Source organism: Hyperolius riggenbachi, chromosome 10 (genome assembly GCF_040937935.1).
Source record: "Hyperolius riggenbachi isolate aHypRig1 chromosome 10, aHypRig1.pri, whole genome shotgun sequence".
Classification (NCBI taxonomy): domain Eukaryota; kingdom Metazoa; phylum Chordata; class Amphibia; order Anura; family Hyperoliidae; genus Hyperolius; species Hyperolius riggenbachi.
In genome coordinates this window covers 233,121,171-233,193,259 of record NC_090655.1, presented here as the reverse complement: position 1 = coordinate 233,193,259, position 72,089 = coordinate 233,121,171, and the positions used below count along the sequence as shown (strand labels likewise).

Sequence of the window (72,089 nt, the reverse complement as noted above, 5' to 3'; positions counted from 1 at the left end):
TTATTTTATAGAGAAACATTGCTGCATTATGATTATTTTTTGGGGAAACATTGCTGCATTACGATCATTTTATGGGGAAACATTGCTGCATTACGATTATTTTATGGGGAAACATTGCTGCATTACGATCATTTTATGGGGAAACATTGCTGCATTACGATTATTTTATGGGGAAACATTGCTGCATTACGCTTATTTTATGGTGAAACATTGCTGCATTACGATTATTTTATGGTGAAACATTGCTGCATTACGATTATTTTATGGGGAAACATTGCTGCATTGCGATTATTTTATGGGGAAATATTGTGGCATTATGATTATTTTATGGGGAAACATTGCTGCATTATGATTATTTTATGGTGAAACATTGCTGTATTACGATTATTTTATGGTGAAACATTGCCACATTACGATTATTTTATGGGGAAACATTGCTGCATTATGATTATTTTATGGTGAAACATTGCTGCATTACGATTATTTTATGGGGAAACATTGCTGCATTACGATTATTTTATAGGGAAACATTGCTGCATTACGATTATTTTATGGGGAAACATTGCTGCATTACGATTATTTTATGGGGAAACATTGCTGCATTACGATTATTTTATGGGGAAACATTGCTGCATTATGATTATTTTATGGGGAAACATTGCTGCACTACGATTATTTTATGGTGAAACATTGCTGCATTACGATTATTTTATGGGGAAACATTGCTGCATTACGATTATTTTATTGGGAAACATTGCTGCATTATGATTATTTTATGGGGAAACATTGCTGCATTATGATTATTTTATGGTGAAAAAAATTGCCACATTATGATTATTTTATGGGGAAACATTGCTGCATTATGATTATTTTATGGTGAAACTTTGCTGCATTACGATTATTTTATGGGGAAACATTGCTGCATTATGATTATTTTGTGGTGAAACATTGCTGTATTACGATTATTTTATGGTGAAACATTGCTGACTTACGATTATTTTATGGTGAAACATTGCTGCATTACGATTATTTTATGGTGAAACATTGCCACATTACGATTATTTTATGGGGAAACATTGCCGCATTATGATTATTTTATGGGGAAACATTGCTGCATTATGATTATTTTATAGGGAAACATTGCTGCATTATGATTATTTTATGGGGAAACATTGCTGCATTACGATCATTTTATGGGGAAACATTGCTGCATTACGATTATTTTATGGGGAAACATTGCTGCATTACGATTATTTTATGGGGAAACATTGCTGCATTACGATTATTTTATTGGGAAACATTGCGGCATTATGATTATTTTATTGGGAAACATTGCGGCATTATGATTATTTTATGGTGAAACATTGCTGCATTATGATTATTTTATGGGGAAACATTGCCGCAGTACGATTATTTTATGGGGAAACATTGCTGCATTATGATTATTTTATGGTGAAACATTGCTGCATTGCGATTATTTTATGGGGAAACATTGCTGCATTATGATTATTTTATGGTAAAACTTTGCTGCATTACGATTATTTTATGGGGAAACATTGCTGCATTATGATTATTTTGTGGTGAAACATTGCTGTATTACGATTATTTTATGGTGAAACATTGCTGCATTATGATTATTTTTTGGGGAAACATTGCTGCATTACGATTATTTTATGGGGAAACATTGCTGCATTACGATTATTTTATAGGGAAACATTGCTGCATTACGATTATTTTATGGGGAAACATTGCTGCATTACGATTATTTTATGGGGAAACATTGCTGCATTATGATTATTTTATGGGGAAACATTGCTGCACTACGATTATTTTATGGTGAAACATTGCTGCATTACGATTATTTTATGGTGAAACATTGCTGCATTACGATTATTTTATTGGGAAACATTGCTGCATTATGATTATTTTATTGGGAAACATTGCGGCATTATGATTATTTTATGGGGAAACATTGCTGCATTATGATTATTTTATGGTGAAACATTGCTGCATTATGATTATTTTATGGGGAAACATTGCCGCATTACGATTATTTTATGGGGAAACATTGCTGCATTATGATTATTTTATGGTGAAACATTGCTGCATTACGATCATTTTATGGGGAAACATTGCTGCATTATGATTATTTTATGGTGAAACTTTGCTGCATTACGATTATTTTATGGGGAAACATTGCTGCATTATGATTATTTTGTGGTGAAACATTGCTGTATTACGATCATTTTATGGTGAAACATTGCTGCATTACGATTATTTTATGGTGAAACATTGCCACATTACGATTATTTTATGGGGAAACATTGCCGCATTATGATTATTTTATGGGGAAACATTGCTGCATTATGATTATTTTATAGAGAAACATTGCTGCATTATGATTATTTTTTGGGGAAACATTGCTGCATTACGATCATTTTATGGGGAAACATTGCTGCATTACGATTATTTTATGGGGAAACATTGCTGCATTACGATTATTTTATGGGGAAACATTGCTGCATTACGATCATTTTATGGGGAAACATTGCTGCATTACGATTATTTTATGGGGAAACATTGCTGCATTACGCTTATTTTATGGTGAAACATTGCTGCATTACGATTATTTTATGGTGAAACATTGCTGCATTACGATTATTTTATGGGGAAACATTGCTGCATTGCGATTATTTTATGGGGAAATATTGTGGCATTATGATTATTTTATGGGGAAACATTGCTGCATTATGATTATTTTATGGGGAAACATTGCCGCATTACGATTATTTTATGGGGAAACATTGCTGCATTATGATTATTTTATGGTGAAACATTGCTGCATTACAATTATTTTATGGGGAAACATTGCTGCATTATGATTATTTTATGGTGAAACATTGCTGTATTACGATTATTTTATGGTGAAACATTGCCACATTACGATTATTTTATGGGGAAACATTGCTGCATTACGATTATTTTATGGTGAAACATTGCCACATTACGATTATTTTTTGGGGAAACATTGCCGCATTATGATTATTTTATGGGGAAACATTGCTGCATTATGATTATTTTATAGGGAAACATTGCTGCATTATGATTATTTTATGGGGAAACATTGCTGCATTACGATCATTTTATGGGGAAACATTGCTGCATTACGATTATTTTATGGGGAAACATTGCTGCATTACGATTATTTTATGGGGAAACATTGCTGCATTACGATTATTTTATGGTGAAACATTGCTGCATTACGATTATTTTATGGGGAAACATTGCGGCCTTACGATTATTTTATGGGGAAACATTGCTGCATTACGATTATTTTATGGGGAAACATTGCTGCATTGCGATTATTTTATGGGGAAACATTGTGGCATTATGATTATTTTATGGGGAAATATTGCTGCATTGCGATTATTTTATGGGGAAACATTGTGGCATTATGATTATTTTATGGTGAAACATTGCTGCATTGCGATTATTTTATGGGGAAACATTGCTGCATTATGATTATTTTATGGGGAAACATTGCCGCATTACGATTATTTTATGGGGAAACATTGCTGCATTACGATTATTTTATGGGGAAACATTGCTGCATTGCGATTATTTTATGGGGAAACATTGTGGCATTATGATTATTTTATGGGGAAATATTGCTGCATTATGATTATTTTATGGGGAAACATTGCCACATTACGATTATTTTATGGGGAAACATTGCCGCATTATGATTATTTTATGGTGAAACATTGCTGCATTACAATTATTTTATGGGGAAACATTGCTGCATTATGATTATTTTATGGTGAAACATTGCTGTATTACGATTATTTTATGGTGAAACATTGCCACATTACGATTATTTTATGGGGAAACATTGCTGCATTACGATTATTTTATGGTGAAACATTGCTGCATTACGATTATTTTATGGGGAAACATTGCTGCATTACGATTATTTTATAGGGAAACATTGCTGCATTACGATTATTTTATGGGGAAACATTGCTGCATTACGATTATTTTATGGGGAAACATTGCTGCATTATGATTATTTTATGGGGAAACATTGCTGCACTACGATTATTTTATGGTGAAACATTGCTGCATTACGATTATTTTATGGGGAAACATTGCTGCATTACGATTATTTTATTGGGAAACATTGCTGCATTATGATTATTTTATGGGGAAACATTGCTGCATTATGATTATTTTATGGGGAAACATTGCCACATTATGATTATTTTATGGGGAAACATTGCTGCATTATGATTATTTTATGGTGAAACATTGCTGCATTATGATTATTTTGTGGTGAAACATTGCTGTATTACGATTATTTTATGGTGAAACATTGCTGCCTTACGATTATTTTATGGTGAAACATTGCTGCATTACGATTATTTTATGGTGAAACATTGCCACATTACGATTATTTTATGGGGAAACATTGCCGCATTATGATTATTTTATGGGGAAACATTGCTGCATTATGATTATTTTATAGGGAAACATTGCTGCATTACGATTATTTTATGGTGAAACATTGCTGCCTTACGATTATTTTATGGTGAAACATTGCTGCATTACGATTATTTTATGGTGCAACCTTGCCACATTACGATTATTTTATGGGGAAACATTGCTGCCTTACGATTATTTTATGGTGAAACATTGCTGCATTACGATTATTTTATGGTGCAACCTTGCCACATTACGATTATTTTATGGGGAAACATTGCCGCATTATGATTATTTTATGGTGAAACATTGCTGCATTACGATTATTTTATGGTGAAACATTGCTGCATTACGATTATTTTATGGGGAAACATTGTGGCATTATGATTATTTTATGGGGAAACATTGCTGCATTATGATATTTTATGGGGAAACATTGCTGCATTACGATTATTTTATGGGGAAACATTGCTGCATTATGATTATTTTATGGTGAAACATTGCTGCATTACAATTATTTTATAGGGAAACATTGCTGCATTGCGATTATTTTATGGGGAAACATTGTGGCATTATGATTATTTTATGGGGAAATATTGCTGCATTGCGATTATTTTATGGGGAAACATTGTGGCATTATGATTATTTTATGGTGAAACATTGCTGCATTGCGATTATTTTATGGGGAAACATTGCTGCATTATGATTATTTTATGGGGAAACATTGCCGCATTACGATTATTTTATGGGGAAACATTGCTGCATTACGATTATTTTATGGGGAAACATTGCTGCATTGCGATTATTTTATGGGGAAACATTGTGGCATTATGATTATTTTATGGGGAAATATTGCTGCATTATGATTATTTTATGGGGAAACATTGCCACATTACGATTATTTTATGGGGAAACATTGCCGCATTATGATTATTTTATGGTGAAACATTGCTGCATTACAATTATTTTATGGGGAAACATTGCTGCATTATGATTATTTTATGGTGAAACATTGCTGTATTACGATTATTTTATGGTGAAACATTGCCACATTACGATTATTTTATGGGGAAACATTGCTGCATTACGATTATTTTATGGTGAAACATTGCTGCATTACGATTATTTTATGGGGAAACATTGCTGCATTACGATTATTTTATAGGGAAACATTGCTGCATTACGATTATTTTATGGGGAAACATTGCTGCATTACGATTATTTTATGGGGAAACATTGCTGCATTATGATTATTTTATGGGGAAACATTGCTGCACTACGATTATTTTATGGTGAAACATTGCTGCATTACGATTATTTTATGGGGAAACATTGCTGCATTACGATTATTTTATTGGGAAACATTGCTGCATTATGATTATTTTATGGGGAAACATTGCTGCATTATGATTATTTTATGGGGAAACATTGCCACATTATGATTATTTTATGGGGAAACATTGCTGCATTATGATTATTTTATGGTGAAACATTGCTGCATTATGATTATTTTGTGGTGAAACATTGCTGTATTACGATTATTTTATGGTGAAACATTGCTGCCTTACGATTATTTTATGGTGAAACATTGCTGCATTACGATTATTTTATGGTGAAACATTGCCACATTACGATTATTTTATGGGGAAACATTGCCGCATTATGATTATTTTATGGGGAAACATTGCTGCATTATGATTATTTTATAGGGAAACATTGCTGCATTACGATTATTTTATGGTGAAACATTGCTGCCTTACGATTATTTTATGGTGAAACATTGCTGCATTACGATTATTTTATGGTGCAACCTTGCCACATTACGATTATTTTATGGGGAAACATTGCTGCCTTACGATTATTTTATGGTGAAACATTGCTGCATTACGATTATTTTATGGTGCAACCTTGCCACATTACGATTATTTTATGGGGAAACATTGCCGCATTATGATTATTTTATGGTGAAACATTGCTGCATTACGATTATTTTATGGTGAAACATTGCTGCATTACGATTATTTTATGGGGAAACATTGTGGCATTATGATTATTTTATGGGGAAACATTGCTGCATTATGATATTTTATGGGGAAACATTGCTGCATTACGATTATTTTATGGGGAAACATTGCTGCATTATGATTATTTTATGGTGAAACATTGCTGCATTACAATTATTTTATAGGGAAACATTGCTGCATTATGATTATTTTATGGTGAAACATTGCTGTATTACGATTATTTTATGGTGAAACATTGCCACATTACGATTATTTTATGGGGAAACATTGCTGCATTGCGATTATTTTATGGGGAAACATTGCCACATTACGATTATTTTATGGGGAAACATTGCTGCAGTATGATTATTTTATGGGGAAACATTGCTGCATTACGATTATTTTATGGTGAAACATTGCGGCATTACGATTATTTTATAGGGAAACATTGCTGCATTATGATTATTTTATAGGGAAACATTGCTGCAACACCCCCACCCCAAGCCTGACCTTAAAAACTCCACCTTCTTGATGCCTGACATTAACCCTTACCTTGCAACAAATCGGTCACAAAATAATGCAACATTTTGAATGCCACCATAGATGCTCATAGTAGCATTAGTTATAGATGGACCTTTGCATGCCAGAGGCCGCCCACTATGCAAACTGTGGCTACAAATAGCAGACGCCCAACTTTCCACCTGTAACTTATATTAATATGGACGGCTATGGCAGCACCCAAACTTCTGCACCGGCGCCTAATTTTTCTGCTTTCAGGGGAGGACCCATCCAAAGATTTTCCAGGGGGGGGGGGGGGGGAGAAGAAAAATAGCATCCTCCATATATCTGTCACTAAAGTTGTCCATTTAATGTACATTCCTTTATTTTTATTAAGAACAAGAAATATACAAATAATCTTAACTGTTTGTAAAAAATATACAAAATGTTGGCCTCCTTTCCTTTAGTTCTTTCACAATCCAATAATTAATTTAAGGTTTGAGCATTAAAGAGGATCTCCAGTGAAAATAATGTAATAAAAAAAAGTGCTTCATATTTACAATAACTATGTATAAATGATTTAGTCAGTGTTTGCCCATTGTAAAAGCTTTCCTCTCCCTGATTTACATTCTGACGTTTATCACATGGTGACATTTTTACTGCTGGCAGGTGATGTCAGTGGAAGGAGATGCTGCTTGCTTTTTGTGGCAGTTGGACCCAGCTGTAAACAGCTGTTATGTCCCAAAATGCAATGAGGTCCACAGACAGGAAACGGTCAGGACCGTGGTCCTGACATCACACTGTGGGAGGGGTTTCACCACAATATCAGCCATACAGAGCCCCCTGAACATCCGTTTGTGAAAAGGAATAGATTTCTCATGGGAAAGAAGGTATCAGCTACTGATTGGGATGAAGTTCAATTCTTGGTTATGGTTTCTCTTCAAGAAACTATATATTGGGATACAGGTGCACAGAGCGCCAAGATGGACACATGAGATGGACATGTGAGACACCTACTGCAAAACTTGTCATAATTAGCCATATGCCAGTATTTCCACCACCCAACAGGTGAGAAGTGCAGCGGTGAATGTCCAGTGCACCAAAGAGCTATGGTCCACAGCAGCAGAGCTACAGCAGAGGCTAGACAGACAGAAAAGCAAAATGATTGGCTTTGTTAACAACCTGTGTTCTGTAAGACAAATAACATTTATATAGCGCTTTTCTCCTGGCGGACTCAAAGCGCCAGAGCAGCAGCCACTAGGGCGCGCTCAATAGGCAGTAGCAGTGTTAGGGAGACTTGCCAAAGGTCTCCTACTGAATAGGCGCTGGCTTACTGAACAGGCAGAGCCGAGATTCGAACCCAGGTCTCCTGTGTCAGAGGCAGAGCCCTTAACCATTACACCATCCAGCCAGGGGGTGTAGGTCCTTATTTGGAAGCCCTATATAGAAGGCATTGCAGTAATCCAGCTGTGGTGTGATACGGATGTCAAAGCAGCAAAGACAGCTGATGGTGTGTCCATAGAAGGACTTAAAGAAGTACTTTAACCAAGGATTGAACTTCATCCCAGTCAGTAGCTGATACCTCTTTTCCCACGAGAAATCTTTACCTTTTCCCGAAAAAGATCATCGGGGGGGTCTGTATGGCTGATATTGTGGTGAGACCCCTCCCACAGTGTGATGTCATGACCATGGTCCTAGTTTGCTGTCTGTGAACCTCGTTGCATTGTGGGAAATAATGTAACTCCCTCTGTGCATTGAACTCTCAGTAACAAACATTCCGTACAGATCACTAGTGATAAATTTCAGAATGTAAATCAGGGAGAGGAAAGATTTGACAATGGGCAAACACTGACTAATCTTTAAATTAATATTGTAAACAATAAACAATTTTATTTACTATGTTATTTTCACTATAGTTCCGCTTTAAGAGAAAAAGTAATGTTATTTATTTTATGCAAAGTCACTTCTTTAGGGCTGGTTTCCACTGAGCCAGCGTTCGCCCTGCGGGCCACATGCCGGCACCTGCAGAGAGGCGAGTGCCCATCTGAATCCCTGCAGCTGTTCCGCGACTCTGAAGGATTCGGGTGCGTGAAATGAAAAACGGCTGCATTCCATCCAGAATAGCACCGGCGTACGATTAAGATGACGTCTATCAGAACCAGAATCAATTTATTTCGCCAAGTAAGTTTGCACTTACAAGGAATTTGTCTTGTCAGTTGCTTAACTACCTGCGGACCGACGCAGTTTAAATCTACGGCAGGCGGGTGGCGCTGCGGTTCTGACCGGACGTAAACTCTACGTCCCATTCACCACGCGTCCCCGCCGCTCTCACCGCTCTGTCCCCGCTGCAATGTGCTGCCCTGCCACCTCTATGACGGCAGAGCACTGTGAGCCGGGCAGGAGCCGTTTTCATTGGCTCCTGGCCCTGTCATTACTGTAAGCCAATCCCATTGGCTTACATTGAGTTACAGGGTCAAGAGCCAATGAAAGCGGCTCCTGACCGGCGCACAGTGTTCTGCCATCATAGAGATGGCAGAGAGAGCAGCCTGCGGCAGGGACAGAGCAGCGTGACCGGCGGGAGCGACGGATTATTGCGGCGATTCGTCGGGATGCGGCGTTTTAGCGTTCCAGCAGCCTCTGGTCCTTAAGTGGTCAGAGGCTGCTGGTACCGAAGTGGTTAACAAACGCAAACACAAACAAACAAAAAAAAAATACATGGACAGGCAGTATGTATAGTACAAGTCAAGGACAGTAAGTGAGTATAGTGGCAGTAAGCAAGGTGAGAATTGTTCATTTTCAGTTCTGTGCTGATTACTTTCAAGTCCTAGCAGCTCTAGCGTGGTTTAGCATTATGGCTCCCGCCTGAGGAAAAAAGCTGTTCCTGTGTCTGGAGGTTTTTGTAGCGATTGACCGGAATCTTACTCCTGAAGGCATGCGCTGGAAGATGGAGTGAGCTGGGTGAGAGGGGTCGGAGGCAATTTTGGTTGCTCTCTTTTTGCACCTGCTAGCGTAAAGATCTTGCAGGGAAGGGAAGCTACAGCCAATTATCCTTTCAGCTGATCGGATGATGCGCTGCAGCCTCCTCTTTTCTAATGCTGAGCAGGAGCCGAACCATACAGTCATAGATGATGTTATGGTGGATTCGATGATTGCAGTGTAGAACTGCACCATTAGATTTTTAGGTAGGCCAAACTTTCTCAGCTGCCGTAGACGGTACATCCGCTGCTGCGCTTTCATGACAATAATGGCCGTATTGTTATCCCATTTTAGGTTGTTTGAGATTTTAGACCCAAGAAACTTGAATGACTTTACATGGGTTATTGTGGATCCATTTATGGTTAAGGGGAGGTGCTGGGGGGAAGCTCTCGTAAAGTCTATTATCATCTCCATGGTTTTGAGAGCATTTAGTCCCAAGTTGTTGCTGCTGCACCAGGAGGAAAGCTGTCCCACCACATGCCTGTATGCAGACTCATCCCCATTTTGTTTTGTTTTTTTCACTTTAAAGAACTTTATTAACACAGTAATAAAGAACAGTTCACATATAAAGCAGATCAGTAAAAGCACATGAGTATCATCACATCAATAGGAAGTAAACATCATATAGGAGGTGATGACATGTTGGAGGGGTGGTTGACAAAAATAAATAACATTAGAGAGGCAGAATCGCCTGGCTTTTTGTCTGCCCAGGTTATGCTAATGACATAAAATTCAACTGGTGAAACAAGAAGACAATTAAAAGTTCTGAGAAAGGAACCTGTTGTAGAATAACCAGCTTATAGCAAACTTAGTAAGCTAAGTCGGTTGATAGGACCAGAAGGGTCAGCACAACATAAGCTCTAGTAATAGTAGGAGGTTATTGATAGAGAAGTTAGTTAGTGATGAAGTTAAGAAGTGTGCATTATTTGGGTATAGACTGCAGAAGTTTTGAAGTCCAACCAGGTCGTCCAAGTTTTTAAAAATTGGGTAGGCTTGCCCTGAGCTTCCTCCATGTCATAGATCTGATTAATTTTGGAGAACCACATTTTGATGGAGGGGGGATCAGTGGTTTTCCAAAGAAGCGGGATGGTGCTTCTGGCTGCATTTATTAAGTGGCAAAGCAGGGAGTGTTTATATCGGTAGGCTGGAAATGGGGTTGCATGAAGTAAAAATATCTCTGGAAGAAAGGGAATTGACATGGAGGAAAGTTGTTCAGCCAGAGCGTGTACTTTGTGCCAGAAGGTAGTCAGTGAGGGGCAAGACCAAAAGATGTGCAGCAGGTCTCCACCCTGGATGTGGCATCTCCAATACTCGCTGGAAGGGAGAAGTTTGGCTTTATGGAGGAACGCTGGGGTTCTGTACCAATGTGAGAGAATTTTATAGCCTTGTTCCTGGGTGTTCACATTGAGGGAGGCTTTTTGTGCAAAGTGGTAAATTTTATGCCAAGTTTCTTGGGATAAGCTTTTTTGTGACTCATCCCCATTTTGTATGAGACCAACTACTGTTGTGTCATCTGCAAATTTCAGAACCTTAACAGATGGATCTGTGGAGATGCAGTCATTGGTATAAAGTGAGTAGAGCAGTGGGGGAAGCACACAGCCCTTGGGTGCACCAGTACTGACTGTCAGAGAGCTTGATGTGTGTTTCCCAAGTCTAACATGCTGTCTCCTGTCGGTTAAGACATTGGTTATCCATTTGCAGATGGATTCAGGTATGTGTAGCTGGGAGAGTTTGCTGTGTAGCAGTGATGGAATTATGGTATTAAATGCAGAGCTGAAATCTATGAATAAACTCCTGGTGTAGGTTCCTGGGGTGTCTAGATGCTGTAGTTCATAATGCATACATACGTTAACGGTGTCCTCTGCGGATCTATTAGGCATGTAGGCAAATTGCAGAGAGTCCAGCAGGGGATCTGTGATGGATTTCAGATACGCCATTATCAGTTTTTCAAATGCTTTCATAACCAATTATGTCAGGGCAACAAGCCTGTAATCTTTTAAGCATGTAGGTTTTATTTTTTTTGGAATTGGTACAATGATTAAGCTTTTAAAACAGGCAGGGACAATTGAGAGTTCCAGAGATGATTTGAATATGTCTGTAAATGCAGGCGCTAATTGATCGGCACAGAGTTTCAGACATTTTGCAGTTACAGAGTCTGGTCCAGGTGCTTTAATTGTATTCTGTCTTTTGAAGAGTTTGTTTACATCTGACTAGCATATTGGTAGAGCATGCACATCTGGGGACAGGTTAGCAGATTGTGGTTGACCTCCTGTTGTGTAGATGCTGAGGCATCGCAGGGGGTGGAGACATTGGCTGGCTGGAGGAGTGCTTATTTTTCCTGTTGCAGAGATGCAAATTGACTTGGTGTGTTTGGCTTTTGTTGGTAGTGTCAAACCTGCAATAAAATGTATTCAACTCATTTGCAAGCTGCAGGTTGTGTAGTGATTGTGGAGATTTCTTTCTGTAGTTGGTGATTTCACCAACTACAAATAGAAATCTGGAATCGGCAGCATTACCCTGTGCTACTCGGACGCATGGAAATGCTGCATATTCCGCTCAAGGGGAAACGGGCCGTAAATACAAGTATTGAAGGATTGTGTGTATTAAACGTTATCTGTGTGCAAATAAGTACAGTGAGAGTAGGTGGGTGGGATACATAGAACCGGCTGATATAAGCGACGTGTGCACGCCTTGACATTTAACCCCTGATGAAGTCACAAGGCCAAAACCGGTAGAGTGTACTAGCCGGCATGACTGAGGGGAAGAACTGGGTCAGTATCTTTTACAGTTGTGTAGAGTTTTCCGTAGCAGAAGCAACTTAACAATCCTCAAGGCCCCATCTTCTATTCTTTCTGCAGCGTTCATGTATATGTCCCAGCGAGTCATGTGACCCGCATTGGGTAACATGCACACTTCAGGAGCTGTAAGCAGAGGACAACAGTAAGTGGTAAGTATTTAATTATGCATATGTTTTGCATCTGTTTGATTGCTGAGTGTATTTGAACTGTATAAGTGGTGCACATGAGGTGATAAGTCATTCAGATGCAGCCCATGTGGTGAGCGCTGGCTCTACTCTCTGCAGAGGACAACAGGAAGCTGCAGGAAGAACAGAAGACCGTGCCCAGAGGATCGGTAAGTCGCTTCTGTTGCGGGAGGGGGGGGGGGTGTTATTTTTGGATGGTTGCTCATGAAACCAGCAAACACACATATCCAACATCAAGCTATACCCACCTGTGCTGGATACTGGGGATCCTGCTGTATGTTCATCTGTATTCCCTGCACATTCTTCACCCTAAGCCGGCATTAACATTGGGTCAGTTATTTGTTAAGGCAAACGACAATTCTAGCGAAATTCACAATTGTCCAGTAGCCGGTTAGGCAGTTTGCATCTTCTGGTGCCTATGACAAATGATTTATTCTCTGTCTTATATAGAGATTAGTAAATTAGTGCAAGTTGGGCATGTGCATATTCACAACTAAGCCTTAATGTGAATATATGTGAGCATTGGATTGTTAGTTACCTATATCAGATTGTATGACCAAGTGAACACTGAGGCACTTTATTATTAGATTTGTACTGTGCAGGGCGGGGCCAATAAGTGGGAGGAGTTACCTGAGCAAAAGGTATACATACATACATACAGCTGCAATGTGCTTATGTTATATACTGCAGCTGCTGTACAGATGGCTATGACTACTGGACAGGTGCTTTACTCTGAAGCTCTCGTGGGTGCTGTGGAACATAGCAATACTGGGAGGGAAAGGGAGAGAAATGGATTTTTTTTGAAGCCCTGGTTTTAAACTACTTACACACATTTGATAACCATCAGCTAAGGCGTCTGATTACAACAGTTTCAGGCAACGATCGTGGTTTGTGTACAGCAGCTGACAATCGAAATTGCTTGGGCATTGGGGGACATAAAGGATCTGTCCTGTTGGATCTTTAACGACCCCAATGCCCGAGAAATCCCCCTCCTCCATGGTGGAACACATTGCTAGCTTCAAGGCTAGGAATGTGTCTGTACAGCATCATTCCCAGAATTGTCGCCCAAGGGATCGTTTTCCGGTCCTTGATGGGAGACAATGCTCACATGTGTGTACTTACCTTAAAGTGACACTGAAGCAAAAAATATGATATGTTTGTATGTGTAGTACAGATAATTAATCAAAATCATTTATATCGCCAAGTACAAACGGGGGGTTGTACCTGAAATTACATGCAGGTTCAGGAAGGATGGGGAGGGGGGATAATGTTTGAAAGTCAAGAGCCGAGGCTGCCATACTACGGCGCCACCAGTCGCACTTGACAGTCATCTGTCATCCCCAAGGAAACATGGGGGGGAGGGGGACAGTGGGAGGCAAAGGCTCAGCAGTGATGACCCAATTCTTCATGAAAGAAACCTGCAGCAATGGCTGAGGATCAAGATTCCAGACATCTGGCAGTGCTGGCCAAGATGTTCCAGTTCAAAAGGTGCAGTAGTGTTCTTTTTTGTGGTAGGTCCCGACTCCTGGGCAGCATTCAGCAGGGCTGGTCAAAATAGTCTGGCTGTTACAGAAGCATCCGGCTGCGGTGGCATCATGGAGGGGCTGAACCAGAGGTGTCCCTGCTGCTGTGGAGCAGCAGCAGCCGATGAATGGATGAAGCTGACACCCAGCGAGGCTAAAGGTTTCCTGATCAGCGTGGTGTCCTACCTCAGTGGAGCCCTGCTCTCCTGGGTAGCAGTGGTGGACTCCACAAGGCCTGTACCTGCACAGACAATGGATCCAGGCAGTGGCAAGGTGGAAAAATACTCCAGGTCCTGGACCCCCCACGACCCGCACCGGCATCCCAGGCTACACCGGACCACACTGCACACCTTCAGGGGGGAAATCAAGACGCACTGGTGGGGAAAAGGGAAGAAAAACAAGAAAAAGCCAGAATCTTGTGGCCATGGCTGCCAATTAAGGCGCCATCTTCCTGAACGGCAGTTTAACAGAATATAATTAATACAACATTAATAGCAAAGAAAAGAGGCTCATATTTTTATTTTCAGTTATATTGCTTTGTTTTTATAACATTGCATCATTCTCTAATATTTGCAATTACAAACTACACTCAGCATAAACTATGAAACAGAGCAGAGCTAATGACCCTTTGAACTCTGCTGCAGTAAAACCTTTACAGAAGCTGCCTCTCACTGTTTCTTTGATACTTAAGTGCTTCAGAAAACAGGACTGTCTCCGACCCAAGTTGGGTCAGAGAGCTCAGAGAAACTCTTCTGCATAAATAACACCTGAAGTTTTTTTTTTTTTTTTAACCACTTCACAACTGAGGGGTTTTACCCCCTGACCACCAGAGCAATTTTCACCTTTCAGCGCTCTTTCCATTCATTCGTCTATAACTTTATTATTACTTATCGCAATTAAATGAACTATATCTTGTTTTTTTCGCCACCAATTAGGCTTTCTTTAGGTGGGACATTATGCCAAGAATTATTTAATTCTAAATGTGTTTTAATGGGAAAATAGGAAAACATTTATTATTTTTCAGTTTTTGGCCTTTATAGTTTTTAAATAATGCATGCAACTTTAATTAAAACCCATGAAATTTATTTGCCCTTTTGTCCCGGTTATAAAACTGTTTAAATTATGTTCCTATCACAATGTTTGGCGCCAATATTTTAATTGGAAAAAAAGGTGCATTTTTTTCAGTTTTGCGTCCATCCCTAATTACAAGCCCATAGTTTATAAAGTAACAGTGTTATACCCTCGACATAAATATTTAAAAAGTTCAGTCCCTAAGGTAACTATTTATGTATTTTTTTTCATTGTAATTTTTTTTTTAATTACAAAAAAATAATAATTGGGGAGTGTGGGAGGTAAGGAGTTAATTTTTAGTGTAAAACTCATTTATTTTTATGTGAAAAATCCTTTCGGGTGTAGTTTTACTATTTGGCCACAAGATGGCCACAGTAACTTTTTGTTTAATGCGAGGAGGCTGAGAACGTTTTTTTTTTTTCACAATGATCGCGCTGCTTATCGGATAAGCAGCGGATCATTGCGGGGTTCAGATCAACAAACGGGAATGGATTTTCCCGTTCATTGATCTCTGGGCGAGCGGCCGGCGGCGTGTTTAGTAGTGGGAGTGCGCTCTAGAGCGAGCGGGAGTGCGGGCAGCGGCGGGAGCGCGGAAAGTACGCATTTCTCCGTCCCTGGGGGTGAAAGGATGGAAAAAGGGACGGAGAAATGCGTATGGGCGGGGGTAAAGTGGTTAAACTCTTCCTGTACTGGAAACAATATGAGACTCTTTCTTTTGCTACTAATGTTCTACTTCTTAGCTGTACTACACATACAAGTTATTATATCCTGTTTATTTTCACTTCAGATTCCGTTTAAGCATCCCCTATAGGGAAATGTAATGATCCACAAGCCCGTCATTAGTAAACTACAAAGTGCACAAGGGTATAAAGACTCAAAATTCACTCTTATGCAGGTTTTTTTTTTATTGTTTATTTAATGGCTATAAAACAAAGATTTTACACTGTATTTCTTCATAGATTTGATTTAACAATTACAATTATTTTGTTTTAATGATTAAAATACTATTTCCTCTACATTGATACTCCCATTATTAAAAATTGTTACTTTTTTTTTTTTTTAAATTATTTCTTTTCAGGCCTGAGACTCAGAATTCAAAGACTTCTCTTATTCAATGGAAATTTGTTGCAGCAAAACATCTTCCTCACTCAGTACAGGAATATGGCTTTTTGCCTGTGTGTAAACGTATGTGTACCATAAGGTCTGAATTTCATACTAAACCTTTCCCACATTCAGCACATACATATGGTCTCTCACCTGTGTGCAATCTCTGATGTACAACATGCTTTGACTTATTTCTATAACACTTTTCATACTCAGGACATTAAAATATTTTTTCACCTATGTGGGCTCTATTGTGTTCATTAAGCTCCGATTTGAGTATAAAACATTTCCCATACTCAGTACAGGAAAAATGTATTATCCCCAGTGTGAGTTTTCTTATGTATGACAAGCCCACTTTTATGTGCAAAACATTTCCCATAATCAGCACAGAAATAAGGTCTCCTACCAGTGTGTAATCTCGGATGTACAAGGTGTACTGATTTCTATTAGCCCTGGGACACACTAGAAATCACAATTACTAGCACCTTCTGCAAGTGCTTTGCAGGCAATTGCAGCTGCATTTTCAGGTGATTAAGCTAATTCATATACTATGTATATGAGTACAAATGCTCACAAAATGCTGCATGTCCCGCGAATGCGATTTCCAAAATCGCAGTTGCTCTGTAACGATCGGTGTCAGCAACCAGAGAGAGAATCTGATCCTTGGCGATCCGCAGTATCCCCAAGAATACAGATGTACCCGATTATTGAGGATCTGCGGAATCGTCAACAATCAGATATGTCTAACCTCTAGACACCAGGGAGAGTGTAAGTGTTTGGTGCAACAGTAACAACTCTGAGTAAAGACCACCAGAGGAGCTGGCGGCCTATACTCCTGAGGAATTCACCCCTGAGCGGTGGGTGATATTCCTGTAGCCTGTGGACCCCTGAGCGAGGGACCAAGGCTGGGACGCAGGAAGCCCTGCTGCTAATATGTAAGGCTTGCCCTGAACTGGGCTAACGTAACAGTAATAACACAACCTAGTCTGGGTGTGAGGTCCGTATTCACAACACCCTGGAACTAGTCTGGAGCATAACATAAATGACAATACAGTTCCCTAGTCTTGGGTGTGAGGTCCGCATTCACAACACCCTGGAACTAGTCTACAGAATACACAGAAGATACACAGTATTCCTAGTCTGGGGTGTGAGGGCCTTGATCTCAACACCCTGGAACTGGTCTAACAAATAATACAATTCAATAGTACTTTAAGCTAGCAAGAATCTGACTCAGTGTGGATTCCCAGCTCCAGCCGGTTCTGGCACACTGTCGGGTCTAGCTAAGGTCTGAGTGCCTTCACGCAAGTGTTAGCAATGGCAGACAACCAGCAACTGACAAGCAGCAGAATATATAGTTGCTGGACTCTGTCGCCCCGCCCGAGCCATTCAGCCAATCATGAGTCCTACAGGAATCAGCTAATCTTCCTGATCAGCTGACACTTCCCCTGCTGGTATAAAGGTCCTGAGTTCAGGCCCGCGCGCGTGTAGCTCTCCATCTGCCTATGTGCACTAACAGACCCAGCCACACCAAGCGCATGCTGCTGCATGCAAACCGCCGCGTTGAACGCGAAAACAGCCGCTTTGCTGTCAGGACATGCGGCGGCTTTTCCGCATTCCACCATACTACCAGACGCGTGTCCATGCGTGCAAACCGCCGCTTTGGACGCGGAATCAGCCGCCTCGTTCTTGGCATATGCGGCGGCTTTTCCGCGTTTTCTCACATGCTCTAGTGGGCTCAACACAACAGCCTTGCATTAGCAAAGGTTTTTTTTACAAGAGCCATCAATTCTCAAAACTCCGAAATTGCTCCATAAAAGCACTCTAGTGTGTCCCAGACACAATTATATTTATCCTCCTACTCCTAAAAATGACTTTTTTTTAAAGTATCCCAGGGTTTTCTTTTATATTTAACCAGTTATAAAGTAGATCGAATGTTTTACTGTCTCTAATCAGTAGCAGCCTATTAAGTGTCCCAGAGTGAAAATACATGAACTATTGACCTTGTCCCATCTGTCCTCAAAAGTTGTATTCTGCCAGGAAAACATCCATGCCTGTAATTAGCTTATCAGTGAGTTTTACTATATTGCCAACAAGGCACCGAAAAGACAGAAGGTGTCACTTCCATGCCTAGAAATTAACTCTTTCAGGCAACAAAATAAAACAAGTAAAACAGCCGTTTATCTCATCATGTGACATGTTGCCTCGGCTAAACTTAAAGCACTAATTTAAATATAAAACCTTTTCACATTTAGAGCAGGTAAAAGGCTTTTCACTAGAGGGAGATTGCTTGTGTGCTGAGAAGGTCACTTTTCTGTAGAAAAAAAAAATACATTTCCATCACTCAGTAGAGTAAAAATGGCTTCCCTTCAGCGTGAGTTTTCTCATGTGAGTTAAGCGCGCTTATCTGTGTGAAACATTTCCCACACTCAGCACAGGAAAATGGTTTCTCGCCAGTGTGAGTCCTTTCATGTATGACAAGCTCCCTTTTACGTACAAAACATTTCCCACACTCAGCACAGGAAAAATGGCTTCTCCCCAGCGTGAGTTCTCTCATGTACGACAAGCGCACTTTTACGCACAAAACATTTCCCACACTCCGCACATGAATATGGTTTTTCCCCACTGTGAGTTTTCTCATGTGACATAAGCACATGTTTATATGCAAAACATTTCCCACACTCAGCACAGGTATATGGCTTCTCCCCAGTGTGAGTTCTCTCATGTATGACAAGCGCACTTTTATGTGGCAAACATTTCCCACACTCAGCACATGAATATGGTTCCTCCCCAGTGTGAGTTCTCTCATGTATGACAAGTGCACTTTTACGTACAAAACATTTCCCACACTCTGCACAAGAAAATGGCTTCTCCCCAGAGTGAGTTCTCCTATGTATGACAAGCGCATCTTTCTTTACAAAACATTTCCCACACTCAGCACATGAATATGGTTTCACCCCAGTGTGAGTTTTCTCATGTATGGCAAGCACGCTTTTACGTAGAAAACACTTCCCACATTCAGTACAGGAATGCAGCTTCTCACCAGTGTGAATTCTCGTGTGTCTAACAAGACTAGAGTTATCTGCAAAAGATTTCCCACACTCAGCACATGAAAACGGTTTCTCAGCAGTGTGAGTTCTCTCATGTATGACAAGCTTTGATTTCTGAGCAAAGCATTTCCCACACTCAGCACATGGATGTTGCCTCTCACCAGTGTGCGTTCTCTCATGTATATGAAGCTGTGTTATATGTACAAACCTCTTACCACACTCATTACAAGAGTATGGCTTCTCGCCGGTGTGAGATCTCTCATGTGTGATGAGCCGTGATTTCTCAGCAAAACGTTTCCCACACTCAGTACAAATATATGGCTTCTCACCAGTATGAGTTCTCTCATGTATGACAAGGTGTGATTTGCAAGTAAAACATTTCCCACTCTCAGAACATGAATATGGTTTCTGCCCAGTGTGAGTTCTCTCATGTGAGATAAGCACATTTTTATATGCAAAACATTTCCCACACTCAGCACAGGAAAATGCTTTTTCTCCATTGTGACTTCTTTCATGTGCGAGAAGTCCTGCTTTCTGTGTGAAATTTTTCCCACACTCAGCACATGTGAATAGATTCTCCCCTGTGTGAGTTCTATTATGTAAAATAAGCATACTTTTATATGCAAAACATTTCCCACACGCAGCACAGGAAAATGGCTTCTCCCCAGTGTGAATTCTCTCATGAGAGTGAAGCGTTGCTTTCCGTGTAAAACATTTTCCACACTCAGTACAGGAAAATGGCTTCTCCCCAGTGTGAGTTTTCTCATGTGAGAGCAGCTTTGATTTCTCTGGAAAACAATTCCCACACTCAGCACATGAATATGGTTTCACCCCAGTGTGAGTTTTCTCATGTATGGCAAGCACGCTTTTACGTAGAAAACACTTCCCACATTCAGTACAGGAATGCAGCTTCTCACCAGTGTGAATTCTCGTGTGTCTAACAAGACTAGAGTTATCTGCAAAAGATTTCCCACACTCAGCACATGAAAACGGTTTCTCAGCAGTGTGAGTTCTCTCATGTATGACAAGCTTTGATTTCTGAGCAAAGCATTTCCCACACTCAGCACATGGATGTTGCCTCTCACCAGTGTGCGTTCTCTCATGTATATGAAGCTGTGTTATATGTACAAACCTCTTACCACACTCATTACAAGAGTATGGCTTCTCGCCGGTGTGAGATCTCTCATGTGTGATGAGCCGTGATTTCTCAGCAAAACGTTTCCCACACTCAGTACAAATATATGGCTTCTCACCAGTATGAGTTCTCTCATGTATGACAAGGTGTGATTTGCAAGTAAAACATTTCCCACTCTCAGAACATGAATATGGTTTCTGCCCAGTGTGAGTTCTCTCATGTGAGATAAGCACATTTTTATATGCAAAACATTTCCCACACTCAGCACAGGAAAATGCTTTTTCTCCATTGTGACTTCTTTCATGTGCGAGAAGTCCTGCTTTCTGTGTGAAATTTTTCCCACACTCAGCACATGTGAATAGATTCTCCCCTGTGTGAGTTCTATTATGTAAAATAAGCATACTTTTATATGCAAAACATTTCCCACACGCAGCACAGGAAAATGGCTTCTCCCCAGTGTGAATTCTCTCATGAGAGTGAAGCGTTGCTTTCCGTGTAAAACATTTTCCACACTCAGTACAGGAAAATGGCTTCTCCCCAGTGTGAGTTTTCTCATGTGAGAGCAGCTTTGATTTCTCTGGAAAACAATTCCCACACTCAGCACATGAATATGGTTTCACCCCAGTGTGAGTTTTCTCATGTATGGCAAGCACGCTTTTACGTAGAAAACACTTCCCACATTCAGTACAGGAATGCAGCTTCTCACCAGTGTGAATTCTCGTGTGTCTAACAAGACTAGAGTTATCTGCAAAAGATTTCCCACACTCAGCACATGAAAACGGTTTCTCAGCAGTGTGAGTTCTCTCATGTATGACAAGCTTTGATTTCTGAGCAAAGCATTTCCCACACTCAGCACATGGATGTTGCCTCTCACCAGTGTGCGTTCTCTCATGTATATGAAGCTGTGTTATATGTACAAACCTCTTACCACACTCATTACAAGAGTATGGCTTCTCGCCGGTGTGAGATCTCTCATGTGTGATGAGCCGTGATTTCTCAGCAAAACGTTTCCCACACTCAGTACAAATATATGGCTTCTCACCAGTATGAGTTCTCTCATGTATGACAAGGTGTGATTTGCAAGTAAAACATTTCCCACTCTCAGAACATGAATATGGTTTCTGCCCAGTGTGAGTTCTCTCATGTGAGATAAGCACATTTTTATATGCAAAACATTTCCCACACTCAGCACAGGAAAATGTTTTTTCTCCAGTGTGAGTTCTTTCATGTGCGAGAAGCCCTGCTTTCTGTGTGAAATTTTTCCCACACTCAGCACATGTGAATAGATTCTCCCCTGTGTGAGTTCTATTATGTAAAATAAGCATACTTTTATATGCAAAACATTTCCCACACGCAGCACAGGAAAATGGCTTCTCCCCAGTGTGAATTCTCTCATGAGAGTGAAGCGTTGCTTTCCGTGTAAAACATTTTCCACACTCAGTACAGGAAAATGGCTTCTCCCCAGTGTGAGTTTTCTCATGTGAGAGCAGCTTTGATTTCTCTGTAAAACAATTCCCACACTCAGCACATGAATATGGTTTCACCCCAGTGTGAGTTTTCTCATGTATGGCAAGCACGCTTTTACGTAGAAAACACTTCCCACATTCAGTACAGGAATGCAGCTTCTCACCAGTGTGAATTCTCGTGTGTCTAACAAGACTAAAGTTATCTGCAAAAGATTTCCCACACTCAGCACATGAAAACGGTTTCTCACCAGTGTGAGTTCTCTCATGTATGACAAGCTTTGATTTCTGAGCAAAGCATTTCCCACACTCAGCACATGGATGTTGCCTCTCACCAGTGTGCGTTCTCTCATGTATATGAAGCTGTGTTATATGTACAAACCTCTTACCACACTCATTACAAGAGTATGGCTTCTCGCCGGTATGAGATCTCTCATGTGTGATGAGCCGTGATTTCTCAGCAAAACGTTTCCCACACTCAGTACAAATATATGGCTTCTCACCAGTATGAGTTCTCTCATGTACGACAAGTTGTGATTTGAAAGTAAAACATTTCCCACACTCAGCACATGGATATGGCCTCTCACCAGTATGAGTTCTCTCATGTACGACAAGTTGTGATTTGAAAGTAAAACATTTCCCACACTCAGCACATGGATATGGCCTCTCACCAGTGTGAGTTCGCTCATGTATATGAAGCTGTGATATTTCTACAAACCTCTTACCACACTCATTACAACAGAATGGCATCTCACCGGTGTGAGTTCTCTCATGTGTGACAAGCCGTGATTTCTGAGCAAAACGTTTCCCACACTCAGTACAAATATATGGCTTCTCACCAGTATGAGTTCTCTCATGTATGACAAGGTGTGATTTGCAAGTAAAACATTTCCCACACTCAGAACATGAATATGGCTTCTCAATGGTGTGAGTTCTCTCATGTATGACAAGTTGGGGTTTTGCCCCAAAACATTTCCCACACTCAGTACAAGAAAAGGGCTTCTCACCAGTGTGAGTTCTCTCATGTGCGAGAAGCTGTCCTTTCTGTACAAAACCTTTCCCAAATCTCATCCTCTGAAGGGCTCTGGTATGAGGCTTGCTGGGGTTAGAGGAACTTAGGGAGTCCAGGGGAATGATTGGGATATCGGAGATCCCGGCTCGAGAATCTTGTGTGATGGCATCATTATCCAATGTACCGTCCGGGGATATAGAGAGACGAGTCTCTGGGGGGCTTCTGATGCCAGGACGCTGTGCTGCAAATACAGAAATAGAGAAGAAACATCAGTTCCTGTAATATGCTTCTGAGGAGAAGTCTAAACAAAGAGACTCACAAGGATCAACCCGTAAATGATGAGATTATCTATGTCAGCCCTGGGTAATAGGAATGAGATAATCACTGTCTGGGAAGAGGTGATACTTAGGGAAGTACATTGAGCAAAGGGGGGGGGGGGGGGGGGGGGTTGAAGTGGAGAGGAAAACAGGGCTGGAGATCCGGAGATCCCAAGTTTGGGTAGGAGGGGCATGTGTGTGGGAAGGGGGGCGGGTCACAGGTAGGCATCATAGCTAAGGGTCTGTAAAGGAGGGGTAAATGTACTTGCTTTTTCTCTGTCCTTCACCACCGCCCACACTGTGCATCAACAACTGACCTGAGAGGAATATGGGGATATGGAGGCTGACATATTTGTTTATTTTTAAACAATGCCAATTGCCTGGCCGTGCTGCTGATCCTCTGCCTCTAATACTTTTAGCCATAGACCCTGAACAAGCATGCAGCAGATCAGGTGTTTCTGACTGAAGTCTGACTGGATTTTCTGCATGATTGTTTCAGGTATGTGATTCAGACACTACTGATGTCAGAGAAATTAGCAGGACTGCCAGGCAACTGGCATTACTTAAAAGAAAATAAATAAGGCAGCCTCCATATCCCTCTCAGGTCAGGTGTCCTTAAAGGGTACATGAACTGACATGAGGCACAATGAGATAAATCTAGGCACATACGGTCCTTCTCAAAAAATTAGCATATTGTGATAAAGTTCATTATTTTTTGTAATGTACTGATAAACATTAGACTTTCATATATTTTAGATTCAAATACACACAACTGAAGTAGTTCAAGCCTTTTATTGTTTTAACATTGATGATTTTGGCATACAGCTCATGAAAACCCCAAATTCCTATCTCAAAAAATTAGCATATTTCATCCGACCAATAAAAGAAAAGTTTTTTAAAACAAAAAAAGTCAACCTTCAAATAATTATGTTCAGTTATGCACTCAATACTTGGTTGGGAATCCTTTTGCAGAAATGACTGCTTCAATGTGGCGTGGCATGGAGGCAATCAGCCTGTGGCACTGCTCAGGTGTTATGGAGCCCCAGGATGCTTCAATAGCGGCCTTAAGCTCATCCAGAGTGTTGGGTCTTGTGTCTCTCAACTTTCTCTTCACAATATCCCACAGATTCTCTATGGGGTTCAGGTCAGGAGAGTTGGCAGGCCAATTGAGCACAGTAATACCATGGTCAGTAAACCATTTACCAGTGGTTTTGGCACTGTGAGCAGGTGCCAGGTCGTGCTAAAAAATGAAATCTTCATCTCCATAAAGCTTTTCAGCAGATAGAAGCCTGAAATGCTCCAAAATCTCCTGCTAGCTAGCTGCATTGACACTGCCCTTGATAAAACACAGTGGACCAACACCAGCAGCTGACATGGCACCCCAGACCATCACTGACTGTGGATACTTGACACTGGACTTGAGGCATTTTGGCATTTCCATCTCCCCAGTCTTCCTCCAGACTCTGGCACCTTGATTTCCAAATGACATGCAAAAGTTGCTTTCATCCGAAAAAAGTACTTTGGACCACTGAGCAAGTCCAGTGCTGCTTCTCTGTAGCCCAGGTCAGGTGCTTCTACCGCCGTTTCTGGTTCAAAAGTGGCTTGACCTGGGGAATGCAGCACCTGTAGCCCATTTCCTGCACACGGTAGCTCTGGATGTTTCTACTCCAGACTCAGTCCACTGCTTCCGCAGATCCCCCAAGGTCTGGATTCGCTCCTTCTCCACAATCTACCTCAGGGTCTGGTCACCTCTTCTCGTTGTGCAGCGTTTTCTGCCACACTTTTTCCTTCCCACAGACTTCCCACTGAGGTGCCTTGATACAGCACTCTGGGAACAGCCTATTCGTTCAGAAATTTCTTTGTGTCTTACCCTCTTGCACGAGGGTGTCAATGATGGCCTTCTGGACAGTGTAGAGAAACCGAGAGCCCAATATAGTGTAGTATGTTAAGCATAAATGAAGTAAAGGTTATCGTGAGAAAATTATACTCACAAACATGGGTTACCACAAAGGCAACCACTGTATAGGCAGGTGAGGAGATTAGACCTGTCCTCACTCAGGGATAGGAAGTCGCTCTCTGTAGATGCGAAAGGGGGTAGATCACCCCTCTACCAGGGGTGGACACGGTATAGCAGTAGGAGAACAGAGGCGCCAGCAGGATAAAAGCGGATAAAAACTTTAAAATTTGCTGGGAGGAAGTGGTGGACTTACCTCCATAAAGCAGACACGAAAGACTGTCTGAATAGCAGCAATCACATTTATTAAATAGTACCCCAAAAAAGTGCAACGCGTTTGGCAGGCCCAGCCCGCTTCATCAGGCAATAAACATGGGGACAAAACAGAATTTCGGCAATAGCAGGTGTAGCGCCTCACCTGGGGAATGCGGCACCTGTAGCCCATTTCCTGCACACGGTAGCTCTGGAGGTTTCTACTCCAGACTCAGTCCACTGCTTCCGCAGGTCCCCCAAGGTCAGGAATCGCTCCTTCTCCGCAATCTACCTCAGGGTCCAGTCACCTCTTCTCGTTGTGCAGCGTTTTCTGCCACACTTTTTCCTTCCCACAGACTTCCCACCGAGGTGCCTTGATACAGCACTCTGGGAACAGCCTATTCGTTCAGAAATTTCTTTGTGTCTTACCCTCTTGCATGAGGGTGACAATGATGGCCTTCTGGACAGCAGTCAGGTCGGCAGTCTTACCCATGATTGCGGTTTTGAGTAATGAACCAGGCTGGGAGTTTTTAAAAGCCTCAGGAATCTTTTGCAGGTGTTTAGAGTTAATTAGCTGATTCAGATGATTAGGTCAATAGCTCGTTTAGAGAACCTTTTCATGATATGCTAATTTTTTGAGATAGGAATTTTGGGTTTTCATGAGCTGTATTCCAAAATCATCAATATTAAAACAATTAAAGTCTTGAACTACTTCAGTTGTGTGTAATGAATCTAAAATATATGAAAGTCTAATGTTTATCAGTACATTACAGAAAATAATGAACTTTATCACAATATGCTAATTTTTTGAGAAGGACCTGTATACAGTGAGGGAAGGAAGTAATTGATCCCCTTCTGACTTTGTTCAAAAACCCTGTGCCTCCAAATCAGAGCTTGATGTGCACTGTAATGAGTGAAATAAGTATCTGATCCCCTATCAACCAGCAATGTCTTCATTGTATTCAGGTAACGAGCAGAGCTTAGGAGCACCTTCTGGAAAGGTGAACATACATTAGACGAAGGTCACCAGATCGACCATCGGATAGATCTGGTAACCATCAAATCTAATAAGAGAGGGGTCTATTACCTATCCTTAAGGTAGCCATACACTGGTCAACAGCCACCAGCTCGACCAACAAATGGATCCCCCCCTATTGAATCTGATAACAGAGGGATCTATTGGCTGCCATACACTGCACACAGATGTTGAATCCATTTCAGAATGAAATCGATTCAAAACCCATGCAGCCGTCGCTTGCCTCGCCCCTCCCCCCTCCCAGGCCTCCCCCCACCTTCAGGCTCCCCTGGCCAGCAGCAATAATATCACCTGTCTGCTGATGCAAGTCCCTGGGTCCATGCTGTCACTTCTTCCAGTTTCCTCTTCACTACCTGTCCCATCCTGTGGTAAGCTGAAGTTCAAACAGTAGAGGGCGCTCTACTGTTTGAACTTCGGCTTGTTACAGGACGGGACAGAAAGTGAAGAGGACATGGAGAAGAAGGCCAATCGGAAGAAGATAGCATGGACCGGGGACTCGCGCCAGCGGACAGGTGATAGTATTGCTGCTGTTATGCTGTGCCGCCGAATCAAACGCCGATAGGGATGTGCACCTGACCCGCCGACGATCGAGCAAAATTTTTTGCGAGGACCGATAGACTAAATTGACTGATGTCAGATGGAAATCGGTCGATCGGCCAACGTTTTCATTAACGATTGCACAGCAGATTCAATCACAGTGATTGAATCTGCTGTATATGGACGGGAAGTTGAACAAGTATATGGGTACCTTTACACTGTAGACAGATTTCCAATAGATTTCAGCATGAACTCTATCAGAAATCATCCTTGCGCCATTGTCTCCACCTCCGGCCTGTCCCTTCATGTAATGTGCCCCACCCCCGTGGTGAGTGCAGGCTCAGAACACAGGAGAAGGTGAGGTGTCACTTTTGGTGTGGTGAGCCTGCTGGGGGGGACACATAACAGGGAGACTGGCCAGGGGTCCGTCAGTATCGGGAAAACTGACCGCCTTTACCATCATGTAACCGACCAAGCTTTTTCAACTAAACACTCGGGCTTCTGAAGATTGCAGCCTACCCCGCTGGAAGATTTGAATGGGAAAGCCAGAGCTGTAATGAGGGCACAGTGAGAGGGTCTATAGGACCCAGAGCTTTCCCTCTCCTTAGGTAAATATCTGTATTTTGTATTTTAATTTGGCTTCACATTACCTTTAAACAGGGAATTTGCACAAAAAGTTGCTACAAAATCACTTTTGAAAAGCAATTTCGCAGCAATACTATTTGTTGCATTGGAGCGCAATCGCTCCAAAAATACTGCATGTACCGCAATAGCAATTTGGCCATTAAAGTGAACCTCCGGACTAAAAATCGACTCGGCAGCACTAAAAAAGGCTTGGTGTTTCACACCAACAGTTTCACAGCATCAGAACTTTGTTTATCTTATACAAGCCTCATTTTTAGCTGCACAGAAGAAAACTGCCCGGGCTTTTTTCCCCTGATGCTGTGCAAAGCATGATGGGATTTCTGATTTTGTTGTTCTCGTTCTGCTGTTTTGGTGCAATTTTTTTTTTTACTTTTTTTTTTACATTTTGAATTTGACATTTGAAGCCTAGCGTGTGCAGCTAGGAGGGGTAATCAGGACACAGGATAGTTGGAACTGTGTGTCCTGCTCCTTGTCACCTCCTTTCAACCAAAAAGATGGCTGCCCCCATGACAAAGATGGCAGCCCCCATGAATCACAAACATTTGCCTGTTCTTTTAAAACAGGGTGGGTAAGAGATTATATTACCTATCTATTCTAATTAACATAACTAATGTAACTTGATGTAAGTATGTTTGTTTAGGCTGAAGTTCCCCTTTAACTTACAACAATGCAGCACTTTTGGGGAACTGTCAGCGATCTTAAAGCACATTTGTAAGTGCTTTTGTGGGCTCCAGGCCTCAAAGCGGTTTTGGTGGGAAACAGCCCTCAGTACTGAAATTAAGAAAAATGTAGAAAAACTAAGAATCTATATGTTGGTTGCTATTGGCAACAGCACAACACAACTTTTGCTCCGGTACCAGCAACTCATCAGAACTGCAACTCACAGCGACAGCATACAGGAGATAGAGCGGAGACAGCCTTCTTCACCTTACAAAGGGGTTTATTAAGCATCTTGTGTTACAGGTTGATTTCTTCAGAGTATAAATAGTCTTTCCTATGTACATCACATATATTTACATCATACAGACAGGAAGCTAGTATTCTAACTAGGAAGCATAGAGAGAGCCGGATAGCTGGAAAATATAGAGCGGGCTACAGAGGCCAGAGACGAGAAGTGCAAAGCTTATCAAGAGGAGATAAGCACTGTTGTGCGGAGTGAGTCTGGAAGTCCCAGCGACAGGGCCGATGTGTGCACCCTTATACACGGGGGAAGTCAGTCCAAGAGAAAATGGGTTTGGCCAGATCCCATTAGGAACTTCAGCGCATCGGACGCCTGTGAGGAAAACTGAGCCATTGCTGGGCGACTCGGAGCTCGTCTGGTACAGAGGCCAACGCAATGCAACAGGTTGTGGGCAGTACGGTGGCGTAGTGGTTAGCTCTCTCGCCTTGCAGCGCTGGGTCCCTAGTTCGAATCCCAGCCAGGGCACTATCTGCAAAGAGTTTGTATGTTCTCTCCGTGTCTGCGTGGGTTTCCTCCGGGCACTACGGTTTCCTCCCACATTGCAAAAACATATGGATAAGTTAATCGGCTCCCCCTAAAAAATTGGCCCTAGACTACAGTACTTACACTACATAATATATAGACATATGGCGATGGTAGGGATTAGATTGTGAGCTCCTTGGAGGGACACTTAGTGACAAGATATATATATACACTGTACAGCGCTGCGTAATATGTCGGCGCTATATAAATACTAAATAATAATAATAACAAGTGTTGATAAGGCGAGTATATGTTTTTCTTTCCTTTTCCTTTCTCTTGGCAGTGCAGTGTTCCACCGCAGCAGAGACAGGGGGGCTCAGTGTATTAGTAACGTGTTTGGTTTTCTATGGGCCGAATTCCTCAGAGTTTGAGAGAGAGAGGAACTGAGGGCTGTAACACTGTCTGGTTTTTTTTTCAAGCTTAGTAAGGCGTTCATAGCAGCGAGAATTTTTTTCTTCTTTTTAATGAGGTTTTCGTTTCACATTTCTGAGAGAGAGATATGAAGCTATGCTTCATCTAGTAGTGTTTCCATTCGTATGGTTCTGAGGGCCCTTTCACACCAGAGGGCTTTTTCGGCGTTTTAACGCCACGGCCGAAGTTGGCGTTTTCCTAGGTAAAAGAAAGTCCATAGACTTTCATTTTACCATTCACACTAAACGCCGCGTTTTGGAGCGTTGCGTTTCAACGCTCCCAGGCGCTTTTTCTAGGCCTACCGCGGCGTTTCTCATTACAATTGATTGTAATGTATAGGCGTCTCCGGACTCAAGGTTTTTTTTGATCAGCTGTGTGTAATATGTTGTCTTGTTGCAATGTGATATGCTAATGTATTATGTGTATACAATGTGTTTTCTTTGTGCTTTTTTCCTTTCAACATGTGCATAGGCTTGAGAGGTTGTTATGGGAGATGGCATAGCGGCCATCTTGTCTGATGTTCCAGGACTCAAAATGGTGTCTCTGACTTCGGGGGGGGGGGGGGGCAGATCCCTCAGCCCTGCCCTCAGTGAGGGAGGGGGAGGAAGGAAGGGAGCGTATGACATCAGCCAGGCCTGTGGGAATGGTACCACCCATCGGTGTTTGCTGATTTCTATGTTCTATGCTGGGCTAATGCAGAAGGTAAAGCCGGGGTATGACTCCATGGAGTGTGGCCACAAGTTGAGGGAGGGAACATCAGACAAGGGAAGAACAGTAGCTGTCAGATGGCTACTGGAGACATAGGGAGCAGCTCCCTGAGTATGCATTTCTATAACTAAGAGCATATCAGGGGGGTGGCTGTAGTGATTTGATTCACATGTAACATGAGTTCCCCGACAGAGGTCAGGGGATAAGAGGGTGCAGAGCGATGGGAAAAAAGAAAATAATACAGGAAAAGAGTTGACCAATTGTGCTGTCCGTCGGAACGTTTGCAGTGCGGTAAGCGTTTTCGTTTTTTGTCCGGGACAAAGCCAGAGTTTGACAGAGGTCAAGGCGGAGCAGTTTGTGCGTTTTTTTGCGTCTGTGGATTAGTCAAAAGGTGTTTTTATTTCTTCTTCCAGCTCGTACCAAGGGTTCACACAATGCACAGGACTGACAGCAGTCCAAGGAACGAGATTGCCATGGATAGTGTGACAGTGTATTTGTGGGGTAGTAAGTCCTATGTCCAGTCTAGGATCCCCTACACAGTCAGGAGTCAGAGACTCACAGGTAGTTGTAGTAAACTATCAGGCGATACACATTGATCAATCTAAGTTGTACAATTGAGATTGGAGCAGTAAGGCTAAACACAAATCCCTAATAAGAATTGATTTGGTTGGATTTCTGTTTCAGGAGTTTGGCAAATATGGAATCGAGAAAGCTGAATTACTGGCAGCAGAGGCAGAGATGGAGATGTCAGTCGGATGAGCAAAAGTTTTCGCCCAATCCTGCAGTGGAAAAGAATGTGTTTTCCAATATTGGACAGAGACTAAAGTCTGAGCACAGCATAATACAAAGTGCATATGTTTTTCTTTCCCAAGGAGATGCTTTAATAATGAACAGTACCGTGCTGATGATGATCATAGGTTGCCATGTTGTCCTAGAAGTCCGAGAAGAAGAGAAGACATTCTCATGGACAATGAGGGGTTAATGAGAACATCAGGCCCAAGCATGTTCATGTTTGGAGTAAAAGGTATGGATCCTTTTGCCCTGCCCAGAGTGGTCAGTACGGACCAAGTCGGGTAGGAGAAAGGGGTCATTGGTGCCAGATGGAAGCTAATTTCATGGCCCGATGGGGGCAACAGGTATGAAGGGTCAGGTTTGCTGAAAGAATGATATTAACGGAAGCTCAATGCTACTCCTGAATATCATGCTCTCCCAGCCCAGACACCAATCCAAATTCTGGTTAAAAGGTACATTGCACTACACTGGGTATATGCAAAAGGTGAAGTGTGGTACAGGGTCACCTTGTCTTGATTTTCCTGAGTGAGATGGTTCTAGACTAGAGAGGAACGAGCAGGAAGCGTCACTGCCCCTCCAGGAGAGAAGCAGGGAACAATATCACACTCTGGATCAACCAATGGGAGGTGTCTTTGAGACCACTATACACACGTAAAGGCTGGAAACGAGAAGTAAAAATCGAGATCCAGCCACATTTCCAGGTGACAGAGAGGGTGGGGACAGCGATACATCATCCTCACTACACGGGTCACAATATGAGGACAATATTACACAGTCCATATTCAGCCACGTATCCTCATGTTTGATGGTTAAGTGACCAGGTACTCTTTTAATACAAAGATGTCCGAGAGTACATTTTTCCCGACCGGAGGTACGTATTTTGCCTCAGGACACAAGGGGGGCAAAGGTCCAATTAGGACAGTTGGGAATAGCGTTTGTCATTGATATGCTAATCAGTTTCCCTGAAGAGAGAGTCCCACCCATATTCTTCAGGGGAGGGACACAAGGGTTAGCATGGGAGATTAGTTTAATGGTTCAGGGGACATTTTGCAGTAGAGAGGTAGAATCCTCGGATACATCAGGTAGCACCCCGGGGACTCTCTATGATAAAAGGGTGATGGGACTAAAAGTAGGTCACTCAACAATTAGGCACATTGGGACAGCAGAATGTGGGTACCCAGTAGCATCTGAACATGGTTTTGGGAACAGCTAGCGCACAACACCTATAAGGTTCAGGGGTACACACAAAGGCACATTCAAACAATTCTCAAAAAGATGATTGCACATGGTAAGGGTGCTGCATGGGAAATAGTCTGCAGATCCATGCAGACTGAGTTAACGACAGATTTCAAAATAATGGCTCAAGCCATATCAGAAGGGAGACCTCCTTTACAACTGAGACTTGGCAAAGAGAGATTTATCGATTTTGCTGGGGAGGGATCTTTTGCATGTCTTACACCATGACCTGAGAGATCAGCATTTGTGTTGTTCGACGGGGAAGAAAGACAAGTGGACTTGTCATTATGCTGGTAATGTGCAAATAAGTACCTGTGTTTGCCAGGACAAGTCAGAATTAATGATAAAGCCTGCTGGCTTAATAGCACCAAATGCACAGTGGCCATTCAAAAGATCCGCCATGAAGCCAAACCAATATTTCCAGTGGGGAAGTACTGTGTAACACGCCATGGGACAAATGGGTACAGGTTTTGACACAAGACCACACTTTGTTACAATGGTTAAACAAACAGAACACTAAAATAGAGGTGATATTTCACCATGATCAAGGTGATCTAAAAGAGGTTGAACACAAATATAATCAGGTGAGTTCCAGTCTGACCTGGTGGAAAAGGTTTCTGGCGATATTCCAGGGGCATTCAGACTGGGCCTCCGCAGTTCAAACTTTTTTCCTGCACCCACTGGTCGTAGTGATGGGGATTACAAACATATGCATCATTACACAGGTGAGTTTGTGTTTAAAATTACGCAAACAAACATGGCTCGAGGATTGGGGTCAAGTACACAATCTCACAAGCCTATATTTTCAAACTAAGTGTGAGAAAACACGGAAAAGCCGCCGCGTGTGCCAAGAGCAAGGGCGGCTGACTCCGCGTTCAACGCGGCGGTTTGCACGCATAGATACGCGTCTGGTAGTGTGGTGGAATGCGGAAAAGCCGCCGCATGTCCTGACAGCAAAACGGCTGTTTCCGCGTCCAACGCGGCGGTTTACACGCATCAGCGTGCGCTTGGTGTGGCTGGGTCTGTTAGTGCACATAGGCAGATGAAGAGCTACGCGCGCGGGCCTGAACTCAGGACCTTTATACCAGCAGGGGAAGTGTCAGCTGATCAGGAAGATCAGCTGATTCCTGCAGGACTCATGATTGGCTGAGTGGCTCGGGCCGGGCGGCAGAGTCCAGCAACTATATATTCTGCTGCTTGTCAGTTGCTGGTTGTCTGCCATTGCGATCACAATGTGGTAGCACTCAGACCTTAGTCAGATCCTAAAGTGTGCCGGGACCAGCTGGAGCTGTAATCCTACACTTAGCTAGATTCTGTTGATAGTTTAAAGTACTAGTTTGATTGTGATTATCTGTTATGACCCTTTGCTTGCCTGACTATTCTCCTGAACTCTGATCCTGTACCTTGCCTTTCTGATACTCTCTTGCCGAACCCCGGCTCGTCCTTAGATTCTGCACCTGCCTTCTGATTTTGTACCTCGATATATCTGATACCCTGTTGCCGAACCCGGCCTGTACTTTAGACTCCGCCTCTGCCTTTTGAATCTGTACCTTATCTGTCCGTGTGTACACCGGGCTGGCTTGTCCGACCTCGAGAACCGACCTTACTGTTAGAGGCGGGTCACAGTCCTGATAGTGACACTCCCTCTTAAGTGTCACTCTTGTTCTGTCGTTCCTTCTCTCGGCCTGACTCCTCCCCCCCGGGAGAGTTCAGAAGGAATTGTGCAGTACTCCTTACTGCTCTGAGGCCCAGTCCTCTCATTATTACTGTTTGCACCAAACACTCTACTCAGGTGACCAGAGGTTAGTCTATATATCAGATTATTGGTGATACTGCAGATCATCTATAATCGGGTATATATCTGTATTCCCAGTGATACTGCAGATCACCGGTAATCAGATCCTCTCTGTGTTACACCGATCGTTACAGAATGGCAGACCAAACCCAAATGGACGCACTGTATAGCCATGTTGAAATCCTGACCACCGCGGTAAACCAACTTTCCGCGGCAGTTTTGAACCAACAGACGCAGATATGTCAGATATTTGGGGCTATTCAGGAACTTCAATCGGCTATGAACTCAGTGCGATCTCCTCTAGTTACGGACATCCGTATGTCCGTGCCTGAAATATTTTCTGGCGACAGATCAGACTTTTGAAACTTCGAGTGTTGTCTTACTTTGAGTTGAGACCTAATTCTTCTGGTACTGTCGCTCAAAGAATTACCTTCATTAAGACACTGTTGACGGGGGATTCTCAGACCTGGGCATATGGCCTTCAACCTGGGGATGGGGCCCTGACTTCAGTTGAGGAATTTTTTAAAGCGATGGCCATAATTTATAACGATCCAGACATCGCCTCCACCGCTGAGCGGAAGCTCAAATTGCTCAGACAGGGTCGTAAATCAGTGGAGGTTTACGCCGCTGAGTTTAGGAAGTGGTCTGCTTCAGCGAGATGGGGGGATTATGCCTTGTTGGATTGTTTTTTAGCAGGATTGTCAAATGAAATTCATGATGTGATGATTGGATACCCTGAGCCTGAATCTGTGGACCAGGCAATTTCTTTGGCCATACTGATAGATCGCCGTTTGCGATACCAGAGACAGATTCGAGGTAGAGATACAGGGAGGACTATCTTGCACGACTCTTCTCGGTCTCCCTCACCCCCAGCCGAACCAATGCAAATTGGGTATACGGGGCTGAGTCTAGGGAAGAAGAGTCACAGGAGGCCAAAGAGAAATCAGTGTTCTCCCCAGAATCTCTTACCAGCCGGGTGGCATGAAAAAGTAGCCGGGTGGGGAAGTAAGGTCACGTTGGGTGGAGTTGGAGGGTGATGTTGGGTGCCACTACTAGGTAGGGAGGGGCAGGGTGGATCGTGTTGGGTGCTACTTGGTAGGGACGAGTGTAGGTGGATCATGCTGGGTGCTTTCGAATGAGGAAGTGGGTAAGGAGGAATCACACTGGGAACTACTGATGGGGAGTTACACAAGTTTGTTGCTTGTCTATGTGCTAAACAGCATGTACTACAGAGGGGGAGGGGGGGGGACAAAGGACTGGGAAAGAAAAAAACAAGGAGGAAAGTGTGTGAGAGAGACAAAAGGAAATGTGTGAGATGGAGAGACAGACTAAAGGTAGAAGAAAAAATATGTATACCAGTGTGGAAAAGAAAGGGGGAGGGGGGCAATAACAAAAAAAAAAAAAAAAAAAAACAATGTGTGGGTCAGAGAGGAGAGGATTGCAGCACTACCCTCTAAATATGAATGTAATACAAGTTAGATTAAGAACACAGCACTCTCACAGCTTTTGTAACTTGCTCAGCAGCACACTGCAGGAGGTCTGCAGACTGGTTTACATCAATGTAACATCTCTGAGCAGAGCAGTTGGGGGAAGGACAGCAATATAGTAGTTGTAAAAATGTCTGTCTCCTCTCCTCCCAGCAAAGTGCATCTGAAAGGGGGGCATGCCATAGAGGTGATGCTGCACAAGGCACAGCAGCAGAGGCAGCTAATGGCTATCAGTCACCACCTTGCCAGGAATTAACAGATAACCATCTGCCCTGCAATGCTGTCTCCTCGGCATGAGCGAGCACTGCTCCACACTCTTCCCTGTGCTCTGATTTCTGACCTGCGAGACTGGAGGTAAGGCTGGAACACATTCTGGGAAGTTTGCTGCGATGTGAAGACTGGCTGGAGGAGGAGAGCCCAGTCCTCTGCACTGGTCATGCAGATCGGGGATTCAGTAGCTCCAGCTTCTTTGAAGTTCCCGCGGTGCCTGTGTAACTTCAGTCACCAGACTCTCCCCGCCCCTCAACATCACGGCTATGCAGGAGCTGAGAGGAGGGCGGAGATAGTGTAAGTGACAGCGTCTGGCTCCAATAACACTGCCGCTGTACACTGCATTGAATGTGGAGGAAGAAAATCTGATGCAAGCTGTAACCACAGGCGGGCGGGAAGCTGAGACCAGCCGGGCGCTCCGCCCGGGTAATAGGCTCTGGGGAGAACACTGGAAATGCTTTATCTGGTTCTACTAGGCCAGACGAATGCTATCACCTGGGAGTAGTCAATACTATAGGTGAGCAGGTTTCGTCTCTGAACGATGCTCGGTTGTCCCTTCCCTGTTCGGTTACGTGGGAGGGTTGGATGGGGTCCGCAGATGCCATGGTGGACTCGGGTTCAGCAGCGAATCTCATGGATTATGACTTTGCTAAAAGTTTGGGAATACCTTTGTCTGCACCCGACCGACAGATTTCAGTCACTGCAGTGGATGACTCTCCATTGCAGAGTGCTCAGTCTCTTTCCCAAACTCCCCTACTGTCTTGTCGTTTAGGGGCATTGCATGAAGAGAGGTTATGGTTCCTGGTCCTGCCAATGAAAAGCTCCCGTCGTTCTCGGTATGCCATGATTGCAGTTTCACTCTCCGCAGATCGACTGGGCTTCAGGACAGCTACTAGACTGGTCAGCCCGTTGTCATGAGCACTGTTTGAAGAGAGTTGATGTGGGTAATACCAAGGTACAGGTTGGAGGAAAGGCAGGACAGTGTACAGAGTCTGCTTACGGATCCGGTTCATCGCGGTTACCCCGCAGGTATAAATCAGATAGCAAAAGCTCCAAAGCAGACGCTTCTGATAGGGGTTTTGGGCCCAGAGTCATTTTTCCACTGAAAAAACAGACTGACGAAAGTTCATTCCCTGTGTCCTTGCCTAAGCCGGCGGTGCAGCGGGGTTCCGCTCCCTCCCTCCCCATGGTGGTTAGTCATTGGAGGATACAAAAGGCTATAGATTCTCGGCTTGAGTGTCCGGAGTCCACTCCTCGGGGTGGGGGGTACTGTGAGAAAACGCGGAAAAGCCGCCGCGTGTGCCAAGAGCAAGGCGGCTGACTCCACGTTCAACGCGGCGGTTTGCACGCATAGATACGCGTCTGGTAGTGTGGTGGAATGCGGAAAAGCCGCCGCATGTCCTGACAGCAAAACGGCTGTTTCCGCGTCCAACACGGCGGTTTAGACGCATCAGCGTGCGCTTGGTGTGGCTGGGTCTGTTAGTGCACATAGGCAGATGAAGAGCTACGCGCGCGGGCCTGAACTCAGGACCTTTATACCAGCAGGGGAAGTGTCAGCTGATCAGGAAGATCAGCTGATTCCTGCAGGACTCATGATTGGCTGAGTGATTCGGGCCGGGCGGCAGAGTCCAGCAACTATATATTCTGCTGCTTGTCAGTTGCTGGTTGTCTGCCATTGCGATCACAATGTGGTAGCACTCAGACCTTAGTCAGATCCTAAAGTGTGCCGGGACCAGCTGGAGCTGTAATCCTACACTTAGCTAGATTCTGTTGATAGTTTAAAGTACTAGTTTGTTTGTGATTATCTGTTATGACCCTTTGCTTGCCTGACTATTCTCCTGAACTCTGATCCTGTACCTTGTCTTTCTGATACTCTCTTGCCGAACCCCGGCTCGTCCTTAGATTCTGCACCTGCCTTCTGATTTTGTACCTCGATATATCTGATACCCTGTTGCCGAACCCGGCCTGTACTTTAGACTCCGCCTCTGCCTTTTGAATCTGTACCTTATCTGTCCGTGTGTGTACGACCTGGCTTGTCTGACCTCGAGAACCGACCTTACTGTTAGAGGCGGTTCACAGTCCTGATAGTGACACTCCCTCTTAAGTGTCACTCTTGTTCTGTCGTTCCTTCTCTCGGCCTGACTCCTCCCCCCCGGGAGAGTCCAGAAGGAATTGTGCAGTACTCCTTACTGCTCTGAGGCCCAGTTCTCTCATTATTACTGTTTGCACCAAACACTCTACTCAGGTGACCAGAGGTTAGTCTCTATATCAGGTTATCGGTGATACTGCAGATCATCTATAATCGGGTATATATCTGTATTCCCAGTGATACTGCAGATCAAAGGTAATCAGATCCTCTCTGTGTTACACCGATCGTTACACTAAGCCACATAATCCAAGGTTTCAGCAGGTACCTATGGGACGGAGCTGATTGTATAAAGGTGGTTTTCTAGAAGACCCCTAGCACTGTTCCGTCACTTTGGGTACAAACAAGTTTCACTTTTCCATGTTCAAGTGGAGTATGTAAGGGATACGCCTGTGACGAGAATGCTGAGCGGAGAATGGGATGAGGGCTTAGAAGAAGGGCCTTCCCAGAGAGACAAGAGGTCTTGCTCTCCCTCCCAGGGGCATTCACTTAGAGCAGAGAGAGTATGTTTGGAAATGAGCATGGAAGGGTGAAACATAACAAAAACAGGTTCATATGTACCGTCTGAATCCTAATGGAGAAACCCGCATCTCAAGTCATTTCAGGGGGGCTGTTAGAATGTAAGTATACTTAAATTCTAGCCTCAGGTACTGAAGTCTAGTAAAAGACTTGAGATACAGGTTCTCTTTAAGCAGAGTTTTTCGGAGAAGAAGATGTTCCTTGTGTAAGGCCACATACCGCCAGTTACCAGGAACGTGGACCTCTAGAAGGCCACATAATGGGTCAGTTAGACCTTAGACAACGGGAATAGTAAACAAAGCCAATGTTTATAAAACATTGCATTCTTTGTATGTAGGGTATAAAGCAATGGAATATGAAATGATATTAATGATGAGGTGGGTCATATGCTCATGCCAGTCAATGGTAGGCTTAGGGGTATGGCTCGGGTGATGTCAGAATTTAACTCTTTGATGTTCATATAAATTAGGGAGACCGGAGGGAAAACGGTACTATACTTTCCAGCTATCCGGCTCTCTCTATGCTTCCTAGTTAGAATACTAGCTTCCTGTCTGTATGATTTAAATATATGTGATGTATATAGGAAAGACTATTTATACTCTGAAGAAATAAACCTGTAACACAAGATGCTTAACCTCCCTGGCGGTAAGCCCGAGCTGAGCTCGGGCTATGCCGCGCAGGGGGAGATCTCAGCCCCTGGTGGGGCGATTTTTATTTTGTAAATTGCTGTGCGCGCAGCCAGCACTTTGCTAGCCGCGCGCACAGCTTGATCGCCGCCGCTCTGCGGCGATCGGCCGCACGCATCGGCGAAAGAGGCCCCCCCCCCCCCCGCCAGAGCCCTGCGCTGCCCGGACCAATGAGTTCCGGGCAGCGCTATGGGCTGGATCGCAGGTGTCTGACGTCAGGACGTCGGCTGACGTCCATGACGTCATCCCGATCGTCGCCATGGCGACAGGAGAAGACAAACAGGGGAACGCGTTGTATACGCGTTCCCCTGTTTGCTATAGATGCCGGCGACGATCGCACTAGAGGGACACATGCACCCTCTAGTGGTGTTTCATGTAGCTACCACTCTGGTAGCTTTACATGAAACAAAAAAAAAAAAATTAAAAAAAAAAGTTTTTTTGCCAATTTGGCAAAAAAAATTAACCGCCAGGGAGGTTAATAAGCCCCTTTGTAAGGTGAAGAAGGCTGTCTCCGCTCTATCTCCTGTATGCTGTCGCTGTGAGTTGCAGCTCTGATGAGTTGCTGGTGCCGGAGCAAAAGGTGTGTGGTGCTGTTGCCAATAGCAACCAACATATAGATTCTTAAAAACTGAATATATTTATATAGAAGTCATACTGTATGAAGAACAGAGCATTCCTAGATCATGTGTATGATGTCATGAGTAAGCTTGGAAACATTGCGTACTTGGAACAGCCAATCATGTATGAACAAGAGCCTTCTGGAGGTGCGAGCTACTTTATGCCTACAACTTTTTGAGAAGACGCACCTCTACATATACAGTACATAAAGATGCTATACACCTGAGATATATATCAAGGAGTGCAATTTAACATTACTGTATTTTATTTCCATTTGTGATTATTTTGTTTGGCATTACATTTTATTTATTTTTATCATTTTCAAGAGATTTGTGATGCATCATGGGAAATCCCACTTCCTCACTTAAAAGTTAATTACTGCAAATACCTGCGGTAGAAGGCAAAATTATTTTTTGTAAACGATTGGAGGAGGCATCAGCCCTGACGTGAGAGAATAGCTCCACGTCTCTGCATATTTATGTAGGCTGGTGTTTTTGTGGCTTCGCAGGCTTCCCCGTCCCTCAATATTTATGTGGGGCGGGGAGATCCTGTTTGCCATGACAACCAATTGACGCTGCTGGTCACGCAGCGTCTATGTGATTTTAGCTGCACGGAGAGAAGAGGCGTGGCTCCCAGTCATCTGGCTGCAGCGTCATCACTGACGTGCGCCTATGACCACTCACGTGAGTCACGCCCACCCTTTCCCCTCTTTCACGCAGCACATGCCTGAACCAATTATTAAGAAAGAAGGGGGAGGTTTTACTAGCGGACCGGAAGTGCGCGTACAATGCGTACTTAAGTCCGCCTTAGTTCTAGCCACACTGTGCACTTTACCTCAGAAGAAGCCAGGCATTTTGCCCTGCGAAATGGTCGTAAGGCCATGCACCATATTGGCACCCACAACTGCCACCTCCCGACACCCAGGTACAGCACTTCTAGTATTTGCAAAAAAAAATTTGTACTATCAACACGCTGCATGTTAGTTTTTATTGCATGTTGTGCTACTCATGCATTTTTGTACTTTTTTGCACTGCTATTCAATTTTGCTGACATTAAAACTATAGTGCCAGACTTTCCATGCCTCCTCCAATCGTTTACATAGACTTTGTCTTTTAGTCTTGAGCACATAGTTCACCTGGGTGTCCCTTCAACCTGCTTGCCTTTTACAGCAATACCCGAGTGCCTGCCAGCTCTCCTACATACCCAAAATTATTTTTTGGCTTACATTACAGTCACACTTATCAAAGAAGTGTGTAAATTATTCCATTTATTACAGTACATTTTTAAGCAGTCCATAATTCCATAAAATTAGCATAATTTTTTTTTGCATCAACTCAAAACTATTTGCATTTTACTGGCTAAGGGCTTGATTCACAAAGCGGTGCAAACTGTTTAGCACGGTTGTGCTAAACAGTTAGCACGTGAAGTGCTTTTCGCGCGAATCGCGGCAAATTGCACGTGCAAAAGTCCGCAAAAAGCACTTCACATGCTAACTGTTTAGCACACCCATGCTAAACAGTTTGCACCGCTTTGTGAATCAAGCCCTATGAGTGTCAAACTTCCTTAATTAATAAAATACAGAAGTGTAGGCTAAATATGAATTTGCCTTTTTAAAACAGAAGGCTAAATGTGCCAATCACTCCTTTGTGCCCCTGAATGCCACACACACACACACACATATTGTGCCTTTATGACATATTTATCTGACTATTTAATTTGAACATTCATGTTAACAGTGTAAAGCTTGGAAGGCCACTAAGGTTGTGCGTCAGCTTCCTAGTCAGAGGTTGTTTGGTTTGTTCCCAAAAGCAGACAGCATTTATTTTAGTATTTATATAGTGCTGACATATTGCGCAGCGCTGTACAGAATATATTGTCTTGTCACTAACTGTCCCTCAGAGGGGCTCACAATCTAATCCCTAACACAGTCATATGTCTATGTATGTGTCATGTAGTGTAGTGTATGTATCATAGTCTATGACCAATTTAGGGGAAAGCAAATTAACTTATCTATATGTTTTTTTGGGAGGAAACCAGAGTGCCCGGCAGAAACCTATACAGACATGAGGAGAACATACAAACTACTTGCAGATGTTGACCTGGGTTGGATTCAAACCGGGAACACAGCACTGCAAGGCGAGAGCGCTAACCACTACACCACTAAGTTGCCCAGCATCTGAACATAGTTTTAAAACACGCCTAAAGTGAGAAGGAACTAAGAGAATCCCTCACATAAGTGTTACCTTTCACTATAGTCAAGGCTGAGGTCTGATTATGCAAATATTTTGGCTGCAACTCCTCACTTTCTGTTGCCTCTGAATATCTGTATTCGTTATTTTCTCACATATTTTTCATGTTGAGTGAGAGAGAATGGTGTACAAGACATCACTGCCAAAGCTCAGTCATTTAAGAGGTAATCTGAAGCGACTCCTATATGGAGGCTGCCATATTTATTTCCTTTTAAACAATAAAAGTTCAAAGAACTGGGATTTGTGGAGTCGGCAGGCTGTGTTGTGCATAAATTAATTTCAAAACAATTTAATTGAACCATCTATTACCGTATTTTTCGGACCATAAGACGCTCCGGACCATAAGACGCACCTAAATTTATAGGGCATAAACCAGGAAAAAAAAATATATACTAAACCCTGTGCGTCCATGGTGCAGGGGCATCTTGTGGAGCTTCTCCCTCTCCCTCCAAGCTACTGAAATGAGTGATGTGAGGCAGGAATAGCAGTTCTCAGGCAATATACCCATCAGGCAATATGTCAAAGACCACTTCTCTCTCTGAACCACAGCATGAAGCAGCCTACAGGAATCATTTTTACTATGACATGCTTAATTAGGCAAAAAAAAAAAAGTAAACAAGTACAGAAGATCAATGACAGTGATATACGAAATATAGACTGTGCATCTTCATTTTCTTTTTACTTTTTAATGCTTAATCAGGCATAAAAAGGTAAACAAGCCTGCAGGAATCAGTGTCACTCACCCCAGGATCGGTGGTGCTTTTCTCAATGGCCAGCATGCTGCAGGGACCAGCGGCTCTGCTTTCAATGAGGGGACACTTGCTGCGGGGACCGGCGGTTCTCCTGTCACTGAGGGGACACTCCTCTTAATGGCCAGCGTGCTGCAGGGACCGGCGGCGATGCTGTCACTGAGGCGGCAGTTTTCCTAATGGTCAGCGTGCTGCGGGGACCGGCGGCGATGCTGTCACTGAGGCGGCGGTTTTCCTAATGGCCAGCGTGCTGCGGGGATGATTATCTGTTTGCCCGGGACCGGTGTGCGGCTCTGTGCTTTCCCCAATGTTGTTCAGTGTCTGCAGCCTAGAGGGAGGATCGGCGTTCCTCATCTCGTACAACCCCGGGAGCGGCAGCTCCACTCGTTATAACCTGGAGTCCCGGGCAAACGGATAATCATCCCCGCAGCACGCTGGCCATTAGGAAAATCGCCGCCTCAGTGACAGCATCGCCGCCGGTCCCCGCAGCCCGCTGGCCATTAAGAGAAGTGTCCCCTCAGTGACAGGAGAACCGCCGGTCCCACAGCAAGCGTCTCCTCAGTGAAAGTAGAGCCGCAGGTCCTGGGGTGAGTGAAAGCGATTCCTGCAGGCTGCATCACGTTGAGGTTTGGAGGGAGGGAGAAGGGAGAGCTGAAATCAGCCATCAAGCAGGGGAAAAAAAAAAAAAAGCCACATTCGGACCATAAGACGCACCAACATTTTCCCCCTCTTTTGGGGGGATAAAAAGTACGTCTTATAGTCCGAAAAATACGGTAGGTGAAGCCGTACTATGCATACAATATAAACAATGAAAATTATGGCCTATTACACCCAATGATAAATTGTCCAAAAATCACTTATTCTTTATTGCACAATACCCCAAACACAATGTGCTCCTCTCATGGAGCCTGATTTTACACAGACACTCTTAATAACATGTCTGAACAGACATAATTAAAACCAGAAGTTCCCCGCTTCCCACTTGTTGTATTACATAGACTTGTGTGCATGGAGACTGGCCACAATTTGGCTCTTTTGCTTCATGCACGCAAGTTCAAGCCCCTCACTGTAAGGCCTCTTTTCCATGAACTGTTGAACTGTGTGCTCAGCAAGCAGTTACCAGGCAGCAGTCAGCAGTTACCAGGCAGCAACAAGCAGTTACCAGGCATCAGTGAGCAGTTACCAGGCAGCAGTGAGCAGTTGTGAGAGTTTGAGAGGCATTTCACTGCCTGTGAACAGTTCATGGAAAAGAGGCCTAACACACACACAGGTCACACATACAGCAACTGCTCCCCTCTAATAGATTATAGTCCCAGAATATAGCTGCAGCATATATTGTTGACTGGATTCAATGCACATAAAGTTGTATGACAGCAGTTCAGTTCGCACAATTTACTTTCCACATTGCTGTTCAGCTAGTCAACAACCATTTTCATTTCTAATACTTGCGTATGTGTACCGCTTGCAGGTTCCTCTGACCTCTTATCACCCACCGCATGTGATGTAATCACTTTCCGCAGGTGGCTTTTGCAGTTAGTTCTCCCTCTCGGGCATATACCAGTAGTGATAATTCACTTTTAGGTAGAGCACTCGCTCCTCACTAGTATAATCCAGTCTCAGCCTTAGGGGAAGCAAGTGTCGCTTTTAGGTGACATGAGCAGAGCTCTGCACTGTTTAGTCCTGTTTTTAGCTCATACCGAGCGGTATTTGCAGGCTGGTGATTGGGCTCAAACGTGGGATAGGCGTGCATAGATGCACTGCAGCGGGTAGCTTCTCCCACCGACGCGTTTCACGTCACAGGACTATCTTAAGGGCGTGGTTAATGGCCATCACCTTCTTTACTTTATGGGAGGTTGTTCTTTCCCCTAACCAATCGCCATTTTTCTTCCCAGTGACGTCACTGTTACTGGGCAGATTGTAATAACTTACTGCTGTCCAGGATACGACAGATCGCAAGCAACCCTGCTGGATAGGTCAACTCGTTCATTTTCAGTCAGATATCCTCTTTTCACTCATATTTCACTATTTGTATTTTAAACTGTCAGAATTCATAGTCCAACTCTCTATTACAGACTTGTTCACTAGATACAGCGTAGACTATTATATCTAAGTAATTCCCTGATTCAGTCATATCAGCATATACCCTTCCTTATACCTTTATTTTCTTTCAACCTTACAAACTGTGGCACACGACTATATCTCATTAGGTCAAACCTCTCAGAGGGAAAGTGGGGGTTGGGGGAATTTATCTCCTATACCCAACACTAAATTAATAAAATATCAATGCAAAGATGCAAAAAAGGCAAAAAAACAATACACAAAAAAGCAAACGCAAAAAATCAGGGCGATTAATTCTTGCACCCTTCATCTACTAAATGTTATTTGATGCAAAAATGGCATCAAATCCAAATCAGAATTGAATCCATAAGGTTCAAGCGTATTTAATCTATAGATCCACTTTGTCTCTTTACCCAATAACATGTCATCGAAATCCCCCCTTCTCTCGGAGAGGTTCAACTTGTAGATTGCCTTGACCTTAGTGCCTCTAAGTGAGGCTCTATGTTTTTCCCTATAATGTTTATACAGTGACATTTCAACATCTCCATCTTCTATCTCCCTGAAGTGTTCCAAGACCCTAGATTTTAGATCTCTCCTAGTCTTCCCAACATAGATCAGTTTACATGGACATTCAATAAGGTACACTACCCTCTCCATATTGCAGTTCATAAATCCATTTATTGTATAGACGTTTACGCCATTACTATCAGTAAAAATCAACCGCCTTGAGCCCCTCCTCATGTGGGATCAACATGTAAAATGATTCCACATGGATCCCCACAAAGAGGGATCCAGGGGGGAACTCAAACTTCTCGAGCCCTTTGAACACCTCCCGACAGGGGCGTAACTAAGACCCACCGGGCCCCCCAGCAGAAATTTCAAGCGGGCCCCTTAACCCCCCGGGACCCGCTCAGGGCCGTTTTGGGGGCCCAGGCCCCCGGCGGGCGCATGGGCCGCAGCCCCTATTGTTACGCCCATGACTCCCGACTATATTTCACATATGATGGAAGTTGAGTTACCAGGGGTTTCAGTTTTTCATCTAAGAGCCTCCCCAGTCTTTTACATGGCCCTCCACAGCCCGATACAATCGGGCAACCTGGTGGACGTGAGAGGCTCTTATGAATTTTTGGGATAAAGTAAATTGTGGGAACATTGTAGGTAGTTACTAACAGGTACTCCCATTCTTGTCGAGTTATTATCTCCTGCTCTCGTGCTTTATCGACCCAGTGATTAATTTTGTCTTTGATCGCAGGAAAGGAAGTTTCAGACAATTTTTCATATGTACTTTCATCTGAAAGCTGCCTCATAGCCTTAGCTACATAATCCTCCTCATTTAACAATACAATATCCCCCCCCCCCTTATCGCTTGCTTTTATTACCAAATTGGGGGCTCTTTTTAATTCTTCTACTGCTTTCAACTGTGCTCTGGTTAGATTACACAACATATGTCTACCCTTATCTTACCAATTTTTTGTCTTTAAATCATTATTCAACGTCTCAAGGAATACAGATAAATACCGGTTGCTTGATATTGATGGCATAGTTGTGGCACATTTTCGCAGTGGCCACCCTCGTCTAACATGGTCTGTAGATTTATAATGGCCTCTGTCTTCATCCATTAACACTTCTTCATTTCGTCGCTGTTGTTGCAAATTCTCTGTCCTCCCCTCCACCATCCCATCAGTGCAACCCTTCTTGTGATGTAACTGCAACATCACCTTCCTTAGAAACAGATTCACATCCTTATAGATTTCAAAGGTATCACCAGGGGCAGTAGGAGAGATGGACAGGCCCTTTACAAGTACTTCAACATGGTTCCTATTCAACAGAAATGTAGATAAATTAATTACCACCCCAGAGAGGTCCACTACCTCCTGCTCAGCCCCCTGTATCGTTTCTTGCTCCTGGTTACTCCCCACCATTCCTCCTCTGAACTGCTGTCTTCTGATTCCTGTGCCACCTCCCATCCCTTCCTGTTTTATCCTCCATACCTTTCAAAATTGTATCCCCTTTACAGCCCCCCTCTTGCCTTTTTTGTTATTATCCTTATTTTTGTCTTTCTTTGGACCTGAGAAGGTGACTGATTTCTTACTATTTACAGATGTCTTAGATGCATCCGTGTCTCTACAAACAACACCCACGCAAGTATAGAAATTAAAATGGTTGTTGACTAGCTGAACAGCAATGTGGAAAGTAAATTGTGCAAACTGAACTGCTGTTATACAACTTTATGTGCATTGAAGCCGGCCAACAATATATGCTGCAGCTACATTCTGGGACTATAACCTATTAGAGGGGAGCAGCTGCTGTATGTGTGACATGTGTGTGTGATAGTGAGGGGTTTGGACTTGCGTGCATGGAGCAAAAGAGCCAAATTGTGGCCAGTCTCCATGCACACAAGTCTATGCAATACAAAAAGTGGGAAGCGGGGAACTTCTGGTTATTATGTCTGCGCAGACATGTTTTTAAGAGTGTGTGTAAAATCAGGCTCCATGAGAGGAGCACGTTGTGTTTAGTGTATTGTGCAATAAAGATTAAGTGATTTTTGGACAATTTATCATTGGGTGTAATAGGCCATAATATTCATTGTTTATATTGTAAACAATAAAAGTTGCCTGATAGTCCTGTTGTTCAAGAGTTATCTAGCATGTATACAAGCCTCATGAAACTCATGGGAAGGAGCCAATGTACACGTGTGGTTGGCATTCTGAACCTAAGGGACGCGGCTGACAGAAGGAGAGCAGTGTAATGCTGGGTACACACGATGCGATTTCCCGCTCGATCGACTGGTCGATAGAGATGTCACGAACGGTTCGCCTGGGGGTTCGCGTTCGCCTGCACCAGGCGAACTTTTGCGGAAGTTCGATTCGCCCCATAATGCTCTATTGAGCAAAACTTTGACCCTCCACAGCAATGTCAGCAGACACATTATTGCCAAACACACTGCTTTCACGGCTGGAGGCTCACCCCCCCCCCCTCCCTCCCTCCCAGCAAGGTCCTTATACCATTTGACTCAGTTGTCTGCCCTACACTAATTAGTTATGGGACAGCTGCTACACACTCTGCTAGGGAGATTTTAATTAGTCTCTTGTGGGTCTCCTACCTCCCACCCTTCTACCTATTCGCTCCTCCCTCCTACCAGGAGGGAGAAGGGTCTCATCTGCAGGGAATTATGCTATTTCAAAAACCAGTTTATATCATACCATGGCTGGGAATCGAACCCAAATCTCACTGTGTGGTGGGCAAGTCACCCTAATGACTGTACCACAACAGTACTAAGAGAAGCTGGCCTAAAATTTACCATTTATGCTCAGTGCAATAGAAACATTAGGTTGCTTAGAGGGAACCTTAACTGAGAGTAATATGGGTGTTTCCTGTAAACAATACCAGTTGCCTGGCAGTCCAGCTGATCTTTGTGACTGCAATAGTGGCTGAATCACACCCTGAAACAAGCATGCAGCTAATCCAGTCTGACTTCAGTCAGAGCACCTGATCTGCATGCTTGTTCAGGGGCTGTGGCTAAAAGTATTAGAGACACAGGATCAGCAGGCGATTCAGGCAACTGGTATTATTTTAAAAGGAAAAATTCATATCCTTCTCCGTTTAGGTTCCCTTTAAGGATTTGTAGCATAGAAGCCAACTCACATTGGCTGGGATTTGAACCCGGGTCTCACTGTGTGGTGGGCAAGCACGCTAACCACTGTACCACATCAGTACTAACTGCAGCTGGCCTAAAATTTACCATTTATGCTCAATACAAGAGAAAAAGTAGTATAGACAAATAACATTTATATCACGCTTTTCTCCTGGCGGACTCAAAGCACCAGAGCTGCAGCCACTAGGGCATGCTCTATAGGCAGTAGCAGTGTTAGGAAGACTTGCCTAAGGTCTGCTACTGAATAGGTGCTGGCTTACTGAACAGACAGAGCTGAGATTTGAACTCTGGTCTCCTGTGTCAGAGGCAGCGCCATTACACCATGCAGCCACTGCTTACAGATATGTAGCCAGACATGGCCTTGTCTTTTGTGTTCAACAGTTGTCCAAAGAGAACCCCAGATAGCCAGGTAGATTCATCTCTCTCTCTCTCTCTCTCTCTCTCTCTCTCTCACCAACACTACATGCTGAAGCCAGCCTAGCATGTACCACTTATGCTCAATCCATTTATGCTCAACAATACAATTCCACGGAAAGCGGTGACCATCCCTACTAGATAGAGAGAGAGAGAGAGAGAGAGAGAGAGAGAGAGAGAGAGAGAGAGAGAGAGAGAGATAAATCTACCTGGCTATCTGGGGTTCTCTTTGGACAACTGTTGAACTCAAAAGACAAGGCCATGCCTGTCTACATATCTGTAAGCAGTGGCTGGATGGTGTAATGGTGAAGGGCTCTGCTTCTGACACAGGAGACCAGGGTTTGAATCTCGTCTCTGTCTGTTCAGTAAGCCAGCACCTATTCAGCAGGAGACCTTAGGCAAGACTTCCTAACACTGCTATCTTGTCTAATTTTTCTCTTGACAACTGTTGAACATAAAATACAAGGCCATGTCTGGCTACATATCTGTAAACAGTGGCTGGATGGTGTAATGGTGAAGGGCTCTGCCTCTGACACAGGAGACCAGAGTTCGAATCTCGTCTGTCTGTTCAGTAAGCCAGCACCTATTCAGCAGGAGACCTTAGGCAAGTCTTCCTAACACTGCTATATTGTCTAATTTTTCTCTTGACAACTGTTGAACACAAAATACAAGGCCATGTCTGGCTACATATCTGTAAGCAGTGGCTGGATGGTGTAATGGTGAAGGGCTCTGCCTCTGACACAGAAGACCAGAGTTTGAATCTCGTCTCCGTCTGTTCAGTAAGCCAGCACCTATTCAGCAGGAGACCTTAGGCAAGTCTTCCTAACACTGCTATCTTGTCTAATTTTTCTCTTGACAACTGTTGAACACAAAATACAAGGCCATGTCTGGCTACATATCTGTAAGCAGTGGCTGGATGGTGTAATGGTGAAGGGCTCTGCCTCTGACACAGGAGACCAGAGTTCAAATCTCGTCTCTGTCTGTTTAGTAAGCCAGCACCTATTCAGCAGGAGACCTTAGGCAAGTCTTCCTAACACTGCTACCTTGTCTAATTTTTCTCTTGACAACTGTTGAACATAAAATACAAGGCCATGTCTGGCTACATATCTGTAAGCAGTGGCTGGATGGTGTAATGGTGAAGGGCTCTGCCTCTGACACAGGAGACCAGAGTTCGAATCTCATCTCTGTCTGTTCAGTAAGCCAGCACCTATTCAGTAGGAGACCTTAGGCAAGTCTTCCTAACGCTGCTATCTTGTCTAATTTTTCTGTTGGATTGAGCATAAATGGTAAATGCTAGGCCAGCTTCAGTTAGTACTGTTGTAGTACAGTGGTTAAGGTACTTACCCACCACACAGTGAGTCCTGGGTTCCATTCTCAGCTATGGTATGTAAACTGGCTTTTGAAATAATATAATTCTCTGGCAGATGAGTCCCTCCGGGAGGAGGGAATAGGTAGAAGGGCAGGAGGGTGGAGGGTGGAGGGAGGCCTAAAATAGGGGTCTGTGGGAAACCTAGATGTTAGCTTGGGACATTTGATGTGTATTTCAGTCAATGATGTCTGCCTCCAGGTATTAGAGCCTTTGAAACATGGTTTTTTTTATCATTTTTGTAGGTGTTAGAATTTTTTCTATTTTTCAAAGTTCAAAGTCTATTGCGGTTCGCAAACTGAAAATCGGAGGTTCGCGACATCTCTACTGGTCGATCGATTATTTCTGATAAATATACAATGGTCGATTTTCTAATGCTAAGTGTGCAAAATCGACCACTGTATCGATCAGACATGTCAGAAATAATCAATCAATCCAGTCGATCAAGCGAGAAATCGCATCGTGTGTACCCAGCATAACTGGGAACATGCTGTCATATGTCCTGTTTAGTGCAAGTTTTATCCCAGGCGGTGTAAGTCCATTAGTGTGATTTTAAAGTTTTAATAAGTAATATTTCAAAAGAACCCAAGGAAAAAGACATGTGGAGGCTGCATTATTTATTTCCTTTTAACCAGTTGAGGACCACAGGCTTACACCCCCTGTTAGAATGTAAGTATACTTGAATTCTAGCCTCAAGTACTGGAGTCTAGCAAAGAGTTGAGATACAGGGTCTCTTTACACAGAGTTTCTCGGAGAAGAAATGATGCGACCAGTTACTGGGAACATGTTCCTTGTAGGAGGCCACATACAGCCAGTTACTGGGAACATGTTTCTTGTGGAAGGCCACATAAGGGGTTATCAGTTCTAAATGTAAGGCTTGGTGGTGTATTCTCCACAGTCAGCATGCAACGCATGAGCTGACGTGGAGGAGGTACACAAACTAGCACAAGGAAACAGGCTATCCCTAGTATAGTGGAGGGGAGGACTGACTCCAACAGGAGATTGTGGCGCACAGAGCCGGTGCAGAACTGACAGCCACAAACAATGCTTTCGCTATAACGTCTCAGCGCAAAGTAGCGCTGAGCGCATAAACCAGAACTGAGGAGATCAGGACAGGTAAACAGAATGAACGCTTGCTAAACTAGCCACTACTTAGTGACAGCAAGCGTCCACAATAACACAGACTGGAATGAGGCAGCCAATGCGTTGCGGCGATGGCGTGCCTCACAAAGACAGGACAGGATAGTCAGGAAATAGCAGGATCAAGATAGATGAACGTAACACAGACAAATATACAATAAGTATGTTTTCCTAGCGTATTACAATTACAGCTATCAATGAAACTATTTGTAACGTCTGACTAACATATGTATATATCGGCAATGAACCGATATATGACATAAGCAGGAACGCTGACTAGGACTGGAGTAATACAGGGAACAGGACTCAGAAGGATTCGCTATCTCTTCGCAGAGATGAACGCAATCCACAAACGGTAACAGAACAGGATTCAGAAGGATTCGTTATCTCTTCGCAGAGATGAACGCAATCCACAAACAGTAACAGAACAGGATTCAGAAGGATTCGTTATCTCTTCGCAGAGATGAACGCAATCCACAAACGGTAACAGGACAGGATTCAGAAGGATTCGTTATCTCCTCGCAGAGATGAACGCAATCCACAAACGGTAACAGAACAGGATTCAGAAGGATTCGTTATCTCTTCGCAGAGATGAACGCAATCCACAAACAGAACCAGGAGCAGGGTAACTACCTCAGCACGGGTGGTCACGGTACGCGCAACCTACCAAAACGTGCTGGAAGGCTGACTAACTGCACACAGGATATAAACAGTTCGTGTACGTATACATCAGCGACACTGATGTATCAACGTAACACAAATACAAGGAAAATAATAAACGTGCTGGTATGCATATATATTGGCAATGAACCAATATATGATGCAAAGACCAGCAAAGTATCTTTAGAACAAGAAACACGATCGAGGGCTGAAGCGACAGCAAGACAGGCTTAAACTGAAGCTATGAAAACCCAAGGAAACCCTGCAGGAAGCAGATCTTTATACTGAGGTCATCCAATGGGAGCAGACATGCAGATTCCCACACAGGTGAATGATAATCAGTCACAAGCTGACAGCAGGGAAAGACAGACAAAGCTATGCAGCTTGCATGGAAAGACATCAGAACTGCCTGAGCTGCAGCACTACTACTTCCAGCAACACCTGCTGCAGCAGCGATCATTACAGTACCCCCGCCCTTAAAAGCGGATTCCAGACGCTTTTCAAAACTGAAATTCCCAACAAAATAGTCTGACTGATAATTCATGATGACCGGGACAGCCCGGCAAGACCGAATTCCAGAATCAGTCCCCACAAGACTGGACCCATCAGAACCAGAACCTACAGAACCATGCCCATCAGTACTACAAGCCCCAGTGTGACACCCATCAGAACCATGATTTCCAGAAGAAAGCCCTCCGAAACTCCCTGAGCGATACCCACCGCCTTCCAGGAACCGTTCAAAAACGCCAACGCCTTTGCAATGCCCACCGGGACTGTCTTTACCAACACAAAACCCACTGTTGAACCAGTCCAAGGCACCAGGACAAGTTTCCTCAGAGACCTCCCAGAACACCTTGAAGCTCCAAAGAGATCCCCATAGGTCAGAACGCCCCTTAGGCTCACATGGAGAACTATCAAGAACCCCTATGGAACCTAGGGCAATTCCCGAGCCAGGGCCACAAGGACAAACATCAAGATCAGGGCTTTCAGGGACCAGAACCATCTCTGGGCATGCAGGCAGACTGGCAACATCAGAACATGTTCCCACTAAGGAAGCATCAGAGCACGCTAACACCTTAGACACACTTGGGCAATCTGGCACACAAAGAACATCTGGGCACACTGGCACAAGAGAAACCTCTGGGCATGTCAAGGAACTGTGAGCCTCAGGGTCAGCCAAGACAGGACCAAAACCAGGACTGGCCAAAAAAAAATCATCATGACTAGACTTCGCAACTACTGGACTTTTACACGAGAATGCAGGATCAGACTTAGATGTCGCTGATTCCAGCAAAGTCAGTAACAAATCAGATTCAGGGGCACTAACAAGACAGGACAAATCTTCTGATGTATGCACTGAACCAGATAGGGACTCCACAACTACCTCTGGACTGGACAGAGACTCATCTAATACACTGGATTGGAGCTCATGAGGCGCTGCAGAACAAGTGAGTATTGCAGCAGCCCCCACTGGACTAGGCAAAACTGAGGAATTCCCTGGACAGGAAGGGGACTCTGGAACCTCTGCCACAGCGGCCAGAGAACCAGAATCTTTCAGGATACAGGGCTGGGTTTCAGGAACACTCATCAGACCGGACTGAAATTCTGAGATTTCTATTATTTTGACCAGATAATCAGAATTATCCATGTTACAGGGCAAGACTTCTGAAACATTCAGAGGACAGGGCTGGAGTTCCTCTGCTGTTACAACAGTGGAGAGGGACTCAACAACATTGGTTAAATCAGACTGTGTACAGGGCAAGGTATCTAACACACTTGCTGACGAGGACAATATTTCAATGGCTTCTGCTTTGCTGGGCAGAAATTCATCAAGTTTTATTAGAGCAGACTGTAATTCCAAAACAGCTGCTAGACAAGTGAATATTACTGCAACACCAACTGAGGTAAGCAGTGCCTCAGACTCCTCTGCTAGAGGGTTTGAAGTATCCAAAGTACTGGGTGAAGCATAAGACTCTGCGATCACAGCTTCACTGGACAGGATCACTGAACAGTCCATATTGCAGGGCAAAACCATGGAAGCACCTGCTGGACAGCATAATGATTCTATGACCTGAGTTTCATTTGAGAGATCTACTGCACAATTCATGGTACAGGGCAAATTTACTGGAACATTTTCTGAACAAGGTAATAATTCTGCGATTTCAAGTTCACATAGCAGATGCTCTGAGCTATTCACGAAACTAGAGCGAGGTGTAGAAACAGGAAGATCAAGACACAATGTTTGCGCATCTGAATCACCATTCATTTGTAAAATTGGAAAATTCAGATGCTGGGGTTCTGAGGTTTCTAGACAGGATTGCTGGGACTCGGAAACTGATGTAGTGCATCTATTGGCATCTGCTGGATCAGACAGGAGTTGAACTTTATTAACACAGGTAATTTCTGCAGAAGTGTTTGCAGAGGCAGGCAAGATTTTTCTGGTGTCTGTTTCACTGAACAAAGAGTCATGAGTACTGGCTAGGCTGGACTCGGAAGTCAGCAGGACCTCTGGATTCTCTGCTGAGAAATTTGCGCAGGGCAAGGTTAAGAATGTATCAGTGGCTTCTGTTTTACTGGTAAGTAACACTGAGTTATCCATGGTACAGGGTGGAATTGCAGGAACTTCAATTTCACACAAAAAGAGCTCCGAATCACCTGCTGAATCAGCCAAAGGTGCTGAAGCAGGCGGGTCAGAACGCCAAATTTGCGAATTCGGAGTCACATAAAAATCATCCAAAATCAGTTCCCACACATCAATCAATGGAGCCACAAAGTCATACCCACACACACCAGTTTTTATTAGGTTATAGGCAGACTTAATGCATGCATTCAATACTAATTCACTTTTTGCACTGTAAAATTGACAAAATGAACTTGAATCATTCTTCCATTCATTGACCAGAGCTTCCATCTCTCCTTTCTCAAATGGAGGATTCCAAGCATACTTAACAGGCAGATCATGGTTTGCAGATATGATTGTAGCAGGGACATATATTGGGTTAATTAGCAGGTGATTGTCAGATTCCTTATTCCTAAGAATCTCCAATACCTGTAGCAAGTGCTGAACTGTAGTGTATGCAAACTTTCCTTGCTTCACAAATAAGTTGATTTGTTCAATACTCTGTAATATCTCCTCATAATCATACTCAGATAATTCTTTTAAACAAAAATCTTTATTTTCCCTAGCCAGGGAGGAAAGTTCATTAGTAGTTTCATAAGTCCATTTAACTCCCCTGAAAGACAATTGCATTTCATTATCTGTTAATGGCAGAATCTCATTATAGGTCTCAGTCGCTAAGGATAACGACTCTGCAGATCGGACACGTTTCTTAGAACGTTTGCGTTTTTGCCTTAGACCCTGCTGTTTTTGGTGATTTATTCAAGGCTGCAGGAAAATTATCAGTAACACTTTCTGCTTGCTGAACATTTTTGCAAGCAATTGAAGGAGTAGCTGATTGGCCTGCTGCCAGGAGTTCATTAAGAGGAAAAGGCAATGGATCTATGCACAACCAGTTATGGATCACAAACGCTAGAAATTCCAGCGGTCTCTCTTTCAAATCGGAATGATTGAGAACATCAAATGCCCACTGGAATAATTCCCCTTTAAACAAAATATAACTTAGTTGGAGTGCCCAGGTTGAAACAGGAGTCGCTTGGAGATCAGGATTGGTCAGGAACCTGGCACATTCAGAGAAAAACTCATTTTCTGTTTCAGAGCTAAGTTCTTCAAATTTCTTAAAGGAACAGGAACCATAATTAACAGTGTCATACTTTCTGGGAATCCCCCCCACAATGGGGATTGGTAATGGGGTTTTCATAATGTAAGGCTTGGTGGTGTATTCTCCACAGTCAGCATGCAACGCATGAGCTGACGTGGAGGAGGTACACACACTAGCACAAGGAAACAGGCTATCCCTAGTATAGTGGAGGGGAGGACTGACTCCAACAGGAGATTGTGGCGCACAGAGCCGGTGCAGAACTGACAGCCACAAACAATGCTTTCGCTATAACGTCTCAGCGCAAAGTAGCGCTGAGCGCATAAACCAGAACTGAGGAGATCAGGACAGGTAAACAGAATGAACGCTTGCTAAACTAGCCACTACTTAGTGACAGCAAGCGTCCACAATAACACAGACTGGAATGAGGCAGCCAATGCGTTGCGGCGATGGCGTGCCTCACAAAAACAGGACAGGATAGTCAGGAAATAGCAGGATCAAGATAGATGAACGTAACACAGACAAATATACAATAAGTATGTTTTCCTAGCGTATTACAATTACAGCTATCAATGAAACTATTTGTAACGTCTGACTAACATATGTATATATCGGCAATGAACCGATATATGACATAAGCAGGAACGCTGACTAGGACTGGAGTAATACAGGGAACAGGACTCAGAAGGATTCGCTATCTCTTCGCAGAGATGAACGCAATCCACAAACGGTAACAGAACAGGATTCAGAAGGATTCGTTATCTCTTCGCAGAGATGAACGCAATCCACAAACAGTAACAGAACAGGATTCAGAAGGATTCGTTATCTCTTCGCAGAGATGAACGCAATCCACAAACGGTAACAGGACAGGATTCAGAAGGATTCGTTATCTCCTCGCAGAGATGAACGCAATCCACAAACGGTAACAGAACAGGATTCAGAAGGATTCGTTATCTCTTCGCAGAGATGAACGCAATCCACAAACAGAACCAGGAGCAGGGTAACTACCTCAGCACGGGTGGTCACGGTACGCGCAACCTACCAAAACGTGCTGGAAGGCTGACTAACTGCACACAGGATATAAACAGTTCGTGTACGTATACATCAGCGACACTGATGTATCAACGTAACACAAATACAAGGAAAATAATAAACGTGCTGGTATGCATATATATTGGCAATGAACCAATATATGATGCAAAGACCAGCAAAGTATCTTTAGAACAAGAAACACGATCGAGGGCTGAAGCGACAGCAAGACAGGCTTAAACTGAAGCTATGAAAACCCAAGGAAACCCTGCAGGAAGCAGATCTTTATACTGAGGTCATCCAATGGGAGCAGACATGCAGATTCCCACACAGGTGAATGATAATCAGTCACAAGCTGACAGCAGGGAAAGACAGACAAAGCTATGCAGCTTGCATGGAAAGACATCAGAACTGCCTGAGCTGCAGCACTACTACTTCCAGCAACACCTGCTGCAGCAGCGATCATTACACTAAAGTTCTAACTGCCCAACAGTTAGACGACGGGAACGGTAAACAAAGCCGATATTTACAAAACATTGCATTCTTTGTAACTAAGTTATAAGTCAATTGAATATTAAATATGAGGTGGGTCACATGCCTGTGCCCGCCAATTGTAGGCTTGGGGGTATGGCTCGGGTGATGTCAGAATTTAACTCTTTGATGTTCATATAAAATGGGGAGACCGGATGGAAGAGAGTACTTTTTAATCTACTTTCCAGCTATCCGGCTCTCTCTATGCTTCCTAGTTAGAATACTAGCTTCCTGTCTGTATGCTGTAAATATATGTGATGTACATAGGACATAGGAAAGACTATTTATACTCTGAAGAAATCAATCTGTAACACAAGATGCTTGATTGCTTAATAAACCCATTTGACAGGTGAAGAAGGCTGTTTCCGCTCTATCTCCTGTATGCTGTCGCTGTGAGTTGCAGCTCTAAGGAGTTGCTGGTGCCGGAGCAAAAGGTGTGTTGTGCTGTTGCCAATAGCAACCAACATATAAATTCTTACACCCCCTAGTGACCAGGCCAATTTTTACAATTCAGTCCACAACCTAGCACACAAATTAATCTTGCCCCCTTTTCTTGCCACCAACCGAGCTTTCTGTTGGTGACAAAGAAATTGCTGCTGCAACATTATTGTTTTTATTATTATTAATTTAATTGTCTTCTTTGTTTAATAAAAATGTCCATTTTTTTTAAATTTATCCAGCCCCTTCCCCCCCCCCCAACCGAGATCCAATCATTGTGATCTACTCTCATAGGCATCAGCCTATGAGAGGGATCCCAGTTTGAGCCTCTCCTGGGGACAGCTCAGTGACAGAGCTGTCCCCCGTACAGCACTGCACTACATCGCTGCACTGTACAAGCAGTTTCGGTGTTTTTTTAAAAAATTTTCAGCCTGGCAGCCGTGATCTAGCAGGTTGTTTACGCGTGTGATCCCCACCGATCTCCGCCCCCAGGACTTGATGCCGGTCAGCATTAGGTGGTCCTGGGGGAGCCACCTTCCTGACGCCTATCGGCGTTAGGCAGTCGGGAAAGGGTTAAACAATGATTTGGCTGTAGTACTGTCTGAATCACACACCTGAAACAAGCATGCAGATAAGCCTGACAGATTTTGTCTATCAGAAACAAATCAGGGCAAAAAATCAGATCCAGGAAATTATAGACCTGTAAGCTTAACATCAGTTGTATGCAAACTATTTGAGGGGTTACTAAGAGATACTATACATGACTTCATAGTAGAAAATAATCTTATTTCTCAGCATCAACATGGGTTTACTAAAGACAGGTCCTGTTTGACTAACATGCTCAGCTTTTATGAGGTAGGGAATGCTAATATGGATATTGGGAATACTGTAGATGTGATATACTTGGACTTTGCAAAGGCCTTCGACACTGTTCCCCACAAAAGTCTGGTGCAAAAGTTGAGGATGCAAGGACTGGGGAAGAGTCTGTGTGCATGGATAGGGAACTGGCTAATGGACAGAAAACAAAGAGTTGTGGTCAATGGATCATACTCAAAATGGGAGACTGTTAGCAGTGGGGTACCACAGGGGTCTGTTCTGGGTCCAGTGCTCTTCAATTTATTTATTAATGACCTAGTAGATGCAGTAGTGAGCAATGTTGCTATTTTTGCAGATGATACAAAATTGTGCCGGATCATCAACTCTCAGGAAGATAGTGTCATATTGCAACAGGATCTGGATAGGATAGCTATATGGGCACATACATGACAGATGAAATTCAATGTTGAAAAATGTAAAATCATGCATTTTGGTCGTACCAATGGTCTAGCACCATACAAAATAAATGGGATACAGTTGGGGACATCAAACTTGGAGAAGGACTTAGAAGTACTCATCGACAACAAGTTAAATATTCGTACTCAATGCCAAGCCGCTGCAAAATTTTGGGATGCATTAAAAGGGAAATAAAAACTCGAGATGCTAGCATAATATTGCCCCTGTTTAACTCTCTAGTAAGGCCACATCTGGAATATGGAATGGCCAGAAATTACCCTGGCTGTCACCATTCACCAAAAATCAAGAGTGATCGTTTCATATGACAATAATCTTAATATGAGTTACTAGCTTAACTCCTATTATAGCCAGTTTGTGAGCAGCTGAACTACAATAATAATATACACATTTATTCAATATTCAATGTTGATTACTCACCTGTTCTGATGTCTGTATGAGTGTCCTCCTCTTTAATTGCCCCCATAATGTTAATCTCCACCGTAGACTGTTGATAACCCCTCTCATACGTCTCTTCTTCTTTTTCTTTAATTGTCCCCATCATATTACCCTCCTCTATAGACTGTTGATCACTTCTCACATTCGTCTCTTCTTCTTCCTCTTTAAGTGTCCCCATCATATTACCCTCATCTATAGACCGTTGATCACTTCTCACGTATGTCTCTTCTTCTTCCTCTTTCATTTCCAGGTTCTCATCCATCCTCACTGATCTGGTCACGTGATCTCTCTGTAGATAGATAATAAAGTGTGAATTATATCAACTGTGATAAAAAAAGTCTACACAGCTTCCATTCATAGCTGACACTTGTCAGATAGGCAGTGCTGTGCAGTGACACTATGAGTTTAAAGATGAAGTAACAGAAGACATGTTATGAGGGAAATAGGTCTGACATATTCCAGGGGACAGTGTAACAAATGAAACATGGAAGGAATGATGGCTAGCATGTTACAGGGGAAAGAGTGATGGCTGACATGTTACAGGGGAAGGAGTGGTGGCTGACATGTTACAGGGGAAGGAGTGATGGCTGACATGTTACAAGGGAAGGCATTAGGGCTGACATGTTACAAGGACTATTGACACAATAAAATAGTATTGTTCCACCCCTTGATATTTGCAACAATCAATATCAAACAAGCACACAGTGGGTTTTTTCTTGGAAACAAGTCACACACAAGACTGCCTGACACGTGTTTCACGGCCAGAAGCCGCTTCCTCAGAGGCACACAGTATACAAACATCCAATGAGCCAACATCAAAAGACACCGCAATCTATATATAGTAGAAAGAAGACTCTCAGCGTCGGTTCCATGTACACAAGGACTAGTTCTTTCTACTATACAGTGGGTTGCAAAAGTATTCGGCCCCCTTGAAGTTTTCCACATTTTGTCACATTACTGTCACAAACATGAATCAATTTTATTGGAATTCCACATAAAAGACCAACACAAAGTGCTGTACACATGAGAAGTGGAACGAAAATCATTCATGATTTCAAACATTTTTTACAAATAAATAACTGCAAAGTGGTGTGTGCATAATTATTCGGCCCCCTTTGATCTGAGTGCAGTCAGTTGCCTATAGACATTGCCTGATGAGTGCTAATGACTAAATAGAGTGCACCTGTGTGTAATCTAATGTCAGTACAAATACAGCTGCTCTGTGAGGGCCTCAGAGGTTGTCTAAGAGAATATTGGGAGCAACAACACCGTGAAGTCCAAAGAACACACCACACAAGTCAGGGATCAAGTTATTGAGAAATTTAAAGCAAGCTTAGGCTACAAAAAGATTTCCAAAGCCTTGAACATCCCACGGAGCACTGTTCAAGCGATCATTCAAAAATGGAAGCAGTATGGCACAACTGTAAACCTACCAAGACAAGGCCATCCACCTAAACTCACAGGCCAAACAAGCAGAGCGCTGATTAGAAATGCAGTCAAGAGGCCCATGGTGACTCTGGACGAGCTGCAGAGATCTACAGCTCAGGTGGGAGACTCTGTCCATAGGACAACTATTAGTCATGCACTGTACAAAGTTGGCCTTTATGGAAGAGTGGCAAGAAGAAAGGCATTAACAGAAAGCATAAGAAGTCCCGTTTGCAGTTTGCCACAAGCCATGTGGGGGACACAGCAACCATGTGGAAGAAGGTGCTCTGGTCAGATGAGACCAAAATGGAACTTTTTGGCCAAAATGCAAAACGCTATGTGTGGCAGAAAACTAACACTGCACATCACTCTGAACACACCATCCCCACTGTCAAATATGGTCGTGGCAGCATCATGCTCGGGGGGTGCATCTCTTCAGCAGGGCCAGGGAAGCTGGTCAGAGTTGATGGGAAGATGGATGGAGCCAAATACAGGGCAAACTTGGAAGAAAACCTCTTGGAGACTGCAAAAGACTTGAGACTGGGGCGGAGGTTCACCTTCCAGCAGGACAATGACCCTAAACATAAAGCCAGGGCAACAATGGAATGGTTTAAAACAAAACATATTTATGTGTTAGAATGGCTCAGTCAAAGTCCAGATCTAAATCCAATTGAGAATCTGTGGCAAGATCTGAAAACTTCTGTTCACAAACGCTGTCCATCTAATCTGACTGAGCTGGAACTGTTTTGCAAAGAAGAATGGGCAAGGATTTCAGTCTCTAGATGTGCAAAGCTGGTAGAGACATACCCTAAAAGACTGGTAGCTGTAATTGCAGCAAAAGGTGGTTCTACAAAGTATTGACTCAGGGAGCCGAATAATTACGCACACCCCACTTTGCAGTTATTTATTTGTAAAAAATGTTTGGAATGATGTATGATTTTCGATCCATTTCTCACATGTACACCACTTTGTATTGGTCTTTCACGTGGAATTCCAATAAAATTGATGCATGTTTGTGGCAGTAATGTGACAAAATGTGGAAAACTTCAAGGGGGCCGAATACTTTTGCAACCCACTGTATATACAGTACAGACCAAAAGTTTGGACACACCTTCTCATTCAAAGAGTTTTCTTTATTTTCATGACTATGAACATTGTAGATTCACACTGAAGGCATCAAAACTATGAATTAACACATGTGGACGTATAGTACATATAGTAAAGTGTGAAAGAAATGAAAATATGTCATGTTCTAGGTTCTTCAAAGTAGCCACCTTGTGCTTTGATTACTGCTTTGCACACTCTTGGCATTCTCTTGATGAGCTTCAAGAGGTAGTCACCTGAAATGGTCTTCCAACAGTCTTGAAGGAGTTCCTAGAGATGCTTAGCACTTGTTGGCCCTTTTGCTTTCACTCTGCGGTCCAGCTCACCCCAAACCATCTCGATTGGGTTCAGGTCTGGTGACTGTGGAGGCCAGGCCATCACTCTCCTTCCTGGTCAAATAGCCCTTACACAGCCTGGAGGTGTGTTTGGGGTCATTGTCCTTACCTACATTGCCACCCCAGGTGGGTGGCAATGTAGGTAAGGCTGGTGACTAGTGGGGTGGGTGGCAAAGTAGGTCAGGCTGGTGGCTAGTGGGGTGGGTGGCAAAGTAGCTAAGGCTAGTAGCTAGTTGGTTGGGTGGGTAGCAAAGTAGGTCAGGTTGGTGGCTAGTGGGGTGGGTGGCAAAGTAGGTAACGCTGGTGGCTAGTGGGGTGGGTGACAAAGTAGGTCAGGCTGGTGGCTAGTGGGGTGGGTGGGTGGCAAAGTAGCTAAGGCTGGTAGCTAGTTGGTTAGGTGGGTAGCAAAGTAGGTCAGGCTGGTGGCTAGTGGGGTGGGTGGCAAAGTAGGTCAAGCTGGTGATTAGTGGGGTGGGCGGGTGGCAAAGTAGGTCAGGCTGGTGGTTAGTGGGGTGGGTGGGTGGCAAAGTAGGTCAGGCTGGTGGTTAGTGGGGTGGGCGGGTGGCAAAGTAGGTCAGGCTGGTGGCTAGTGGGGTGGGTGGTGGCAAAGTAGATCATGCTGGTGGCTAGTGGAGTGGTGAGTGGGTAAGAAGATCAGGCTGGTGGCCAGTGAGGTGGGTGGGTAGGTAGGTAGGTCCCCTCCTCCCTCTCAGATAGCATGGCAGCAGGTTGCTCCTCACATTGTATGGTGTGAAATCCTCGGCTGCTTCCCGAAGATCTCCCCCAGCTTCTGCACCAGATGTCAGACAGGCAGGCAGGCTACAGTACTCATCTCTGCTGATAGCCCGGATTCCTCCATCTGTCTCGGTACAAAGCCCTGCTGATTGCCCAGATTCCTCCATCCTCCTCTGCCAGCCAGCGGCGTGCGTGCCAACCATTGCAGGTGGGTCCACGGCGAGGCAGCCTCCTATTGGCTGGTGGGCGGTACAGCCTTGATATATACTTGCTCTACTTACATAACATAACATGTATTGCACTGTCCACATAGTGATTTTCCTACAGTAAAAAAAGAGAACATCCTTCTTAGCATTTCCCATTTTAACTGGGGCTATTTTGAAGCCAATCCTCATGTCATTTCCTCCCTTACTCTCCTCTGCCTGATTGTGTATGCATTGCCTGCCCTTCACTATAGAAAATACATTGCCTCAGCATGAGAAATATTGGCCAATCAGAGAGGAACAGAGGTGTGGGAGTGGAAAACAGGAGGGAAAGAGGCTTCAGCCAATCAAGCTGCATTAGGGGAAGTAGAGAATTAAAAAAGGACAACCCAGCATGCCCTGCAACTTCTTTTTTATGAACCAAATTTTATGCGTACCAAATAAGAGAGGTAAACTGGGGAATAATGATTTATCAACAAGAAAAGTAATAGTGATTTTAACATTTGGATTGCCTGGTTAGCATCCTTATTAATTGTTAACCAGATAAAAATAAAGAATTGATTTTTGATTTTATGCCCAACAATTACTCTTTACGCATGGGAAATAAAGCTTAAATGAGGAAGAAAGAGGGACAGAGGGATTTGGTTACCAGACTGTCTCTCCAAAACAGGGGCAGTTGGGAGCTATGTCTCCCCTCCCCAAATACCTGTCTTTACATCCATCCATTATGTGCCCCTCTCCCACCCCCTCTAGCTGTTCTTTCTCACACCGCAATACCTCCCCTCCTCCCTACTATGTGGCCCTTTCCCACCCTAACACCTCCCCTTACACCAATACATTTCCCTCTCCCACCCTAATACCACCCCCTACTATGTGCCCCTCTCCCACCCCAATACCTACCCTAACTTCTACTATGTGCCCCTCTCCCAAACCAATACCTACCTCCCCCCCTACTATGTGCCCTTCTCCCACCCCAATACCTCCCCTCCCCTCTACTATGTGCCCCTCTCCCACCCTAACACCATCCCCTACCATGTGCCCCTTACCCATCCCAATACCTCCCCTCCTCCCTACTATGTGGCTGTTAAATAGGGGTTTTTGTTTGGTTAAAAATGAAGGGCCTGATTTACTAAAGGGTGCTAACATAGTTAGCACGCCTAAAAGCTATGGACTTGCTAACTAGGGTGCTAACAAGTTAGCACGTCTACAGCTGTTACTGATCACATGCAAAGTTTAGTGCTGCGCAGTGTATGGGAAACGTTGCACTTGGTGTGACCCAATGCGACCTTTGGGGCGTTTCCCGTGCACCAGGTGCGATGTTTCGGGGGCTTTTCACAGGCGTGCTAACACTTAGCACCCTTTAGTGAATCAAGCCCAAAGTCTTTGGAGACCAAAATAAATCATTTAAAACATTATTGACTTCCATAAATGTTCAAAAATCAATAAGGTTACAGGTTTTAGTTATATCGAAATCAGTTACAAAATATATCAAAACAAAATGATTAAATTGCTGTGTAATCTGTATGTATATAGAGGCTATTGTCTGCAGATGGTGTGTGTGTGTGTGTGTGTGTGTGTGTGTGTGTGTGTGTGTGTGTGTGTGTGTGTGTGTGTGTGTGTGTGTGTGTGTGTGTGTGTGTGTGTGTGTGTGTGTGTGTGTGTGTGTGTGTGTGTGTGTGTGTGTGTGTGTGTGTGTGTGTGTGTGTGTGTGTGTGTGTGTGTGTGTCTAAAGAAAGAATGCAAGAAACTTTCCCGCCTGACCACTTTATATATGACACATTCTGTCTTCTAATTGGTCTGGTTGAATGATGCTGTGCTGTAATACGTTACTTCTATTTCAATGATTGTCTTATAAAATCATGAACTCATAATTTACACATCCCCACAATCTATCTTATGCTGGGAATACACGATACGTTTTCCGCGTTCGATTCTTTACGCGATCTATAAATTCCAACATGTTCGATTCTCTGCTGGATTTCTCATAGAAGTGAATGGAAAAAAGATAAGAAAAAGGAGCAGAAGATAAATGAATCGAGTGGCGAATCAAATGGCTAATAGATCGAGCAAAGAATCGAACGTGGAAAATGTATCGTGTATTCCCAGAATTAAGACATATGGTAGATGTTATGGACACAATGCTCTCACAGACTTGTACCCTACACCCAGGGGTATCTCACATTACCTAAACATCAGCAGTTAACTATTAAGTCAAGATCTAATTTCTGAAACACAAAAACTGGAGCTTAGCTGAAATATATTTTTAACTCCTAGTGACAACTGGTCTCAGTTAACATTACAACTTGGTGGGGGTATGATGGACATCTGTTTTTGACCTTGTGAACTTAAATTCCACAGGGAAGGGGAGCAAGGACTCTGCAATCCTACAAGCCTAGTAAAATACTATATATATATATATATATATATATATATATATATATATATATATATATATATATATATATATATATATAGTAACGATTGGTGTCAGCAACACAGATTTTTCTGATTATTGGTGATCTGCAGTATCACCAATAATACAGATGCTATACCTGATTATGTGGTGATCTGCAGAATCACCAATAATACAAGTATAGCTAGACACTGGACACCTAATGTGGTATTGTGTTTGGTGCAACAGTAATAAGAGAAGTTATCTCCCGAGGAGCGGGAGACACAGACAATATTGCAGCCAAGGATCCCCTGAGGGGCAGGGGATTCAGACTGTACTGCAGCCAGTGGACGCCTGAGCAGCAGGGACCACTGGCGGTGATAAAGAGAATGATCACCTGAAGGGCAGGTGACCCAGGCTAAACAATAGCCTAGGATTCCCTGAGGAGCAGGGAATACAGAGTATACTGCAGCCAAGAATTCCCTGAGGTGCAGGGAATTCAGATAGTACTGCAGCCAGTGGACACCTGAGGAGCAGGGACCACTGACTGTGCTGCAAGTGAGGTCACAGGTGGAATGAGTGATTAAGACTGTACTACAGCCAAGGATTCCCTGAGGAGCAGGGAACCAGACTGTACTGCAGCCAGTGGGGATAGAAAGGTCAGACAAGCAAGGTCAGCAACGAACAGACAGATACAGTACAGAGGCGGAGGACTGATTCGGTATCCAGGTACAGGCAGAGTCGGCAACAGTAGACAGATAGGCAGAAGTACCGAATCAGCACCAAGAGAGTAGTCAGGAGAGCGAGAGATCATAACAGATAATACAGTAGTAATATAGCAATCCTAGTCTAGGTATGAAGTCCTTGGTTTCAACACCTGGGAACTAGACTAACAGATGTACAATAGCGATATAGCAATAACCTAGTCTAGGTGTGAAGTCCTTGGTTTCAACACCTGGGAACTAGACTAAAGAATGGTACACAAGTCTATCAATATAATCTGACTAAGTGTGAATTCCCAGCTCCGGCTGGTTCTAACACACTGTAAGATCTGACTAGGGTCTGAGTGCTCACACGTTAGCATTCGCAACAGCAGACAACTTGCAACTGACAGGCAAGCCCTATATATACCCAGAGCGCTCCACAGCGCCGCCCCAGTCACTCAGCCAATCCGGAGCATAGCTGGAGTCAGCTGATCGGCCTGATCAGCTGACTCCCTTTCTACTTGCATAAAGGTCCTGTCGCCTGGCGCGCGCGCGCGTACCTCTTAATCTGTGTGCACTAGACGGACCAGGCGAACCAGCAGCATGTAGCTGCGCGGCAGAAGCCGCCAGCTGGAACGCGGAGATGGCCGCCCTGCCGCTTGCCCATGTGGCGGCCTCTCCGCTATCCTATATATATATATATATATATATATATATATATATATATATATATATATATATATATGATCCATAGTTTTGATATCTCAATCGCATAGCATCCAATACCGACAACTTGATTCTTCAAATGTCAGGGCCCTAGCCATATGCAGAAATCAAGTCATCAAATATTTTAAATCATTCGATTAAAATCTCAAAACATTCACCATATGTGCCCCTCTCCCACCCCAACACCCTCCCCCTACTATGTGCCCCTCTCCCACCCCAATACCTCCCCACCCCCTACTATGTGCCCCTCTCCCACCCCAACACCTTCCCCCTACTATGTTCCCCTCTCCCACCCCAATACCTTCCTCCTACTATGTGCGCCTCTCTCCACCCCAATACCTTCCCACCCCCTACTATGTGCCCCTCTCCCACCCCAACACTTTCCCCCTACTATGTGCCCCTCTCCCACCCCAATACCTTCCCACCCCCTACTATGTGCCCCTCTCCCAACCCAACACCTTCCTCCTACTATGTGCCCCTCTCCCACCCCAATACCTTCCCCCTACTATGTACCCCTCTTCCACCCCAATACCTCCCCACCCCCTACAATGTGCCCCTCTTCCACCCCAATACCTCCCCACCCCCTACTATGTGCCCCTCTCCCACCCCAATACCTCCCCTCCCCCTGCTATGTGCCCCTCTCCCACCCCAATACCTCCCCACCCCCTACTATGTGCCCCTCTCCCACCCCAACACCCTCCCCCTACTATGTGCCCCTCTCCCACCCCAATACCTCCCCACCCCCTACTATGTGCCCCTCTCCCACACCTTCCCCCTACTATGTGCCCCTCTCCCACCCCAATACCTTCCCACCCCCTACTATGTGCCCCTCTCCCACCCCAACACCTTCCCCCTACTATGTGCCCCTCTCCCACCCCAACACCTTCCCCCTACTATGTGCCCCTCTTCCACCCCAATACCTCACCACCCCCTACTATGTGCCCCTCTCCCACCCCAATACCTCCCCACCCCCTACTATGTGCCCCTCTTCCACCCCAATACCTCCCCTCCCACTACGTGCCCCTCTCCGACCCCAATACCTCCCCTCCCCCTTCTACGTGCCCCTCTCCCAATCCAATACCTACCCCCCCCACACTTTGTGCCCCTCTCCCACCCCAATACCTCCTCCCAACTATATGCCCCTCTCCCACCCCAATACCTCTCCTTCCCCCACACTTCGTGCCCCTCTCCCACCCCAATACCTCCTCCCAACTATATGCCCCTCTCCCACTCCAATACTTCCCCTTCCTCCTACTATGTGCCCCTCTTCCACCTCAATAACTCCCCTAACTCCTACTATGTGCCCCTCTCCCACCCCAATACCTCCTCTCCCCCCTACTATGTGCCCCTCTCCCACCCCAATACCTCCCCTCCCCCCTACTATGTGCCCCTCTCCCACCCCAATACCTCCCCTCCCCCCTACTATTTGCCCCTCTCCCACCCTAATACCTCCCCTCCCCCCTGCTATGTGCCCCTCTCCCACCCCAATACCTATCCTCCCCCCTACTATGAAGCCCCTCTCCCACTCCAGCACCCCCGAGGGAAGGGGGTTATATACACACACTATATGTGCCCCTCTCCCACCCCTATAGATTACCCCAACTATGTGTTCCTCTACTACCCGAACACCTACCCTCCCCCCTTCTACGTGGCCCTCTTCCAACCCCCTACATCTGCTCTTCTCCCGGATTACAATATCTACATCTCCACGTTATAAACTGTGCTGACTACAACAAGAAACATTAATATTCCCCTGCATTTTCTGAAATATATTAAAGTGACTGCATACTGTCTCGTTTAAGTTAGTAAAAGTAAATATAAATACAACTCTCACCGTCTTCACAGTTGAGATTCCGAGCAGCGACTCTCCGGGCGTTTAATTGCTCTCTTCAGCCTCGTGGTCCCAAACTATTTCGGAACGTGTTATCTATGGTTTCTGACGGAGGGAAAACTGACATCTTGTGGTGATTTGGGGAACTGCAGCCTCTATAGGGAATTTATATTTTGCTGTCTCTCCCATCCTTCATATGAAAAGACCGAGGCAGCTAAAACGATTGCTGCAAACATGTCCTGGCCTGGAGTTCATTAGAAGTCTTCTTCTGTGCAGATTATGCTGCTACAGGGACCGGAATATGCAGGACAGGAATTGGAAATCTGCACAGGAATAATCACAGACATATAGGAGCTGGCCACCAATCATCACTTGGAGAGCATAGCTAATCATTTCACAAGTTTGATGATTTCTGTGAATATGTGTACAGTCCCAGGATTGCATATTTCCCATTCCTATGCATTCAGAATCTGAAGATTGACCATGTCTTCCTTATTTATTATATTTATTTATTGTATTTATAAAGCGCCAACATATTATGCAGCGCTGGACATTAGTTTAGGTTACGGACAATATTTAGGGGTGACATACAGAAATACGACAATACAGGAATACAAGAAAGACCAGATCACGCAGCACAGTATGAGTACAAGGAAGGTAATGCTTAGTCAGTCACTGGATGGGAGCATGGAGATTAGGCAACTTGAGTTCACTCAAATGAATAGCATGGGTGCACAGTAATGGAGGTGCATGATCAGGCAGGAAACAAAAGGAGGAAGCCCAAAAGGCTTACAATCTAGACGGAGAGGTAGGGATATGAAAGGTAGGGGACCAGAGTTCAGCTTTGGGTTTAGAGCACTTGTGAGGGGTGGTAGGCCAGAGTGAAAAGGTGAGTTTTGAGGGCCTTCTTGAAGAAGTTGAAGGAGAAGGCTAGTGTTGGGCGAACATTGTTCGCCACTGTTCGGGTTCTGCAGAACATCACCCTGTTCGGGTGATGTTCGAGTTCGGCCGAACACCTAATGGTGTTCGGCCAAACTGTTCGGGTTCGCCCGAACTGCTCAATGGCCGGCCGAACAGGGCCCCTGTTCGGCCGAATACGGCCCCCCTATGGGGTCGCAGGCATAAGGGGGGAGCATGCCCCGATCGCGGGGGGGGGGGTCGGAAATTCCCTGCACCCCCTCCGCTAGCGCTCCCCCCTCTGTCCGCTTCCCCATAAAAAAAGTTTAATGCAAGTTAAATAGTACCGGTGGCTGGCAGCGGAGTGAGGAGGAGGAGGAGTCCGAGTAGGAGAGTGACGCCGGGCAGCGGGCGGTTCAGCGGTAGTACCCTTGTGGTACTTCCGCCCTTTCTCTGACCTCACGTCCTCTACGTGATGACGCATACGAGGGTACGCGTGACGTGTACCCTCGTATGCAGAGGACGTGAGGTCAGAGAAAGGGCGGAAGTACCACAAGGGTACTACCGCTGAACCGCCCGCTGCCCGGCCTCAACGCGTCACTCTCCTCCTACTCGGACTCCTCCTCCTCACTCCACTGCCAGCCACCGGTACTAACGTATTTGTCGCCGTATAAGACGCACTTTTTCTCCCCCAAAAATGGGGAGAAAAAGTCCCTGCGTCTTATACGGCAAAGGCAGGGAATCCCCAACTTAATAACGCCCGCCGTTCTGAACCGCCGACCCGCCGCCATGTTGGGGATTCCCTGCCTGCCTTCCCCATGACTGCCCGAGTCTCCTGGCCCCCTCCCGGATGGAAGTGTCAATAGCGGCGGCAACTTACCTTTGGCATTGCGCTGCCCCCCGCTAGCCTCCTCTGCCTCCCCCCTCTGTATCTGGCCCCCCCGGGTGAAGGAATAAGTAGCGGTAGCTTACCTCCGCAGTGCGCCCGCGATGACTGCAGACGTCCGTCTTCCAGGCACTTCTCACTCTAGTGGCCGGCTTTGAACTGCGCGTCATCAGTTCAAGCCGGCCACTAGAGCGAGAAGTGCCGGCCACTAGGCAGAGGAGGCTAGCGGGGGGCAGTGCAATCATCTAGGATCAGCGCAGGAGCCTGCCAAAGGTAAGTTGCCGCCGCTATTGACACTTCTATCCGGGGGGGCCAGGAGACGCAGGCAGGTGGGAGGGGGAAAGGCTGGGGGGGGGGAAGAGGACATATGGGGGGCACAGGAGGACATATGGGGGGCACAGGAGGACATATGGGGGCACAGGAGCACACATATGGGGGCACACAGGACACTTGGGGGGCACAGGAGGACATATAGGGGCACAGGAGCACACAGGAGGACACATGGGGGGCACAGAAGTACACATGGGGGGCACATGAGGACACGGGGGACACATGAGAACACACAGGAGGACAAATGGGGGGCACAGAAGGACACGTGGGGGGGGGCACATGAGGACACAGGACACATGGGGGGCACAGAAGGACACACGGGGGGCTTATTAGGACACACAGGAGGACACATGGGAGGCACAGGAGGACACATGGGGGGCACAGGAGGACACACAGAAGGACACATGAGGATATGGGGGGCACAGGAGCACACGAGGACACACAGAAGTACATGTACAAGACGCTCCTGGAATATGGACGCACCAGGTTTAGTATTTTTTTTTCCCTGGTTTTTGCCCTCTAAACCTGGGTGCGTCTTATATTCCGGAGCGTCTTATATGGTATTTAACTTGCATTAAACTTTTTTTATGGGGAAGCGGGCA

At 44.2% G+C, this 72,089-nt stretch overlaps 1 pseudogene; it reads right to left on the bottom strand.

Annotated features, from left to right (window-relative positions):
* Positions 1-16,533: 16,533 nt before the first annotated feature.
* On the bottom strand, positions 16,534-69,446 carry LOC137534770 (zinc finger protein 850-like; annotated as a pseudogene).
* Between the last annotated feature and the right edge of the window lie 2,643 nt (positions 69,447-72,089).